General features: G+C 40.9%; 1 protein-coding gene across 5 annotated transcripts; it reads left to right on the plus strand.

Annotated features, from left to right (window-relative positions):
- Positions 1-524: 524 nt before the first annotated feature.
- Positions 525-56,542, plus strand: LOC101400420 (uncharacterized). Of its 5 annotated transcripts, XM_087425960.1 has the most exons (5): positions 541-651; positions 39,116-39,192; positions 51,129-51,255; positions 51,418-51,520; positions 51,912-56,542. In XM_087425960.1, exons 2-5 carry the CDS (start codon positions 39,145-39,147, stop codon positions 54,535-54,537), a joined length of 2,904 nt encoding a protein of 967 aa, XP_087282086.1. In that variant the 5' UTR covers positions 541-651; positions 39,116-39,144; the 3' UTR covers positions 54,538-56,542. The 5 variants fall into 5 exon arrangements, with proteins under 5 accessions (XP_087282088.1, XP_087282089.1, XP_087282086.1 ...); XM_087425962.1 differs by lacking the exon at positions 39,116-39,192 and having other exon boundaries at positions 525-651; XM_087425963.1 differs by lacking the exon at positions 39,116-39,192 and having other exon boundaries at positions 525-651; positions 51,460-51,520.
- The last annotated feature ends 15,547 nt before the right edge of the window (positions 56,543-72,089 follow it).

Below are 72,089 nucleotides of genomic sequence, written 5' to 3' on the forward strand. Positions count from 1 at the left end.
AAGTGATGGGCGGAAGGCTGAGTGCTGGCAAGGATTAACTATGGAAGCGGAGTCAGACTCTTTATTACAGATGATGAGGTCACATTTAAGTGTCTCTGTTTCTAAACAAGGGTCAGGGTTCCAAGAGTATCTTTGCAGCCTTAACGCCGCTCGCTTGACCCCTAGAGGACTTAAGACCCTCTTGTTCCAGCGTGGCCTGGCCTGGGCCACCCTCTTGTCTGTACTTGCTCCTCCTTGAAACTGAATCAGGAATTTCCTGTGCACACCTGTCACCACGCGTTCATAAAGAGGTGGGGAAACAACAGTGTCAGTCCCAGGTTGGCAAAAGTTCTGTTTAAAAGTAAATAACCCAGGCAGGGACAGGTTAGGACCCCCTGGCAGAAGCTGGTTTGGCTGAGCCGGGTCCTCCCCGGCTTCTGTCACTCAGAGTTGAGGGAGCGCAGCTTTGAAATCTGTCCAATCAGGGGCGTCGCTGGGGAGGTGGGTGGGGCGAACCACCGCGCCTGCGTGGACGTCCGGTCTCCCTTCCGCCTCGCTCCGGCTCTAGGGTCGCCTTCTCTTAACGGTCGCTGGTGGCTCTGTCACAATGTGACCTGCACTGGCCGTGAGAGTCATAGGAAGGACTCAGGGGATCCGGGAGACCGCGAAATGGTGAGTGTGCGGCCCCGGGTGAGGAGACGGGGAGGAGGACCCGGCCTCCCCGCGGTCACCTCCGAGTCTGCGGACCCGAGTCCGCGGGGGCGCCGCTCGGACCTCAGTCCCCTCCGGCCGCAGCGTGGGGGCCGGGCCGGCAGCCGGGACCCCGGGCGTCCTGTGGTCACTGCGCGCGGCGACTTCGGCCCCGGAGCCTCTCTGGGCAGCTCTGCGCCCGCAGCCTCGCGTGTCCCCACGTGGTGCGGTGACCACGGGGAGGGTCATCGGGGACAATCGTGACTCGGTCTCCGTGGCTCCTGCGTGGGAGGAGCTGTGGCCTGTGGGGTCCCCAGTGCCTCCTTTCTCCTCAGCTGGTACCCGTTTTCTCAAGAATTTTCTAAATGTCTGGGGAGCAGGGTCTCAAATCCACGACCCTGGCCCCGCTGCTCTCCCTGGGACTGGCAATAAATCCCTAAATTTCCAGATCCTTCCTCACATTCCCAAACACCAACTTCCCGTCTCCGATTCACAGCATCATAATCAACTACAAACACCCAATATTTTAGTTGTTTATCATTTTCCCATAGTCAATGGGTGGCCCTTTTAAAAAGGTTTATTCTTCGTTTGTGGATGTTTTACATCAGAAAAAAGTAGCAGATAGCAACCTGGAACTACGTTGTATGAAATCGTCTGTCTCTCCTCCCAGGACGTGTTCTGGGCACAGACATTCAATCGAAAGTCCTTTGGTGGAGGTTCCTCTTGGCAAACTTCCGGGTGATCCGTCCTGTCGCCACTGCGCCTCATGGGTTTGTCACCTTGAAAAGACCATATTCACTTTTAGTCTCAGTTTTTCAATGAATAATTAATTAATACAGCTTGAAAGGCAATATAAAATTTTCCAAAGAGGTGAATTTCAGAAAAAATAAAACATTCCAGTAGTTCGTTGTTTGATTTAAAAATTGTTTCTTTTTTTCCTCCCCAAGCATGTTTCTAATGTTCTGAGGTCTGTTCTTTTACTTCGTGTGAGTTCAAATGGATTTCCAGGGCAGACCTGAAGTGCTCACGTGTGATTAATAGTTTATAAAACAATCTCTTGTCATGGAAATAATTAATTAAAAGCTTTTTTTGTTTTTGTAATGCAGTACTTTCCTGTGGGGTTTCTTGTTGAGTCAGCAAAATGCCATACAATTTTTTTTCCCTCATTTCCACATAAACACTGGTTCAGGTGTTTTAGCTGGATTGATCAAACACTGGATTTGTGTCATTTAAGGTATCAGTGGTGGGGGCCGGCCCCGTGGCTTAGCGGTTAAGTGCGTGCGCTTGGCTACTGGCAGCCCGGGGTTCGGATCCTGGGCGCGCACCGACGCACCGCTTGTCCGGCCATGCTGAGGCGGCGTCCCACATGCGGCAACTAGAAGGATGTGTAACTATGACATACAACTATCTACTGGGGCTTTGGGGAGAAAAAGGGAAAAAAAGGAGGATTGGCACTAGATGTTAGCTCAGGGGTGATCTTCCTCAAAAAGAAAAAAAAGATAGTGGTGGTCCAAAAAAACTCCAGTGGGGGCAGAGGCCTGAGGGCAGTGGATCTAAGCTAAGGCCCCCTTGGGCCTGCAAAGGGAAGGAATGAAGGCCCAGTTGTTCTTCCTGGGGAGCCACCCCCTGCAGGTGTCCTACTGCTCACACCCCCCATGGAAGGAGCCTCTATACTGAGAGGAGCTGCAGAGCCCTGGAAAGCTGGGGGTGCACGTGCACGTGGGGGTGGCGAGTGATGCCCTTTCTGAGATTGTAACTGTGATTTCCTTGGGCCTGTTTCTAGACATAAATTGCAGTTTTGCATCCACAGTGTAGGGGCACTCAGAGTGTAACTTGTTTACATTGAGAAAGTCTGTGAAATCAGTACTTTTGTGTCCTGGATTAGGGTTCGTTGATTTGGGAGTTCATTTGGGTCAGAACCTTAAACTGACTCCAGCCGAGTTTTCCTCATTGTGAGAAGGGAAGCCTGAGAGAGGGAGCATTTGCATTATTCCCTGGGGAGGGGAGGGTGTGTGGAGCTCCCAGAGTTCACTCCTGTGGCTGCTCAGGTGCCCCACCCTCCTCCACCAGGGACTGACCCACCCCAGGGGTTCTGTCTCAACCAGGAGGGTCAGGAATATGGAAGCTTCTGAGTGTGGCTTTCCTTCTGTCCTGTGGGAAGCAGGCTGCTGATCTGTGCTGATTCCAATATTTGTGTTTCTTTCCTTTGGATTCCTTTATCGGTTGAATAGTGCAGCCCTTTGGCTCTGGTTTCCCTTGGCACTTGGGCCCTGACACTGTTCAATTGAGAGATAGGATGTGAGGAAAGCAAAAAAATTGTGGAACCAAACACACTGAAATTTTTTTCATTTCAGGCAAGAGAATTTCAAGATGTGACATAAATGTATTCAGTTTTTTTTAGCACATTTTTAATTTTTAGATCCATTTTTCTATGTGCATGTCTCTAGAGAACATAGAAATTTAAAAGGCTAAAGCAATTGATTTCTGTTTTAATTGATGTGAGGAAAACCTCTGAAAGCTTATGTAAATCTTTGAAAATACATACATTTTGGGGGTTAAATTGAAACCCCTATCGCAACGTAATATGCTACTTATTCCTGAAAATCCCCCCAGTGTGAGATATAGGTGAAGGACAACTAGGATGCAGCTTGTCCTTTTAATTAGGAAGGATTTGAAAATTTTCATTTTTGTGGTTTGCACTTTTGTAACTGTTAGTGTTTAAAAGAATTAAATCCTAAAATGGTTTCCTATGTACAAAAGTTAAAATTAAAGACTGTTAAATAATATGATATAGTATATATCAGTTTCTTGGGCTTTTTTTTAAAAAATAAATCTGTAAGACAGCAAAGTCTAAGTTAAGAGACTCATGGCCAACATATCCTGGTCCCCTCCAGTGCTGTTACTCAAGTCACCACCAAATAAACAGTGTTATTTTTTAGGCCCCTGTTAGTGTTTCTGCGTATAAAAACAAACAATTGCAAATGCATGTCTTTTTACCCAATTTTGTCCTTTTAATGAATGATTGGACTCCATACTTTTGGGTGTTTAATTGCTCCCAGCTGAAGCCCCACCCCACCCTCTTCCCCTTGTGCCCCCACTGGGACAAGCTGATGAGAAAGCCTGGGTGTTCTCTCCTCGAGAGCAGGCAGGAGATTCCACCACACAAGCCCCTGCCTGTGTGCAGAACTCTTACCCCGGCCTCACTTTCTATCTAACCCCAGTGAACACCCAGGCCAAGATTCTTTTTTGTTCTCTGAAGCCATTTCAGAGCTGCCTGAGAGGCCACCCCTGCCCTCCCAAAACCTCTATTATGTGAGTCCTAAGCCTTTTCTTACCCTGTGTGTGTGTGTGTGTGTGTGTGTGTGTGTGTGCACGGGCCACCCTGGCATCAGTGTCAACAAGGGACCCACCCCTCTGCAGTGACCATAACAGTTGTGCCCTGAGCAGCATGTCCAGACATGACCCCCACCCGTGGGTCTGTCTGCTCCTGCTCTGACTTGCTCACCTGCTCTGCTGCCTGGTGGCGGCCTGCACTGTGGGCTGCTGCTTGCTGGGGAGCCTGTGCTGTGAGCTGTGCTGCCCCGTGTTGCAGTGTTGACCCACCAAGCCTCAGTTCTAGGTTCAGCTGAGCAGAGTTGGAAATTTTAAGAATTTATAGGCATTTCAGAGCAGGATTATGGGATTGGGGTCTCTTTAAAGTGGTCCTGTTTCAATGTCTTTGCTGGGATTAATGTGTGTGTTAGAGTGAAGCTGTGTCAGAGGCTGCTTTGGACGTGAAATATCCCAGGGATGGGGGTGGCACAGGGGGACTATACCTTGTGCAAGAGGGGACTTCATCAGTGGTCCCTTCTTGAAATGAAGCAGCTGTCATTTAAAAAGACAAGGACAAGAGAGGGGGAAAGGCAGCCAGTAGATGGCAGGTAGAGTCCACACTCCTAATGTTACTGCCCAACGTGGGGCCTTCTGCTCACCTCAAGACGTGCCAGTAGTCAAGAGGCGAGGTGGTAGAAGAAAAAGGACTTTTTTATTACAGCTTGCCAGCAAGAGGGAAGATGGCTGACTCACGTCCAAAAGAACCATCTTAAGGGGGCACAAAATCTTACAGCAGTTACATAGGCCATTGGGTTATTGGAGAGCGGTTTAGGAATGTTGACCTTCTGGTGTTACAGACTGGCAGTGCCACACCAGATCTTTCAGTTTTCACTGATGATGGCTATCAGGATAGATTTTTCGTTTGGGGGTCATCACATTCCTCAGGAACTCAAAAAAACAAAGTTATCCTCATCGCAGCTGGGAGGTACATGCACAGCAGGGATCGTAAAATCTACAGAGCAGTTAGATCTGGAGGGTGCATATCCAGCTGGGTTAGTTAGTCAGAGGTCATTTCAAAATTACAATATAGTTTTTCTTTTCTACAATATGGCTTCACTTATGTCAACCTTGTCTTGAGCCGATATCACTAATACCAGACCCTTAAGTACCGCTGCTGCTGCTGCTGCTGCCCCTGTCTCCACCATGACAAAGATCCTGACCCTTGGGGCTATAGGGGACAACACCCATGGCACCCCTGTGGCACAGAAAAGGGATTAGTTCAAACCTGACCTTAAGTCCACGGACCTTAAACTCACTAAAGCACCCAGTGGTCATCAGGGACGCTCCTAAGCTTGCTGGCACTGTTTTGAGGCTCTTGGGAAGAAAAAATATATAAATACCAGGGTAGAGATGATGCCTTTTCCCGAAGTATACCCAATGACCAAAATAACAAAACAGGGAAGGACAAGAAGGAGGGAACAAAAGAAAAAAGTACTGAAAGAAAAGTCCAGTTTGAACCAATTGGAAATCCAAAATATAATAAAGAGTTTACATAACTAAACAGATAAAGCTACATTGCTTGGCTTTTGGGCCTCCACAACATAGGTTCTGAATTAATTTTGCTGTCTGCTGTAATGCACTAATTCAGAAAGCTTCAAGCAGTTAATCAATACTAGGTGTCAAATCACAGTTATACCGGGATCCCACTAAATTTAAGGAAGGTGCTGCCAATGATCTTAGGGGTGTTAATGAATATAATATAGAGGACACATAGGACAAGTGTTTCTCCTTAACCATCAGAACTATGGTCCTGCCTGAGTTCTCCGTGGTCATAGCACTCATTGTCCTAAATCATTCCATAGTGAGCTGGGAAGGACTTTCAAAGATTGCCAGAACTGAGCTAAAGTGGGTATGTCTCCAACTCCTAGAAATAACTTCATGCCCCATCTCCCTTACTTCCATCTAGTAAGGATCACATAATTCCTAACAATTGGATGATCAAGAATTAAAATTAAGTGAAGTCTTTGCCACTTACAAATTGGCTTGACAAATTGTGACCGCAGGGATTTTACCCTCCAAATCAAGTAGTTAATATGGCCCATTGTAAATTACACAGGGCCTTGAAGGATTGAAAACTGTTTAAAAAACCTAGTTAGTGAAGGGTTGATTATTCCCAGTGATCCTTTTAACAGCCCAATTTATCTTATTAAACCAGGAAAGGACGAATGACACCTCAGAGTGGTTTACCTCAACCTGAGGCTATGGTTGCAGCACACAGACCTCTATACCCGGTCCCCAACAGTGTGGAAATTACTGACTACAACCAATCAGCAAGTGATAAATATCCTGCTGTCACAGATTTGGCTAAGTCTGTTCTGTTCAGTGCCTATGTCAACAGCCTCTAAGCTGCACTTGGCCTTCCCCTCTGAAGGGACATGATGCACCTTTACTGGATTATCCTCGTGGATCCTCAACAGCTGTGCCCTCCCACACAGTTCTTGCAGCAGGATCCGAACTGCATCCTGGTTGCTCCAAGAACACAGGTGTGCTATTACATTAATGACATGTCCTCTGAGAACATTCAGGACTTAAAAATATTGAAAAAGGAGCTCACAAAAAGTGGATGGGACATTGCCACACATATAATATGAGGCCCTGACAACTTTGTTAAATTTATGAAAATTATTTGATAATCAGACCCGCTCCTTCTCTGAAGGAGAAAAATTAGCTATTTTTCCTCTGAGCACCCCCAACATCTACTAGGGTCTCTTGATGTTTGGGAGGCAGTATATTCCTTGTTTACAAATTTTACTTGAGCCTATTTGTGCTGTTACTTGCAAATTTGCCACCTTGAATGGGCACCCCTACCACAAATGTCTGGAGATTCTCTCCAAATTGTCGTACAGCAAACACTCCTGTTAGTGCCCTCAGAGTCTCTTGCACTATAGAGGCATCAGTGACCTTCTGTCACACTTCCAGGGGTAACCATGATAGCCTTAAGTTGTCCAAGAACCTGCCCTAGGCACCAGACTATATGTCATTAGAGCTGCAATTGTCTCTACTTACGAGGCTAACCTGAAAGCAGATGGCCCTGAGCATGGGACCTCTATCCAGCAGTCCATTTTGGCTTGGGCCTTGGAAACAGCACCCCAAGAGCACAGCATGGCTACTGAGACCCCTGGAGACATGATGGACCCAAACCTGGGCCTCTGGGATATCCTACCTGCAGGAGGGGTGGGCCTTCCCTCTTCCCAGTCCCTTGCCAGGTGCCATGGTGCTGAAAAAGCTCACCCCTCTCTCAGACCCCCAGGCTCCCTGGGGAGTTCCGTAGAACTCCCTGAGTGAAAAGCAATGAGAATTCATAGACTTTAGGGACAGCATCACCTCATTTGTACATGATGGAGCTCAGGTAGAGTTGCTTTTCATTTCTGAATTGGGACATCTCTGATGAAGGACTGGGCCCAAAGGTCATCACACTGACCATACATCCAGCAGTCATCTTAGCACCAACCAACAATGGGCTCCAGCTGCAGACATTACAGACTGGGGGTGATTCCCTGAGAGTTGCCCTTTTGTGGAAAAGAACTCCAGGAATCTCTTGCCTCATAGTTACCTACAAAATAACATTTGTCTCTCCACATATGAAGGCCACACACAAAGCCTTGCCAGGACAATTTTTATCCACATGGGGGTTCCAGACACTATTGATAGTAATGGAGGCACTCATTTCACTTCTCAGAATATACAGTGCTAGGCTCTTAACAAGGTATTCAATAGAAATTTCTTCTCTCTTCCAATTCTCAGGGTGCAGGCCTCGTAGAGCACCATAATGGCTCACTGAAATAAGTTTAAATTGATTGAATGAAAGATGGTCTGTTTCTGTCATCAGCCAGTCATCGGGGTGAATTTTTTTTTTTTTTTTGAGGAAGATTGGCCCTGAGCTAACATCTGTTGCCAATCTTCCTCCTTTTTTCTCCCCAAAGCCCCAGCAGATAGTTGTATGTCATAGTTGAACATCCTTCTAGTTGCTCTATGTGGAACGCCGCCTCAGCATGGCTTCATGAGCAGTGCATAGGTCCTCGCCCAGGATCCGAACTGGTGAACCCCTTGCCACCGAAGTGGAGCACGGGAACTTAACCGCTACACCACTGGGCTGGCCCCAGGGGTGAATATTAATGTGCCCATCTTTATCTTTTCTCTTCCTAGTTGACTTTACAGATCAGGTTTAGGTTTATAGAAAACTTCATCAGAAAGTGCAGAGATTTCCCACGTAACCCCTCTGCCTCCACACAGTTTGCCCTATATTTTATATCTTGTGTTACTGTCATACATTTGTTACATTTAATGAGCCAATTTGATGCACAAACATTCATAGTTTACATTAGTGTTGACTCTGTGTTATACAATCTCTGGGCTTTGGCTGATGTAGAATGACCTGTCTCCATCATTTCTGTATCATATGGGATACTTGCACTGTTCTAAAAATCTCCCATGCTCCACCTATTCATTCATCCCTCCCTCCCTCCTCCAAATCCCTACCAACCAGTGATCATTCAGTGTCTTATATTTCATCTTTTCCAGAAAGTCACATGCTTGGAATCATACAGTGTATAGTCTTGTCATATTGGCTTCTTTCATTAGCAATATGATTTTAAAGTTTCTCCCTGTCTTTTTGGCTTGATAACCTCATTTCTATTCATCACCGAAGAATGTTTTATCCTACGGATATACTCATGATTTTTTATCAACTCGCTTATTGAAATTATTTTGGTTACATTTAGGTCTTGACAGTTATACATAAAGTTCCTATAAACATTCACGTGCAGAGATTTTAGTGAACATCAGTTTTCGACTTAGTCAGGTAAGTTTGATGAACACGATTGCTGTATCATATGCTAAGAGTAGGCTTTGTTTTAAGAAACTGCCTCTCTTCCAAAGTAGGCATACAATTCACCATTCCCACCAGCAATGCATGAGGGTTCCTGTTGCTCTCCATCTTCATCGTCGTTTGATGTTTTCAGTGTTTTTAACTTTATCCATTGTAGTAAGTGTCTAGGGATACCTCATTCTTCTTTTACTTGTAATTTCCTAGTGCTGTATGATTTTGAGCGTGTTTTCATGTGCTTATTTACCATCTATATATCATTGTTGAAGTGTGTGTTCAGACCATTTACCCATTTTTAACTGGGTCGTCTTCCTTTTGTTGACTTTTGGGAGTTCTTTGAATGTTTGGGTACCAGTCCTTAATCAGATAAAGATTATCTGCCGGTCTGTGACTTGTGTTTTCATTCACTTAACACTGTGTTTCACTGCTCACAAGATTTTCTTTCTTTTTTTTTTTTTTTGTGAGGAAGATCAGCCCTGTGCTAACATCTGCCAGTCCTCCTCTTTTTTTTGCTGAGGAAGACTGGCCCTGGGCTAACATCCGTGCCCATCCTCCTCCACTTTATATGGGACGCCGCCACACCATGGCTTGCCAAGCGGTGCATTGGTGCGCACCCGGGATCTGAACTGGCGAACTCCGGGCCGCCACAGCAGAGCGCGTGCACTTAACGGTTTGTGCCACTGGGCCGGCCCCAAGATTTTCTTTTTAATGAAGTCAAACTAATTTTTTTCTATCTTGCTTTTCATGTTGTGTCTAAAAATTAATCACTAAACCCAAGGTCGGCTAGATTTTCTCCTATGTTATCTTTTGGGAGTATTATGGTTTTACATTTTATATTAAGACCTATGATTCACTTTAAATTAATTTTTGTGAAAAGCATAAAGTCTGTGTCTAGGTTCTTTTTTTTTTTTTGGCATGCAGTTGGCCAGTTTTTCTGGCATTATTTGTTGAAAAGGCTATGTTTTCCCATTGAATCGCCTTTGGTGTTTTGTCAAAGATGCGTTCATTTTTGTGTGGAACTATAGGAAATAATAGACTTTTGTATATTAACATTTTATCTTTCAACCTTCCGCTACTCTCTTCTTAGTTCAAGGGGTTTCTTTGTTATTGGGGATTCTTTGAGATTTTCTCCATAGACAATCTTGTGCCACAAGGACATTTTTATTTCCTGCTTCTCAATCTATGTATGTTTTATTTCCTTTTTGTTCTAATTACATTAACTAAGAATTCCAGTACAAAGTTGATGAAAAGTGGTGAGAGGGGCCATCCTTGCTTTCTTCTTGATTTTACTGAAAGGATCTAGTCCTTTCCGTGTAGTCCACTACTATTAAACAAGAGCCCAGTTGACATAGAGGTAGGCGTGGGCAGAGGGGAAGCATTCTCCAGTCCAGTGATTTGGTCTCAATCTTTTAGTGAGCCTGTGTCCCAGGGCTTGACCTTCTGTGATATAATAAGAAAGATATTTGATCTTTGTTCTCAGTTCTCAGCAAAATCCTCTTGAAGCCCTTGGGATTGCTTGAGTGATAAGGTGATAGAGTGTTTTCTGTTTTAATCAGGCAACTCTTGGCCAGCTCCTAGATAGCTTAAGGATGGGGATTGGACACTAGAAACATTAAGCCTTGATTAGAGGCTTGGAAATTACAGACCCAGCTCCCAGCCTCTGTGGAGAGGAGCGGGGCTGGAGACTGAGGTAATCACCAATGGACAGTGATTTGATAAATTGTGTCCATGTATTGAAACCTCCATTAGAACACTTAAAGATAGAATTCAGAGAGTTTCTATGTTGGTGAACACATTCAGGTCCTGGGAGGGTGGAGTGTCCAGAGAGGATGTGGAATCTCTGCAGCCCCCCTCCACCTCCACTCCCCTCCCTCATACCTCTTCTGTACTTTGCCCTATGCATCTCTCCCTTTTATCTATTCCTGAGTTATATCCTTAATAGTAAACCAATAATAGTAGTTAAAGCAGTTTTCAGAGGTCTCACAATTGTTTCAGTAAATTACCAAGTGTAATAAGGTGTTAAGAGAATCTAGGAATTTATGGATGGCTGAGTAGAAACGTTGGTAGCCTGGGCACCCCATTTGTGTTGGCATCTAAAGAAGGGGCAGTTTGTGGGAATGAGCTCTTAACCTGTGGAGTTGGACATGAACCCTGGATAGTTAGTATTCGAATTGAATTGAACTGTTGGATACCTCTTCGGTGATGTAGAGTTGGAGAAGTGGCATTGGAACAGACACCAAGTATTTAATGTCACTAGGGGAAAAAACAACCCATTGTCTTCACAATTGCCCCAGCTTTGAGATCAGAAAAGGCTAGAAGAGACTCAAGTTGGCTGTTTCTCTCCCCCAGGTCAGTTCAGCTCTTGGAAAATCGTAGTCATTAAAGCTCTTGTTAAATAGGTTGTTTTTAGGGCATGCTTTGTTAAGAATAGAAGATTTTGGGTATATTTTTAAATGGCTACTGTTTTGTCTCTCTTTGTAAAATGGAGACAGTGGTTTACCCTGTGGCCTCAATTCTCTGATGGAAGAGTTGTTGATTTCAAGTTTCTTGGCTTTTTTCTTCTGAGGACTGGAATCTAGCTTTAAGCTCCTTACGTGACAGATCAGAAATCAGAAGTCTCTGACTCCTTTTTTTCACCAGTTTTATTGAGAAAAAATGGCCATACATGACTCTATAAATTTAAGGTTTACAACATGATGGTTTTATTTACACATACTGTGAAATGATTACCACAGTAGATCAGCTAACATCCATCTTCTCATATAGATAGAATAAAAAGAAAAGAAAGAAGAAAAGAATAATCTCTTTGTGATGAGCACTTTTAGGATTTGTCCTCTTAACAGCTTTCCTATATACAACAGTGTTAGCTATAGTTGTCACGTTGTACAGTACATCGCTAGTACTTATTTATCATATAACTGGAAGTTTGTACCTTATGATCACCTTTCTCCAATTGCCACCCCCCTACTTCTGGTAACCAAAAGTCTGATCTCTTTTTCTATGAGTTTGTTTTTGTGTGTTTTTTTAGATTCCACATATAAGTGGGATCGTAAAGTATTTGTCTTTGTCTGTTTCACTTAGCATAGTGCCTTCAAGTTTCATTCATGTTTTCACAAATTGTAGGATTTCCTTGTTGTTTTTTTAATGGCTGAATAATACTCCATTGTCCATATATATATATATATATGCCACAACTTCTCTATCCATCCATCTATTGATGGATGCATATCTATGGTAGTTAGAGGTCTCAGTGAGTGAGGATGTCATCATTGATCATTGTTTTCCTATCCAATATATCTTAACACTGTAGGAAGAACTTCTCGGGTGTGGGTGTAAACAATGGACAGCAATACCAAAAGTCCTGCGTTCCCGGGAGTAGCAGCAGTGGTTCCCATAAAGAAAGAGGAATAGAAAGAGTTCATCTTCATTTTAGCCGTGGTTAAACATTTTCATGCATGTGCTATTTGATCATGATCCAGATATATGGGTGTCTGGAACTCGAGACTTCCCTTGCTTTGGGCCACAGGTATTTGTGGTATTTATGTTTCTGTTTAATGTCAGTTGTAAGGACTGAAGATCACCTTTAGATTCAACATATCATTTAGCTGCTATTCAGACTGAGTGACATAATTTCTACCTCATGAATCCTTCAAGTTTCTCCCAGTCTGAGGAAGGGTGCTGGTCATCTGCACAGTTGTAACCCATCACGGGTTTCCTATGAGTAGAGTGATATCTGTGCAAGTTCAATGTAATTTCCTTGTTAAATCACTAAAAAGAGCTGTGAATGTTTAGAGGGTAATGATTTAAGCAATAACTGAGGAGAGCTGTAGACAGACACACAGTGTCATTTTGAGTAATATCCTGTGTGGTGGCAAAGGAGGTAAATTTGACATCCTCAAACTGGGAAATTTTCTATGCCTTTTCATAAGAGGAGTAGCTGGAAGGTTTTTGTTTCAATGATGCACAAAGTCCCCAAAGCCATTTTTGCTGTTTTCAGGGATCATTTCCATATGTTTACATTTCCAGGAGATGTTATGGAAGATGGGGTAAAACTTGACAGCTTTTGTTTCACTAACCAACAGTGGAAATCCAAACTTGTTACTATTTTTCCAGTGCTAATTTATGTTTTCCTAGGAGTGTAGAGATTATGTGATTTTGTAATTATTAGTACCACATTTGATCCCCTACCCCTTTACTTCCTCCCATGATGCAAATAAAGAAAGATGCAAGGGGTCTTACCCAAATTAACAGAGCTCACAACAGAGGAATCTCTTAGTTTTGAAGGCATAATGGGCAATGTCAAAAATTTTAAATTCACAAGAACACTGCAAGATTTATATAATTATGCACTCTTACAAAAGTGGCATCAAAGTTTCCAAATAGAACCCATAAGGCAACATGGTGTTCCACTTATATGACATTCTGGAAAAGACAAAGGTATCAGAACCTAAAACAGATCAGTTCTTAAGGGTGGGAGGGTTCAGTACAAATGGGTACCATGCGAGTGTTCCTCTGGGCTGATGGAGTTTTCCCCATGCTGATGGTGGTATAACTGTGCATTTGTGAAATCTCACACCTACTCAAAATGGTATGTGTATATACTGAAAAAATTAATAGAAAATAACAAATATTTTCACATGCTAGGAGAATGTTAAACTCTTTTGAACTTTGATTGCTGTGTGTGCAACACTTCCTTCCACCACCTTGGTTTCCTTCTTAGGAAAGTGTGGTTGGACAGGGGAAGAAGGATATAGGCCACCATAGACTTTTCCTGGTACCCAGTCTGAAGTTAGAAAACTCCCTCTAGAGATACACCTGCCTACATACCATTCACATAACTGGTGAGAAATTGATAGGGCCCCTGGCATCCATCTTTGAGTTGACACCAGGTATCCCGGGTCATATCCTGGGAATGTGGTGGTCTGAAGAAAAAAGGTGCATCTAACACATCCCCACAAGTGGAGTCTGCCTGGGTACATCCTCATCTAATCCTTGGGCATCAACATCATGTCTTCCCATAGCAGATCTTGAGCTTTTAAATTTCCCATCTGAAGACTACTCTGTGCCTCCTGGCTGAGAAACATGTTTAAATGCAACACTTGTCCCACTCTGGAAATTTTCTCTGTTGTATTGACCTTAAAATTAAGAGCCGGTTTTTGTTACTGGTAGAATGACTTACTTGAGAATTGCAGAGGGAGTACAATTCAGGTCATGCAAACTATGGTGAACCATAGGCAGGTAGGGAGAACAGTACCACACAGAGTTGTTTTCCTAGAGGACAGGAGGAAGCTGGGAGAGGTTGTTTGCAACAGAAGTCCATTGAAGGAAAATGAGAGTTCAAGGTGGTGATGGTGGCTGAGTGTGGTGGTTTCTCATTGGCTGGGGTGTTGCTGGGCAAGGAGAAATTCTTCCTTCCTCCTGCTGGGGTCTGTCAAGTAAGCTTCCTCCTATTGGGGAATGAGAGGTACTTCTTCCTGTTCAGGGTCTGCAAGGTATGGTGAGTAGTAGTGCATGAGAGCCCCCCCTTCAGGGCTTCCTGACTCCACTTTAGGTGAGATTTCCTGTATTTGTTTTCACATTTGCAACCCCAGGTGACCATGAGGTGAGGCAATGGCAGAACCCAGAACCCATGTCATGAGGCACAGGCCCCTGGAGCACAATACTCCCCACTGTCACATAAACATCATCTCTGCACCAACAAGCACAGTTTCACAATAGTCTCAATACAACCAACAATGTCAAAAAGAGATGCCCTCCCTTGTCCTAGCTCTGGGAGTCCCTCAGGTGCCCAGCTGTACTTAAATCACTCTCCCTGAGATCTCTGGCCCATTCCACTCTGTGGTTTCAGTGGCTCATGTGCTGACCATTCCTGGCTCACTCACCTCAGAACCTGCCTCCAGAGTGAGTTTGGAGCCCACCCACCAAGGCCGGTGCTTACTTTTTCTGGAACTGGACTCACCCTTCAGAGTTCCAGCCCCGAGGCCTGTGGGAAATAGCCATCTCAGTCAGACCTTCCACAGTTGCAGGGCCCCCACCCTTCACATGGCTCCCAGAATGCAAAGGGCACCACACCAAAGGAAGTGGTGGGAGACGGTGGGGATTTCTAACTTTCCTGATGTGCACAGCTGCAGGAGGCTGTAACCTCTCTCCTTTGTCAGAGGCCAGGTCTACTTTTTCATGAGGGAAGAGGCAGAAGTGGGTCAAGCTACATCCCTACCTGCTCTTGCAACAACTTCCAGTGCTTTCCTGGGTCCCCAAAGAGATGTCTGTGGCTGGGAGACCTGGGCTCTGAGTCATGAGGCCTTCTCCTCCCATCAGCAGTCATTCCAGGGTGGGGCAGTGATCAAGACCTCAGTGAGGATGGCCTGTGGGGCTGACCTGCATGAGGAGTGCATGCAGGTGAGACCTCAGGAAGTGGTGGATCCCAGGCCACGGAGACCGCAGGGGAGGACACAGCAGCTGGGTGAGGATGCACAGACCTTTGTTGTCCACACTGAGCTTCCACTGGGAAAGCAAAATGAGGAAGGGGCGCGTGGTGAGGGGTGCATTTCTGGAAGTGATCATAGCAGCATGAGGGGCTAACAGGATGGTCACTGCAGCCAGCCATTGTGGGCCCTGACTCTCCCCTCTTGGTGCTCCTCAGCTGTGATTCCTACAGAGATGACCTATTGTGCTGTGTGGGCTCAGGCAGTGTGAAGGCCTTTCACCATCAGGAGGGGCAGATGGACCCACCTGTGGAGATTGATTTAGGGGCTAGGAGTCACCCCTCTGTCGCATAGGATAGCATAAAAACAGTTCACTCTGTTACGATCCAGTGGATATGGGCTGTGAGGAGGTCTGCGTAAAGCGCAGTGTGTGTGTTTGCATGTGTGTCTGTGAGGCCAGTTGTTCAATAAGTGTAATCTCCTCCTGTGTACCAGGCCTTCTAGTAGGTGCTGCAGTGAACCAAGGGAACAAATATCCCTGTTCCCTTGAAGCTCACATTCTTCCTAGAATGACAAGAAACAAGAGGTACAAGTAAGGTATGTGCTGTGTCAGATGGCGCTGGGTCCTAAGGAGGGAGAGAAAGCTGCAGAGGAGTGTGAGGACCTGGCTGTGTGTCTCTGGGCCGTTGTCTCTGAGGGTTTGTGACTTTGGGTGTCTGTGTGTGGGTGTATGCACATGTGTGTCCAGGGAGAAAGCCTGTGAGATTTTGTATTTCTGTCTGGGGGACTATCTGTGTGTGTCCTTAAAATCTGGAATGCTTTTATTTCATTTGGTGCCTAATTGCCCTGGTAGCACCTCCCTCACCATGTTGAATTGAAGTGATGTGAGCAGATAAATCCTTGTCTTCTTTCTGATTGTATTAATCGAGTGTTTATTTTCTGTCTCTAAAGATGTTTTGACATCTTGGGGTCTCTCAGACAGAGGGAGACACTGCCCTCCCCCCCAGGAGTACCTAATTCCTCATTGGTGGTGGACAGCTTGTTGTGAGCAGGCCTTTCATGTGCACACCATCCAATCCAGTGCCATGTCCCTACAGACCTCCTTATCCACCTCTCACACACCAGACAATATTTCCCCTGCCCTAAACCAACCCAGGGCCAGGAACCAGATGACTAAGGACCCAAAGGCTGCTGGAGTTGTTCCAAGTAGCCGGTTCTAAGCTGCTTACTCTGCCCTGACTTACATTTCCTATGGAACCCCAAATAAAGGCTGTGGCCTAGATTTTCGTCCTGCTCCTGATTCTGCCTCCTGAGCAAACCTGATCCATCCCTGTGACCCTGCCTGGCATGGCATGCCCCCTTATCTTGGGAAATGTAAGTAATAAAAATCTTTATATGACATTGGCCTGTCCATGTTGTCACATAGTCACCTCCATAAATTAAGATCTCAAGGGTACAGATTGGACACTGATCCTAAGGAAAAAGTGTTCAGTTAAGATGGTGGGGCCACCATGGGGGAACTGAGTGAGGTGTGTGTGAATATGAGTCCACAGCAGAGGTGATGTTTACCAAGGAGCCTGCAGCACAGGACCTGGGTGCTGAGTGAGGAGATACTCACCTTTGTCCCTCACTGAGCTCACAGTAGAACAGCAAAGCAACAGAGGGACAATTCGTGATGAGGGAGTTTCTGGATGCATTTATAGCAGGGAGAGGGGCTGGAATATCATGACTCCAGCCTTTTTGGGCCTTGACTCTGCCATCCAGTCTCCCATTTTGTGTTTTTTGTAAAGAAGTGCTATTTGTCCTGTGTGGTGTGAGGAAGGGTGAAATCCCTTCCCCATCTGGAGGAGCTGAGACACCCGCTTTGGGGATTGGTTTGGGAGCCAGGAGACACCCCTCTACCAGGTGGGATGGGAGTGAGAGCAATTCACTTTGTGAAGGTCTGGGCCTGTGATGAGGTTTGTGTAAAGCTTCCATGTGGGTATGTGTGGTTTGTCTATCTTTCTCTCTCTGAGTCCCAATATGCAAGTAGTATTGGTGTGACAGCCCTTCTGGTAGGTGCTTTGGTGAACAAAGCGGAACAAATATCCCTGTTTGCTTTAAAGCTGACATTTTAGGAGAGAAGAAAGAAGATATTTCAGTAGAATTATACCATGTATCTGATGATTGGCCCTAAAGAGTAAAAAAGAGTTGGGAGGAGTGCAAAGGGCCTGAGAACTGTGTGTCTATAGGAATGTCTGTGTGTCTCTGAGCCATTAACTCTGAGGGTTTGTGAGTTTGTGTGTCTGTGTCTGTGTGTGTCCTCCTATATGTGCCGTGACAATGTCCATGTGATTTTGTATGTCTGTCTGTGGAGATAAGCGTGTATGTCCTTTGAAATTTTTTATGTTTTTTTCCATGTTCTTGCCTAACTGCCCTGGTAGCACCTTTCTTACCATGTTGGGTAGAACTGGTAAGAGCAGACATCTTTGTCTTCTCTCTGATCTTAGAGAGAAAGCCTTCAGTCTTTCACCATCAAGAATGATGTCAGCTGTTGGTTTTTAATTGATGCTTTATTTCAGGTTAAGGTAGTTTACTGAGGGAGTTTATCACAGTTTATTGAGTGTTTTCCTTGTGAAGGGATGTTGAACTTGGTCTAATGCTTGTTTGTATCTAATGAGATGATCCTGTAGTTTTTGACATTGATTCTGTTGTTTCTTATATTAATTCATTTTCAGATGTAAAACCAACATTTCTTTCCTGGGTTCAATCCCACGTTATTATAGTGTTTAGGTCATTTTATATATTGCTGGATTCAGTGTAGTAGTATTTTGTGTAGGCTTTTTTCATCTGTATTGAAAATGGGTATTTGTTTATGTAGTATATAGTATAAAATTGTCTAATGCTATATATAGTGTGTATCTGTGTGTTTATGTGTATATAGAGAGATAATATAGAATACAGTATATATGTATATTTCTATATGGTATATTTAGTACATTACCTGTATATAGTATAGGTAGCATATAGTTTAGTATTATACATAATTAGTTTATATTATATATAAGTAGAATATATTATATAATTAACAAATGTATAATTAGTTTTGTAGTGTATAGTATAGTGTTATACTTTTACAAAGCAGTATTACAGTCTTAGTCTGTAGCATAGTGGGTAACATTACCATGTTTGTCCAGAGAATTATTCAAATAAGCCATTCACAGCCTCCCATGACAACATAGGGGCCCCTCACTCCCTTAATATTCCAAAGCCTGCCTCCCCCACCCCCTGTTTGTTTTCTCTGCTTCTGAGTTCAACTGAGGTGTCAGTATGTGTTTCAGAAATTCTAATTTATCAGCCTGAGAGTTGAAGTGAGGCTCTGTGGTTTGATTTTTAGTACGTGCAGAGACATGTGTGACCTTCTTACATATTCGAGTAATTATGAGCAAGATTATCCCAGAGTGCTTTCTCCCAAAAGGGTGACCCTGGATAAGAAGTAGATGTTGTTCTTGTTGCCAGGCAGCTAGACCATTGACAGTGAGCTAAAAGTCTGTGAAAATGTGAAGATGGGTGGACTGTGGGCCAGGGCGTCCTCTAGCCTGATGGCCTGGAGGTTGACATCCTGCTGACCCTTGGGTCCCATCTCTCATCAGGGATGGCCTGGGGAGGGACAGCAGCAGCAGCTCCCCAGTGTTCCCCATCACACGTGCTGGTGGCACACCACCGTTGATGTGAAAATAGATGCAGGATTTATTTTACATGAACAAGAAGGCAAAGCACATTTCACAGTGTAAACCACATGACTTTTGCGTGTCAAAGGGAAGAAAAAGTATGTACTTTAAATTGCTTCCTTTTACATAAATGCTGAAAGACTTAGAAAAAATGAATTGCATTTTTATCTACATGAACATGGAGAATCTAGACACCAATGCTAGATGACGTTGCTAGAAGCAGTCTTCAGACGCACTTTTAAATCTCAGGCTGAGTTTTTGAAACTTGATGTTCACAATAAACAGTTCATGATAAACAAAAAATTTGTATGAACTATATTTTTAATAGTATTTAATAACAAAAATTCAACCCAGTAAATTTTGAAGATCTAATTGGCTTCATTGAGCAATTCTTCATTTGGGCAGCATCCCACCTAGCAAGTAGAGAGGAGCTCCAAAGACCTACAGAAAGGGAAAGGTTTTAAAGGCAGAAGAAGGAAGTCATAAACAGGAAAAAGTATTATTTTAAGCAAGGTTAACTCCCTTTGAGAACACAAGGGTCTTAGTAGGTGGATTACCTCATCTTCCATTGGGGGATGGAGAGGGCCCATGTGGCAGATTACCTCATTGGTGCTGACCAGAAAATCCTAGACTGACCGGTTAGACTGCATTCCTGGGGAAGGTTGAAGATGCGGTTAGGTAGGAATTAAGCCTGGGTTTGGTGACATGGGCCTAACAAAAGTGACTCCACTTGGGGCCTGTGGTTTCCTTTTTTACAATTTTCCCCTTTTTGATCAGACTTTTACCTTAACTGAGAGATGTGATCAAAATTAAGGCATTAGCACCACTCTCAGCTGCTGCTGTGAAATTCTCTCAGCTTTTGTTGTTCCTTTGAGTGGTATCCAGAGGTTATGACATTTTTGCTAACTACTGTGACATTCACAGGTCAAGACTTCCGGTTCACAATCTTTAAGTCAGTCATCTCTTCTTTCCTCTTTGGATGTTCCAGTCTTAGGGAGATCATTTGCTTGGTGGTTAGCAGCTGTAAACATGCATTTAATGCTTTTGAGAGAATACACTGCACCCGGAAGTTTATTATGATTAAAACCAGCAGGATAGTTCTAAATATCTGGAGTGCACTTTGGAGCTATAGTCCCTAAGACGCAAAACAATCAAAATCAAATGAGTCAAAGAAAGACCCCATTGATTGAGTCGCCTTTAAAAAAATCCAAGTGGCTTGCTCAGTGATCTTATGTAATTGAGTTTCATCTTCCCCAGATGCAATTCAGGTGCAGCAGGTGGTGGTGTCTGCACCTCAAACACCTCCTTGCTCAGCTAAAATAATCAAGGGCTATCCTAGTACTAAGAACAACTTTGGCCAGAGAGTCTAAGGATCTTCGTTGGGTAGCTCTTGTCTTAGCAATAGATTTTGCAATATCTTCAAGAGCTAAGGAGAGGTTTTCTGATTATATTATTATTTACATTTACTCCCAACCAGGGAAGTATGGCCTTGTCAAAGGAGGTGAATCCTGAGCCTGAATGCCTCCTGGTAGGTCCTGTCTTACTCAGTGATGTGCATTTAGGGGAGTCAATCACTGCAAAGTCTCTATTCACTTGTGAAATGTTAAGGGCTCAGATAGATAAGGTAAAGTCATCGCCCAGTAAGGCACCAGCCATCCAAGCATTCATAGGCTTAAGAGGAATGATAACCACTATAGACAAAGATAAACCCTGTAAGGGCACGAACCACTCTCACTAAGGTTGCATTGTTAATGAATTTATTCACAAGGATTGTTGCATTTGCCCATTCAAGCCAGGGGTCAGTTAGATTTTCTTCTAGCCTGAAATAAAAAGTTTGTCTAAAGTCCAGAGGTTACCCTTCTTAGCAATGGCCTGGGACCAATGATGGTGTTATCTTTCCAGGCACATGCCAGACTAAAGGAAATAAAGAAAAAAAAAGTAATAATTTAATGTTTAGATAAAGTAGGAAGTCTTAATCTGGCATCTTAGGAGGAAGCAGTCTACATGGATGTCAGTACTTCTCTTCCTTGTCAGTCTCCAGCATCTGTACAGGACCAGATATCAGGTAGGGCCTTCTTCAGCTGTGAGGGGTCTATCCAAAGTTCAAGCCCCTGAATTTTGGCTGTCATTTGGGTAGTGAGGAGGACATGGTATAGTTTCTTCCAAGGCGATTTAGGAGCAATCTTTATTCTTTCTAATTCATTTTTACAATCTTAAAGTTATCAGCAAAGTATACTTGTCAAAAAGTTCTTTCTTTGAATCTCCTTGAAGGTGAAGCACTTTTGCAGGAGCATTTGTAATAGCATCAGAGTAAAACAATAACTCTATGTAAGTGACAAAAAACTTAAAAATGCCCATGGCTAAAGATCTGATGAGAGTTCGTTATAATCGAATTAGCAAGGAAAATTGGTTATATTTGTAACATACAACATTTTAAGGTAAATACTGGAATTTTGCCTGATGATATTATACCAGGGCATATCAGATTTCTAGGAATTTCACACAATTTCTGGAACACTTAGAACCTATAGCTATATGGACACAACATAAAGAAGGCTTAGTATTCCTTCTTATTTGACAGTGCTTCTCATGTAATTTAACATGAAATAAGCCTGCTTTACCATCTCCCTTTTTAGAAGCAGAGAGAATAAATCATTTGAGATGTTCCAAGAGCCTTCTGGAAAAACTCAAACTTAGTTCAAAGACAAAAAGACTTCTTTTAGAATTGGATTTTGGGGAAGTTTGTCAAAGTATCAAAAGCTTTTAGATACTTGCCTAAATAGGATCATAGATCATTATGAAACAATATTTAATCATCTATTTACCCGAAGTGACAACAAAAGTTTTAAAAGGAAAATACAGAAGTTTATATGGTTTTGAGCAAAATTAACTCTTTTAATATTGAGAGTACTGGGTTTAAGTAATCAAAGACCCAATGAAGACAACATGGAAAATAGATGATTATTTTGACAAAACACAAGATCTTTTTTTTTGGTTCTAGGCAGATTACTTAAAAAAGAAAAGAAACAAGCCTTTAATAATTTCTGATTATCAATAGCAGACCAATACTTCAACAAAATATTGTGCTTTTAACAGAGAGAAAACCAAAAACTAATTTTGCAGCAGCTTACTTTTGATATTAAAACTCATTTACTTGGGCTGGTCCAGTGGCATAGCCGTTAAGTTCATGTGTTCCACTTTGGCGGCACGGGGTTCCCCAGTTCAGATCCTAGGCACAGACCTACTCAATGCTTACCAAGCCATGCTGAGGCAGCATCCCACATAGAAGAGCTACAACTCTACAACTATGATACACAACTGTGTACTGGGGCTTTGGGGAGAAAAAAGAAAAAAGAACTCAATTAATTAAATTTACTCCAATCTTAGGCAGCCCTGACCACACAGAAAGTTCCTTTCCTTATTATTTTTAGTAGTTTTTAATTACGTGTATTAGAAATTTTAACACAATTTTTTTGCAATTTTTTGATGTCATAATAGTTTATAATATTGTGAAATTTCACTTGTACATTATTATTTGTCAGTCATCATATAAATGTGCCCCTTTACCCATTGTGCTCATCCCCCAACCCCCTTCCCCTCTGGTAACTGCTCAACTGTTCTCTCTGTCTGTGTGTTAATCTTCCACATATGAGTGAAATCATAGGGTGTTTGTCTTTCTCTGTCTGGCTTATTTTGCTTAACAGAGTACCCTCAAGGTCCATCCATGTTGTTGCAAATGGGGCCATTTTGTCTTTTTTTATGGCTGAGTAGTGTTCCATTGTATATATATACTGCATCTTCTTTATCCAATCATCAGTCAGTGGGCACTTGGGTTGCTTCCACTTCTTGGCTATAGTGGATAATGCTGCAATGAACATAAGGGTGCATAAGTCTCTTGGAATTGTTGATTTCAGGTTCTTTGGATAAATACCCAGTAGTGGGATAGCTGGGTCATATGGTATTTCTATTTTTAACTTTTTGAGAAATCTCCATACTATTTTCCATAGTGGCTGCACAAGTTTGCATTCCTACCAGCAGTGTATGAGGGTTCCTTTCCCTCCACATCCTCTCCAGCATTTGTTGTTTTTAATCTTGGTAATTATAGCCATTCTAACTGGGGTAAGGTGATGTCTCATTGTAGTTTTGATTTGTATTTCCCTAATGATTAGTGATGTTGAGTATCTTTTCATATGCCTGTTGGACATCTGTATTTCTTCTTTGGAAAAATGTCTGTTCATATCCTCTGCCCATTTTTTGATCGAGTTGCTTGTTTTTTTGTTGGTAAGTTGTATGAGTTCTTTATATATTTTGGAGATTAACCCCTTGTTGGATATATGATTTGCAAATATTTTTTCCCAGTTGGTGGGTTGTCTTTTTATTTTATTCATGGTTTCCTTTGCCTTGCAGAAGTTTTCAGTCTGATATAGTCCCATTTGTTTATTTTTTCTTTTGTTTCCCTTGCTTGAGTAGACATGGTATTCAAAAAGATGCTTCCAAGACCAATGTCAAAGAGTGTATTGCCTAGCTATCTCACTGTGGTTTTGATTAGCATTTCCTATGATTAGTGTTGTTGAACAACTTTTCAGACTGCCATTTCAGTTTGGTGGTTCTCTATGATGGTTTTCTCAGCCTTCTCCTTATTTATCATTTGTGTCTCTGTTCTGGTTTTTTGTTTAGTGGTTACTGTGAGATTTGTATAAAAGATCTTGTAGATAAGTAGTCCATTTTCTGAAAGCCTCTTATTTCCTTAGCCTAAGCAGGTTCCATCCCTTTCCTCTTCGCTGTCAAAGTTGTTGTTGTCACAACGTATTCTGTTTTGTGTTGTGAGTTTGTGATTAAAATGATTATAGTTATTTTTGATGTTTTCCTTCCCTTTATCTTTAATGTTATAATTGTTTGCTAACCTTTTCTGATAGACAGCTGAAATTTTCTGTTTTTGTCTGTCTGTTTACCTCTTTGCTCAAGGCTTTGTAAACTTTTTCATTTTTTTTTCAGATTGAAGACCTTCTTGGTCATTTCTTGTAGTGCAGGGCCTTGTGGCGATGAACTCCCTCAGCTTTTGTTTATCTGGGAAAGTTTTTATTTCTCCATCGTATCTGAAGGATATTGTCACTGGATGGAGTATTCTTGGCTGAAAGTTTTTGTCTTTCAGAATTTTGAATATATCATTCCGCTCTTGGCTAGCCTGTAAGGTTTCTACTGTGAAATCTGCTGAAAGCCTGATAGGGATTCATTTGTAATTTATTTTCTTCTGTCTTGCTGCCCTAATATTTTTTCTTCGTCATTGACTTTTGGTTTTACTAATATATGCCTTGGAGAAAGTCTTTTTACAGTGATGCAATTAGGTGTTCTATTAGCTTTATTTACATGTAATTCTAGCTCCTTCTCCAGGTTTGGAAAGTTCTCAGCTGTTATTGCTTTGAACATGCTCTCTGCTCCTTTCTCCCTCTCTTCTCCCTCTGAAATACCTATAATCCTGTTGCATTTCCTAATTGAATCAGATATTTCTTGGAGAATTTCTTCTTTTTAGTCTTTGGTCTCTCTCCTCCTCCATCTGAAGTGTTTCTATATTTCTTTCCTCTAAATTACTAATTCTGTCCTCCATAGTATCAGCTCTGTTATTTAAAGATTCCAGGTTTTTCTTTATCTCATACATTGTGTTTTTCATCTCCAACATTTCTGATTTTTTTTTTGTTTCAATCTCTTTTGTGATTAATTCCTTCTGTTCATTAATTTTATTCCTGATTTCATTGAACTGTCTTTCTGAGTTTTCTTGTGAGTCATTGAGTGTCTTTATGATAACTATTTTGAATTCTGTCATTTGGATTGTAAATTTCTGTGACTTCAGGATTGATTTCTATGTACTTGTCATTTTTCTTCTGGTATGGAGTGTTAATATACCTCTTCATGCTATTTAATGGGGTTGACTTGTGCTGTGGAATAGTGGTAGTATCTGGTCACAGATTCCACCTGATGCCACTGGGGGGGCAGGAATTGTGTATTCTGAGCCCACCAAAATCCCTGGCAGCTGTGGCTGTCCTTTGGAAGCTGTGCCAACTGGAGCCCACCTGTGTTTGCCCACTGGCTGCTGCTGCTTTACGTACATAGGTGCACAGACGCTCTAGTAGGTGTCCCCTGTACTGGCCTACTGGCAGAGCTGGTGCATCAGGTGGGAGATGAGGAGGGATGCTTTTATGCACATGATCCCAGGGGCACTCCCACTCTGCACTCTCTGTCTGCCTTCCTGGGCTACTCAGCTTTGTGAACATGCCCTCATGATTGCTTAGCCTCTTGGTATGGAACATTCCCACAGAGGGCTGCCTTTCCTCCCTCTCCTCTCAGAGTTGTGCACTGGCTGCCATGTGCAGTCCTGTGTCCTAGATTGCTGCTGTTCAAGAAGGGAAGTGAGATCCCCTTACCTGCTTCCAGTGCCTCCTGGGGGGGTCCAGCGCCTCCACTTTCAAACATATTGCTGCATGAATCCCTCCAAAGTCTGTTGTGTTGTGTGAATGTCTTTTGCTAGTTTATGAATGTCCTTTTAATGGTATCTTAGGGGGAGAGACAAAGGAAGAGCTCACTCCACCATGAAGCTGACATCACTTTCCTGAAAATTATTTTAAAACACTCATTTAAATCCTCTGGAAATTGGCCTAAGTCCAAGCAGCAAATGAGAAACATCTATTCAAGGAAATAAATAGAAATTCTGTGAGAAAGGGGAGAGTGTGTGGTAATAGAACCATGTCCACACCCTCCATACACTCAGCTAAGCAAGTGAACACTCCTCTCTGGAGTGCTGCATCCAACACCAGAATACACGTTTCTCTTTCCCTGAGCTTCCAGAATGGTGTATTTTTCCTAAGATGAGGACTTCAGTATTACCCATTCTGCCCTCAGCTACCTGTTGCTGAATTTAAGTCTTTCATTGGTTCACAGGAAAATGAGGATACCCTTTTTGCACCCAGTCCCTTCTTATGGTACAGAGGCTCTGGTGTGGTCATGCTTTGCTGAGAATACTGGGGCATCGATCCCTCTTTCCCCAGCTCATGAGTTGTCTGTAACGTGAGATAATCAAGAGGACTTCTGGCTGCTCTATCTCCACTGCACTGAATCACTCAGTCCCTAAATTGGGATTGTCTCCCAGAGCAAGGCTTCTCATTGTTCCCACCAGAGCTCCAGAGTCCTGGCACACAGATTTTGCCTGAATCCAAGGGAGAAACCAGCCATAAAACACAAAGTTCTTAATTCCTTCCCAAACGAATTAACTTGACCAGCAAAAGATCATGAAAAGTTCAAGTTAAAAGACACTCTCTAGAAAGTAGAGAATGAAGTGAGAGGCAATTAGTAGATTTGTATATTTAATGAAGATACAGTTTAGACTGTAGGCTGACTAGTTTTCTGGAAAGAATCAGGAAATTAGACTGCTCGGAGGACACTTGTCAATATCACAACAAATATCAAAGAGTGGCTTCAGAAAGTATGTCTTTTAAGGAGCCGGAATTTCACTGGAGTATTTGGTAAAGCAAATTATGCCCCCTAGGACTTTGGGGAAAACCGTACAGTAATCAGCCAGCAGTTAAACTACTTTAAACACATGGCATGTCTATGAATTAGGAAGAGAGCCCTACCAATACCACTGTCTCATGACAGTAGATGTATCCAAAGCCATGCCTAATTTTAGGAGCTATATCAGAGGTTTCACTCTGTGTGTAAGACATAGACTTGACCAAAATAATCCACTGAGTCACTGAACAAATAAATAAGCTAATAACAATAAAAAGTCCAAGTATGAAGGAGATGAGAACCCAGAGTTGCTATAACATATTACCTAAAATGTGTGGTTTACAGCAAAAATATGAAACATGAAATACATAAGAAAGGAGAAAATATACACTGGGAAAAAAACAGCAATTGAAAAAATTACCTAACTCTTACAGGAAACCCCAGTAAAGTTAACAAGTGATATATCAGCAGAGAAAAGGGAGGTCAGAAGGCAGAGGGATAATACATTTAAAGTGCACACAAAAAAAACCTGTCAGCCAAGAATCCTTTATTCACCAAAACTCCCATGTAAAATATAAAGATGAAATAAAGAATTTCCTAGATTAGCAAAACTTGAGAAAATATAAATAGCCAACTGCCTTATGAGATTACTGAAGGAATTCTTAAGATTAAGCACACATAACCCGGGATGGTAATTGATATCAACACAAAGAAACAGAAATGCCAGTACAAGTAATTATGTAAATATGAAAGACACCTATTTTCTCCTTTCTTCTCTTAGCTATTATCAAAGGAATTATATAAAATGCTTTGTATTTAATGTGCTGTTATGCTTATTGCATATAGAAAGGTAATAGCTCTTTAATTTGTTTCTGTTGAAAAGCACAAAGGGGCCAGCCCCAATGGCCTAGTGGTTAGAGTTTGGCAAACTCTGCTTCAGTGGCCAGATTTAGGTTGCTGGGTATGGAACCACACCACTCATCTATCAGTGGCCATGCTGTGGTAGTGGCTTACATAAAAGGAAAAAAGAGGAAGATAGGCAATAAATGTTAGCTCAGGGTGAATCTTCCTCAGCAAAAAAATAAAAGTAAAATTAAATAAAATAAAAAGGCTTAAGACATTATTGTATTATATTTAATAGTGAAAAGTTAGGGGCAGAAATGCAGTAAATATTCAACAATAGGGACATAGTTACAGAAAGGGTGTAGCCACATGTTGTAATGGTCTGTGGTCATTAAAGACTTATGGAAAAATCACTTAAAAAAAGCACAAAGGTCCCAGGTGGGTCAAAGCTGTGTTTGGCTAAGAAAGTAACTACAGATGGTAAAGAAATAAATGTAACAATATATTGAGTTATATCATTACTACATATAATATGCATAATAATATCACAAAAATGGCAAAAGGGAATAGAGGTATATATGAGTAAAAATTCCATGTATCACTGGACTTAAGCTAGTATAAATTTGAAGTTTATTCTTATATATTAAGATGTATATGTTAAATAGTGGAGCAACTCATAAAAAAATAACTTCAAAAATATAGTGAAGTCATTTACAAGTTAAAAAGCTACATTAGAACATATTCAATTAGTGCAATAGAAAGCCATAAAGCAGGAAAGGACAAATTGAAAAGAATTTGAGAATTGTTGAAAATGAAAAGTAAAATGGCAGGTGTAATTGCAACTGTCAATAATACTAAATATGAATGGATTACATTATCCAAACAGGAGGAAGACATTGTCATTTGAGAATAAAAAATAAATAAAACCATAATCTAAATATAAGCTATGTACAGGAAACACATTTTAGATTCAAAGATAAAAACAGATTGAAAGTAAAAGCTCTGGAAAGATATATCTGTAAACAGCACACACAAGATAACTGAGAGATGATACAAATTTCTGGCAAAATTGACTACAAACAATATCACTAGAGATAATGAAAAACTTTATTTCATAACTAAAATGTCAAAGTTTATTTCTTGCATCTGCAACAGTAGAAAGAAATAAATTTATAGCCATTAATGCCTATACTAACAAAGAAGAGAGATCTCTAATCAATAACCTAAACTTTCACCTTAACAGATTTAAAGAGATGAGGTACCAAACTCAAGGCAAGGAAGAAAGGAAATAATAAAAATTAGAGTGGAAATTAATGACATAAAGAATAGAAAAACCACAGAGAAAATCAATGAAACCAAAAGTGGGTTCTATGGAGAGATTAACAAAATTAATAAATCTTTAGCTAGATTGATCTAGAGAAAATGATGAAAGGTTCAAATTCATACAATGCGAAAGAAAGAGGGCAATTACTACTGATGTTACTGAAATAGAAGGATTATAAAAGAATTCAATGAACAATTGTATGGCAACAAATAAGTCAGATGAAATGGACAAATTCCATGAAAGATGCAAACTATGGAAATTAAATCAAGAATAAATAGAAAAATGGAATAGAACTATGACAAGTGAAGGGGTAGAAATAATAAACAAAAACTACCCACAAAGTAAGGCTAGGATCAGATTGCCTCATTATTACAGAATTCTCCAAAACATTCAAAGATTATTTAATACCATATCATCAAAAACTGTTTAAAAAATTAAAATGGAAAGATCACTTCATACTCGTATTGTGAGGCCAGTACAACAAATGCCAGCAAACCCAATCCAGCAACATATAAAAGAATTATACGCAATGACCAAGTGAGATTTATTCCAGGTATGAAAGGTTGGGATAGCATCTCAAAATCCATTTATGTAATAAAGAATATCAATAGATTATAAGCAAAAGTGGCAGATTGTTTCAGTAGACATAGGGAAAGTAATTGACAAAATCCAGTACCCTGTCATGATGAAAGCACTCAGAGTACTAGGAATAGAAGGAAATTTCCTAATATCATAATGAGCATTTATAGAAAACCCACAGCTAATGTTATGTTTGATGTAAAAGAATGGATGCTTTCCCCTGAAGATAAGGAAGCAAAGAGAGTGTCTGCTCTTGCCACTTCTACTCTAGAACATACTGGTGATTTTATCCAAAACCATTACAGAAGAAAAGGAAATAAAATGCATAAGGAATGAAAGACGTCAGCATCCTGGCAGAGTGAGCTTCCCTGTAAACTCACCCTGGATGAGATACAACAAAAAAAGACATTCACGTTACCAACAAAGGACACTCACACAGTACAGGGGCACGCCTGAGAGACTCACGCAGCCACACATCTGAGTGGACTGCTGGAGCCCCCAAAGGAAGTGAGGAGAGATAAGGAGAAATCCTACCCCTCCCGATCTGATTGGCGACTCACTCTGGGTCCACGCAGCCCCCAGAAAGGGGGCAGGGGCAGCTCTCTGTAGGAAAACTGTTGCTCTCTAAGTTCTCTCGCAGCCTGTGGGAAAATCACATATGGAGGAGTCTGAACTGTAGCGGGAGTGCCATCAACATCTGAGCACTCCAGGAGAGCAGATAGTGAGGGAAGAATGAGAAGACCCCTGGGATGGGCAGGCAAAAGAGAGAGCCCCTCACCCCCACATGCCTGGCGCTCCAGCACAACCGGTCAGCCAGAGCGCTCGTGGATCACAGTGGGCTCAGAATACACAGCCCTTGACCCACATCCAGTGGTGGCAGGTGGAAACTGCAACCAGATGTTATTAGGATGAAGAAAAATAAATCAAACTTAACAGCCACAGTTCAAAAATACATTAACTTTCCAGACCAGAAGGAAAATGACAAGCACCCAGAAATCAACCCTGAAGGCACAGAAATTTATAACCTAAACGACAGAGAATTCAAAATAGCTATCATAAAAAAGCTCAATGAAATACAAGAAAACACAGATAAGCAATTCAATGAGATCAGGAATTTCTTCACTAAAGAGATTGAAACCATAAAGAAAAACCAATCAGTATTGTTGGAAATGAAAAACACAATGGAGGACATAAAGGAAAACCTGGAATCTTTAAAGAACAGAGCTGGCAGCATGGAGGAAAGAATTAGCATTATTGAGGATAGGAATGCAGATATTCTCCAGATGGAAGAGGAGAGAGAACAAAGACTAAAAAGAAATTCTCTGAGAAATATCCAATTCAATTAGGAAATGTAACATAAGGATTATAGGAATTCCTGAGGGAGAAGAGAGAGAAAAAGGAACTGAGAGCTTATTCAAGGAAATAATAGCTGAGAACTTCCTAAATCTGGGGAAGGAGCTGGAATTACCAGTAAAAGAAGCCAATAGATCTCCTAAATATTACAACAGGAAAAGGCCCTCTCCAAGGCATATAGTAGTAAAGCTGACAAAAGTCAATGACAAGGGAACAATATTAAGGGCAGCTAGACCAAAAATAAATAATTAAATAACGTACAAAGGAATTCCCATCAGGCTCTCAGCAGATTTCTCAACAGAAACTTTACAGGCTAGGAAAGACTGGAATGATATATTCAAAATTCTGAAAGACAGAAACTTTCAGCCAAGAATACTCTATCTAGTGAAAATATCCTTAAGATATAATGGAGAAATAACAACTTTCCCAGATAAACAAAAGCTAAGGGAGTTCATGGCCGTGAGACCACCACTACAAGAAATGCTCAAGAGGGCCCTCATGCCTGAAAAAATAAAAAAAAAAGAAAGGGGATACAAAGCTTCAAGCAAGGAGAAAAATAGGTAGACAAAATCAGAAAAATAGTAGCTCTATCTGAATGGTTAGCAAACACTTAAATACCAAAATCAAAGACCACAGGAAGGAAAACACCAAAAATAAATATAACCTCATCACTTTAAACACACACTCACAACACATGATGGAACAAGTTGTGACAATAATTACTTAGAAGGGGAAGAGGAAAGGGATCAAATCAACTTAGTCTAATGAAATAAGAGGTCATCAGATAATGGACTATCTCATCCATGAGATTTTTTATACAAACCTCAAGATAACCACTAAACAAATAATCAAAACAGACTAACAGATAATAAATAAAGAGAAAACTAAAAGAGTCATCATACAGAACTACCAAACTGAATTAGTGGTAGTCCAAAACACACGGGACGAGAAACAAAGGAAATGCAGAAGAACCGGAAAATAAGCGATAAAATAGCAACAGTTAAGCCCTCATTATCAATAATCACTCTAAATGTAAATGGATTGAATTCTCCAATCAAAAGACACAGAGTGGGGAGACGGATTAAAAAGCAAGACCTGGGGCTGGCCCTGTGGCATAGTGGTTAAGTGCGTGTGCTCCGCTGCTGGCGGCCTGGGTTTGCATCCCGGGCACTAAAGACAAACACAGACTCAGAGTGAAAGGATGGAAGAAAATACTCCAAGCTAATGGCAAACAAAAGAAAGCAGGTGTTGGCATACTTATATCGGATAAAGTAGACTTCAAGATAAAACAGGTAATGAGAGACAAAGAGGGGCAATATATAAGGATAAAAGGGACACTCCACCATGCAACTATAAATGTATGCATCCAACACAGGAGCACCACAGTACATAAAACAACTATTAACAAACCTAAAAGGAGATATTAACAACAACGCAGTAATAGTAGGGGGTCTTAATACCCCACTTACGTTAATGGATAGATCATCCAGACAAAAAATCAATAAAGAAATAGTGGACTTAAATGAAAATCTAGATGAAATGGACTTAATAGACATATACAGAGCACTCCATCCCAAAACAGCTGACTACACATTCTTCTCAAGTGCGCATGGAACATTCTCAAAGATAGACCACATGTTGGGAGACGAGGCAAGCCTCTATAAATTTAAGAAGATTGAAATCATAACAAGCATCTTATCCGACCATAATGCTAGGAAACTAGAAATCAAATACAAGAAAAAAACTGGGAAAGTGATAAAAATGTGGAGATTAAACAACATGCTACTGAACAACCAATGGATCATCATTGAAATTAAAGGAGAAATCAAAAAATATCTGGAGACAAATGAAAATGATAACACACCATACCAACTCGTATGGGATGCAGCAAAAGCAGTCCTGAGAGGGAAACTCATAGCAATACAGGCCCACCTTAACAAACAAGAAAAAGCCCAAATAAGCAACCTTAAACTACCCCTAACAGAACTAGAAAAAGAAGAACGAACAAAGCCCAAAATCAGCAGAAGGAGAGAAATAATAAGAATTAGAGCAGAAATAAATGAAATTGAAACCGAAAAAACCAGTAGAAAGGATCAATGAAACAAAAACTTGGATCTTTGAGAAGATAAACAAAGTTGACAAACCCTTAGCCAGACTCACTAAGAAAAAAAGAGAGAAAGCTCAAATAAATAAAATTAGAAATGAAAGAGGAGAAATCACGACACCACAGAAATACGAAGGATTATAGAAGAATACTATGAAAAACTATATGCCAACAAAGTGGACAATCTAGAAGAAATGGATAAATTCTTAGACTCATACAACCTCCCAAAGCTGAACCAAGAAGACATACAGAATAGACCAATCACAAGTAAAGAGATTGAGACAGTAATTTAAAACCTCCCCCAGCCGGCCCTGTGGCTTAGCGGTTAAGTGCGTGTGTTCCACTACTGGCGGCCCGGGTTCGGATCCCGGGCACGCACCAACGCACCACTTGTCCGGCCATGCTGAGACGGTGTCCCACATACGGCAACTAGCAGGATGTGCAACTATGGCATACAACTATCTACTGGGGCTTTGGGGAGAAAAAGGGGAAAAAAAAAAAAAGGTGGCTGATTGGCAATAGATATTAGCTCAGGGACGGTCTTAAGCAAAAAAAAAGAGGAAGATTGGCATGGATGTTAGCTCAGGGCTGATCTTCCTCACAAAAAAAAAAAAAAAAACCACCTCCCCCAAAGAGTAAAAGTCCAGGACCAGATGGCTTCTCTGGAGAATTTTACCAGACATTCAAAGAAGACTTAATACTTATCCTTCTCAAACTATTTCAAAAAATAGAGGAAGATGGAACACTTCCTGGCACATTCTATAAGGCCAACATCACCCTGATACCAAAGCCAGACAAGGGCAATACAAAGAAGGATAACTACAGGCCAATAACGCTGATGAAAATCCTCAACAAAATATTGGCAAACTGCATACAGCAATATGTTAAAAAGATCATACACCACGATCAAGTGGGATTTATACCAGGGACACAGGGATGGTTCAACATCCACAAATCAATCATCATGATACACCACATTAACAAAATGAGGAATAAAAACCACATGATCATCTCAATAGATGCAGAGAAAGCATTTGGGAAGATCCAACATCCATTTATGATAAAAACTCTCAACAAAATGAGTATAGAAGGAAAGTACCTTGACATAACTAAGGCCATATATGACAAACCCGCAGCCAACATCATACTCAATGGGGAAAGTCTGAAAGCCATTCCTCTAAGAACAGGAAAAAGACATGGGTGCCCACTCTTGCCACTCTTAGTTCTGGAGGTTTTAGATAGAGCATTTAGGCAAGAAAAAGGAATAAAAGGAATTCAAATGGCAACAAAGAAGTGAAACTCTCACTATTTGCAGATGACATGACTTTATATATAGAAAAACCTAAAGAATCCATTGAAAAACTATTAGATATAATCAACAACTACAGCAAAGTTGCAGCGTACAAAATCAACTTAGAAAAATCATTTGCATTGCCGTATACAAATAACGAACTAACAGTAAGAGAACTGAAAAAGATACTTCCATTTACAATGGCAACAAAAAGAATAAAATATCTAGGAATAAATCTAACAGAGGAGGTGAAAGACCTATGTAATGAAAACTATAGGACATTATCGAAAGAAATCGATGATGACGTAAAGAAATGGAAAGATATCCCATGCATATGGATTGGAAGAATAAACAGTTAAAATATCTATATTACCTAAAGCAATCTACAGATTCAATGCAGTCCCAATCAGAATCCCAAGAACATTCTTCATGGAAATAGAACAAAAAATACTGAAATTCATATGGGGCAACAAAAGACCCCAAATAGCTAAAACAATACTAAGAAAAAAGAACAAAGCTGGAGGCATCACAATCCCTGACTTCAAAACACTACAAAGCAATAGTAATCAAAACAGCATGGTACTGGTACAAAAACAGACACACAGATCAATGGAACAGAACTGAAAGCCCAGAAATAAAACCGCACATCTGCGGACAGCTAATCTTTGACAAAGGAGCTAAGAACATACAATGGAGAAAGGAAAGTCTCTTCAATAAATGCTGCTGGGAAAACTGGACAGCCACATGCAAAAGAGTGAAAGTAGACCATCTGCTTTCGCCATTCACAAAAATTAACTCGAAGTGAATCAAAGACTTGAAGGTGAGACATGAAACTATAAAACTCCTAGAGGAAAATAAAGGCAATACACTATTTGACATTGGTCATAAAGGAATCTTTTCCGATGCCATGTCTACTTGGACAAGAAAAACTAAAGAAAAAACAAATAAGTGGGACTTCATCAGACTAAAGAGCTTCTACAAGGCAAATGAAACCAGGCAAATGAATAGACACTCCACCAGCTGAAAGAAAATATTTGCAAAACACATATCTGACAAGGAGTTCATCTAAATAATATATAAAGAACTCACACAACTGAACAACAAAAAGACAAGCAACCCGATCAAAAAATGGGCAGAGGAAATGGAAAGACACTTCTCCAAAGAAGGTATACAGATGGCCAATAGGCATATGAAAAGATGTTAAATATCACTGATCATCAGGGAAATGCAAATCAAAACTACGCTAAGATATCACCTTACACCAGTCAGAAAATGGCTGCAATCACCAAGACAAAAAACAAATGTTGGAGAGGGTGTGGAGAAATGGGAACCCTCATTCACTGCTGATGGGAATGCAAACTGATGCAGCCTCTATGGAAAACAGTATGGAGATTCCTCAAAAAATTGAAAATAGAAATACCCTACGAGCCAGCTGTCCCACTACTGGGAATCTATTCAACAAACTTGAAATCACCAATCCCAAGAGGCTTATGCACCCCTATGTCATTGCAGCATTATTCACTATAGCCAAGAAGTGGAAGCAACCCAAGTGTCCCTCAACTGATGATTGGATCAAGAAGATGTAGTATATATATACAATGGAATACTACTCAGTCATAAAAAAGACAAAATCTTCCCATTTGCAACAACATGGATGGACCTGGAGGATATTATGTTGAGTGAAATAAGCTGGAGAGAAAAAGACAAATACCACATGAATATCACTCATATATGGAATATAAACCAACACACGGCCAGAGAGAACTGTATGGTGGTTACCAGGGGCAAGGCTGTTGGGGGGTGGGCACAAGGGGTAAAAGGAGGCATTTATATGGTGACTGGCAAACAATAATGTACAACCAAAATTTCACAATGTTACAAACTATTAAGACATCAAAAAATGCATAAGGATTGGTTAGAAAGATTTAAAACTCTCTCTACTTCTAGCTGAGATATCTTGTTTTTAGAAAACTCCAAGGAATCCACTAAAAAAATAATTAGAACTGATAATTAAGGTCAGCCAAATGGTAGGATACATCAAAATATAAAAATCAATTGTATTTCTGTATACTTGAAATGACCAATTTGATAATGAAATTAAGAAATACATTCGCAATAAAATCAAAAGGAATAAAATACTTAGGAATAAATTTAGCAGAAGTACAAAATGAATACTCAGAGAACTGCAACATATGGTCAAAAGAAATTAAAAATGTATAAATAAATGGGAAATTGTCCCAATTTCATTGATCAGAAGACTTGGCATTGTTGAAATGGCACTGCTCCCCCAATGATCCGAGATTCAGCACATACCTGTCATGATCCCAGCTTATTCCTTTATACAAATTGGGAAGCTCTTTCATAAAATTATGTGGAACTGCAAGTTAACCAGAATAGCCAAAGCAATCTGGAAAAAGAAAAACAAAGGGGTAGGACTGACATTTCCTCATTTAAAACTTTGTAACATGCGATGGTAATCAAGAGTGTGTGGTTCTGACGCAAGGATAGACATAGAGATCTGTGGAATAGATTGAGATTTGAGAAATAAACCTATACATCTGTGGTCAACTGATACTTGAAAAAGGTTCCAAGTATGGGGCAAGAATATTCTTCGTATATGTTGGTGGTGGGCCAACTGGATAGCCATATGCAAAAGAAAGAGGTTTCAACCTTACACGACATCAAATACAATAATTTACCAGAAAGGATAAAGACCTAAACATAAGAGTAAACAATAACATACTTAGATAAAACGTAGGAAAATAATCCTGACCTTGGACTTGTCAAACAATTTTAGATAAGGCACCAAGAGCAAAATAGAAAAAAAAAAAAAAAGGTAATTTGGACTTCATCAAGTTAATGACTTTGTGCTTCAAAGGACACTATCAAGAGAGTGAAAACACCCTTTGGAACCCTTGTGCACTATCACTGGGAATATAAAATTATGTTGATGGTATGAAATACAACGTGGTGATTCTTTCAAAAATTACAAACGGAGTTACCCTCTGAACTAGAAATTCTACTTCTGAGAATTGAAGTAGGATTGAAAGTGGAGACTTAGATATATGTGTACTCGTGTTTATGTTAGCATTATTTATAATAACCAAAGGGTGGAAGTTACCCAAGTGCCCATCAACAGATGAACGGATGAAAACAATTTGGCGCGTACATACAATGGTGTATTATTCAGCTTTAAAAAGAAAGCAAATTCTGACGTGTGCTATAATTAAACTATACACTTAGAAAATGCTGAAAATGTAAATTTTATGGTATGTGTGTATTACCACAATTAAAAGTAAAATTTTTAAGGCAAGAGAGTGAAAACACAACCCGTAGAATGGAATTAAATTTTGCAAATCATTTATCTGAGAAAGAAGTGATATCAAAAATATCTAAACCTCCTAAAACTTAATTATAAAAGTCAAATAACTGAGACCGACCCCATGGCGCAGTGGTTAAGTGCGCACGCTCTGCTGCTGGCAGCCCGAGTTGGGATCGCGGGCGCGCACCGATGCACCTATTGTCAGGCCATGCTGTGGTGGCGTCCCATATAAAGTGGAGGAAGATGGGCACAGATGTTAGCCCAGGGCCAGTCTTCCTCAGCAAAAAGAGGAGGATTGGCATGGATGTTAGCTCAGGGCTGATCTTCCTCATCAAAAAAAAAAAAAAAAAAAGTCAAATAACTCAATTTAAATATGGCAAAAGATCTGAATGCACTATTTTCAAGGAAGATAGAGAAATGATTAAGAGCATATGAAAAGATGCTGAACATTGTTAGTCATCAAGGAAATGCAAATCAAAACCCAAGTCTGATACCACTTCACAGCCACTGGGATGAGTATATCAAGAAACAAGATAATAACAAGTTTTGTTGAGGATATATTTATAAATTTGAACTCTCATACATGGGTGGTGAGAATATAAAATGTTGTAGTCACTGTGGAAAAATGTCTGGGAGTTCCTCAAATATAAAACCTAAAAATACCATTTGACCCATCAATTCTAATCCTAGGCACTTACGTGTGTGTGTGTGTGTGTGTGTGTGTGTGTGTGTCTGTGTGGTGAGAAGGCTTAATCCCTTGTTTTAGCAAATTTCAGGTATTCAAGTTGTATATGTATATCAAATCATCACATTGTAATCTTTAAATATAGACAGTTTTATTAGTCAGTTACACCTTGATAAAGCTAGGGTGCGGGGGAAGAGTTTTCAGGTCCATCCCACATTTGCATACTGATTTGTTGTTTTCCTTATATCAGTGAAAGTAGGAATCAGTTGCCTTAGATCTGTATATTATAGTGATTAACATTTGAAAGGTCCTAGGGAAATGGGCAAAAACTGATCTAAAATAAATTTCCTTTCAGTGTAAAATGTACACCTAAGACTTTTAATGGCTGTATATCACACCCTCTGGTTAGACTGAGAAGGGCCCTTGCATTCAGGCTAGGGCTGTGGGATTCAAACTTGCCACCAGAGCCAAGTGCTCTGGGATTCTTCGTCTTCAGTACCAAATGAGTGGGGTGGGGAAGGGATGAGTGGAAGGCTCATCACTAGCAAGGATCACAGATTAAAATGGAGCCTGACTCTTTGTTACAGATGGTGAGGTCACATTCAAGTGCATTTCTAAACAAGGGTCATAGTTCTATGATAGGCCTGGCAGGCTTGTGACAAGCCCTTGACATCTAGAGGACAGAAGACCCTCTTGTTTCAGTGTGGCCTGGCCTGGGCCACCCTCATTGTCTGTACTTGCTCCGTTTGGAACTCAATCAGGAGTTCCCAGTGTATACCTGCACCCACGTGTTCACAAAGAGCTGGCTGAAAACAATAGAGGCTGCCCCAGGCCCGGAAATAGTTGTGTTTAAATGCAAATGTGCCAGTTGAGTCAGGTTTCAGCCACCTGCCTGGGCTGGTTCCACTGGGTGATGCAGGGGCCCCCCCCCCCCCCCCCCGGCCCCCGCCACTTCACTCTGGGATGAGGGCTTCTAGACTGTCCACTTGGGGGAACTGCTGAGGCAGGAGAGTGGTGTGATGCACTGTGCCTATGTGGATGTCCCTTGTAGCTCCTGCCATTCTCCAAATCTATTGTCACCTACCTTAATCATCCCAGGTGACTCTGTTGCAGCCTCTGTCATGCTGTGATCTGCAGTAGCCATGGGAGTCATAGGAAGGACTCAGAGAAACCCAGGAGACCTAGAAATGGTAAGTGTGCAGCCCTGGGGTGAGGAGACATGGAGGAGGAGCTGGTTAGAACCAAGCTGTGGTGGGACCTGGCCTCTCTCTAGTCAACTCCAGTGTCTGTGGACTTCAGTCCGCAGGTGGCCCCACTGGAACCTCAGTCCCCTCTGGCCTGCATTGTAGGTGCTGGGCCAGTAACCAGGAAACTGGGTGTCCTGTCTGTCACTGTGGGAGGTGACATCAGCCCCGGAGCCTCTCTGGGCAGCTCTGCAACCACAGCCCCATGTCTCCCCAGATTGTGCAATGACCATGGGGAGGGTCATCAGGGACTATCGTGACTCAGTCTCTGGGGTTTGTGTGTAGGAAGTGCTGTGGTCTGTTAGGTCCCCAGTGCCTCCTTCCTCACCACTGCGCACCTATTTTCTCATGAGTTTTCCAAATGTTTGGGGAGTGGGGTGATGGTGCTCAGGGCAAGCTGCCCCAGGAAGCACCACTCTGGTATGCGGATTATTTCGAGCTGAAGACAATAAGGACATTTGACCTCCCCCACTAACTGCCTAAAAAAATCTGACATGGTGGCTCATTCCTGGAACAGATCTTCTATCATGATGGCTATAAAGATAATGTAAAATAGATGTTACAATGGGAGGGGCACCAAGCGCCTTTTATCAAAAAAAACTCTGTCTCTCCCTGACCACTTATCTATAGATGACCCCGAAAAGAATTGTCCTCCTGCCCTCTGAAGTCCCAGGCCACTACCCACCCCCAACACGCTCCTCGCCTTTAGCTGCGATACTTAAGCAAGCAGCTGAGACAGAGGGACGAGTTGCTCATTTCTGAGCTTCTCCCGTGTATACATGTTATTAAACTTGGTATTATTTTCTCCTGCTAACCTGTCTTGTTGATTATTTGGCCAGCCAGAAAAACCTTAAGGGAAAGGGCAGAGGGAGATTCTCCCTCTTCCCCCGACAGGGGTCTCAAATCCATGACCCTGTCTCTCCAGGCTAACTCTTCCTAGGGCTGACAATAAGTGTCTAAATTTTTAGATCCCTCCCCACATTCCCAAAGTCAACTTCCCCTCCTGATTCACAGCATCTTTATCAATTCTTCATCCTCCATAGTGCACTTCAAACAGTTCCAGTAATTTAACTGTTTATCATTATGCCCCAGAGCCATGGATGGATCTCTTTAAAAGATTTTATTTGTATTTTACGTGAGAGGAAAGCAGAGAATAACTCCCTGGAACTACATTGCAGTAAATCCTTGTGTCTCTCCCCCCAGGATCTTTCTGGGCACAGACATCCTATGGGAAGTCGTTTGGGTGGAGTTTCCTCTTGAGAAACTTTCCTGGATGATCTGTCCCATTGGCACTCACCCTGCTTGAGTTTGTGACCTAGAGAAGATTTATTCCCTTCTTTAAGTCTCCATTTTTCATTATGGGTAAATATATTTAGTCAATAGAGCTTGGAAGACAATATAAAATAGTTCAAGGGGCTGGCCTGGTGGCATAGTAGTTAAGTTTATGCACTCTGCTTTGGTAGCACAGGGTTCACAGGTTTGGATCCCAGGCACGGACCTACACCCCACTCATCTGCCCAACGTGGGGCCTTCTGCTCACTGCAAGACATGCCAATAGTCAACAGGCAAGGTGGTGGGAGAAAAAGGACTTTTTTATTACAGCTTGCTAGCAAGAAGGAAGATGGCCGACTCATGTCTGAAAAAAAAAAACATCTTAAGGGGCACCAAGTCTTACAGCAGTTATATAGGCTGGTGGGTTATTGGGGAGGGGGTTAGGAATGTTGACCTTCTGGTGTTACAGACTGGGAGTCGCCACACCGGATCTTTCAGTTTTCATTGATGATGGCTATTAGCGTAGATTTCTCTGTTGGGGGGGTCATCACATTCCTAAGGAACTCGGAAGAACAAAGTTATCATCTTATCGCAGCTGGGAGGTACATGCACAAGCAGGGGTCGTAAAATCCACAGAGCAGTTAGATCTCCTGGAGGGTGCAGATCCAGCTGGGCTAGTTAGTCAGAGGTCATTCAAAGTTACAGTAGGGTTTCTTTTCTACAACGTGGCTTCCCTCATGTCAACCTTGTCTTGAGCCGGTATCAAAGCCATGCTGTGGCAGGTGTCCCAGATATAAAGTAGAGGGAGGTGGCCACAGATGTTAGCCCAGGGCCAATCTTCCTCAGCAAAAAGAGGAGGATTGGCAACAAATGTTAGGTCAGGGCTAATTGTCCACACACACACACAAAAAAAATGTTCAAAACAGGCAAAAAGAGGTGAATTTTAGAAAAAATATAATATCCCTGTATTATGTTCCATTTGTTAACAATACTTGTTTCACTCTTTCTTTCCCTGAACGTGTGTAGTAAGTTTCTGAGGTCTGTTCTTTACATTTGGGTGTTTTCAAATGAAATTCCAGGGCTTAGACATGCAGACGACAAGTGTTCAAGTGTGATTTCTTGCCATGGAAATAGCATCACCACAGGACCAGGAACAGAATTTGCCAGCCCAAAATATGAATCTTTGGTATAAGGGCTATTTTGAGCTGATTATTAAAAAACAGCAGACACAGGCAAAGCTCTGAAAACCTAGTAGAAGTTACCCTTTTGTAAGGGAAATTTATGTTTATAAGAGAAATGTCGATTTGTAAGGGTGCCAGGAGGGGGAGGATGACCTAAATCTAGAATGTCTTATCAATGGAGAAGGCAAGGAATTAAATCTGCATTACAACTTTACCCTTATTTACTGTGCTTTTCCTGGTGACCTCCCATAACTCACTCCATCTTAACAACAGGACATTAAAGCTATTTTTCAGGGGAGATGAGCCAGCCAGGAGCATGTGCAGAAGAGAAAGTTTTGATCTACCAATCAAAACTCATCCTGCCAGGGCCTCTGCATACCAGCTGGCCCTCCATGCTCTCTTTAACCTCACCCCTTAACTTTGTATCCTGGGAGACAGTTGAGAGCCTGTCCTTCTGTCTCCTTGCCAATCAGTTATACAATAAACTGTTTCTTCCTTCAAAGACTGGTGTGTCACGGTATCACCTTCTGTGCACATTGGGCGGTGAGCGCTTGCTGAGTAACAGTAATAATTAATTGACTTTTTTTCCTAAAAGGAATAGATATTTGGTGTTTTCTAGTTGAACTTATAAAAGTACTTTACAATTTTCTACAGAAAGGCTGGGTTTAAGTGATTTTGTTAGATTATTCAAACACTGGGCTTGTGTCATTTTAAAATGACAATCATGGGGGCCGGTCCCCTGGTGTAGCAGTTAAGTGTGCGCGCTCCGCTGCTGGCAGCCCGGTTCACGTCCGGGGCGTGCACAAACGCACCGCTTGTCAGGCTGTGCTGTGGTGGCATCCCATATACAGTGGAGGAAGATGGGCACAGATGTTAGCTCAGGGCCAGTCTTCCTCAGCAAAAAGAGGAGGATTGGCATGGATGTTAGCTCAGGGCTGACCTTGCTCACAGAAAAAAAAAAATAACAGTCATGTTCCAAAGCATCTCCAGTGGGGAGTAGAGGCCTGCAGTCAAAGACCCAAGCTAATGCCCCCTTGAGCCTGCAAAGGGAACGACTTAAAGGCCTAATTGGTTGTTTCTGGGGAGCAGCCCCCTGCAGGTGTCCTCCTGCTCACACCCACCGTGGAAGGAGCCTTTATACTGAGAGGAGCTGCAGAGCCCTGGAAAGCTGGGGGTGCACGTGCACTTGGGGGTCAGGGAGTCATGCCGTTTCTGAGGTTGTGGTCGTGCTTCCTTAGGCCTGGACATTTTAAACATTGAGTTTTGCATCCACACTGTAGGTACACTGAGTGTAATTTCTGCATGTTGAGAAACCCTGTGAAGATCAGATGTTCTGTCCTGTGGACAGAGGGTTTATGAACTTGGGTGTTCATTTGGGTCAGAACCTTAAACTGAATCAGGCTGAGAGTCTCCTCACTTGTGAGAATGGAAGCCTGGGGGAGGCAGTGCTTCCATGCTCACAGGAGAGGGGAGGGTGTGTGGAGCCCCCAGAGTTCATTCCTGTGGCTGCTCAGGTGTCTCTACCCTCCTTCACCAGGGACTGACCCACTCTAGGGGTTACATCTCAACCAGGAGTGTTTACACCATAAATTTGGGAATATAGTCAACTTTCTGAGTGTGGGTTTTCCTTCTGAACAATAGGCAAGAAGGCTGCTTCTACGAGCTGATTTGAGTATTTGTATTTCTGTCCTTGGATTTCTTTATCAGCAGCCCTTTGAATCAAGTTTCCATGAGCACGTGGGGTTTCATAATGTAAGTTGACTGAGAGATATCATGTGAGGAAGGCAGGAAAATTCTGGAACAAAATAGAATTTTTTGTTTCATTTAGCCAAGAGAACCTCAAGATGTGAGATGGGTGTACTTAAGTTCTCAAGTGCATTTTCCAACTTTAGGTGAGTTTTTGTGTGTCTGTGTCCCAAGAGAACCTTGACACATAAAAGGCTATACCTTTCCTAGGGCAAATAAATGTATTCCTGTCTTAATGATGTGAGGAAAAAGCACATGAATTTCTATTTTCACTGATATAAGGAAACAGGTCATAGCTTATGTAAATCTTTGGAATTCCTAGTTTATTGCAGGATATAATTGCAAACCCCTAATGTTTTGTAATTTGCTACTCTATCCTGAAAATATCCCCAGTGTGAAATAAAGTGGAGGGACAAACTGTAATGTCCCTTGTCGTTTTTGTTAGAGGAGGCTTTGTAATTTGTTTTATTGTCTGGGGTTTTATATCCATTATTGTTTAAATTTATTTATTTATTTTTTTCTCCCAAAGCCCCAGTAGACAGTTGTATGACATAGCTGCACATGCTTCTAGTTGCTGTATGTGGGACGCAGCCTCAGCACGGCCGGAGAAGCGGTGCGTCCGTGCGCGCCCAGGATCTGAACCTGGGCCGCCAGCAGCGGAGCGCGCGCACTTAACTGCTAAGCCACGGGGCCGGCCCTCCATTATTGTTTCAAGGATTAAATCTTAGAGTGATTTCCTATGTAAAAACATTAAAATTAAATTAATTTTAAACAGCAAAAGTTAATTAGAAATAATGATCAAGCATAAGAAAATATAAGGTATATTATACCTTATTTTAAATAAATCTTTATTTTATTTTATTATTATTATTATTTATTTTTTCCCCCCAAAGCCCCAGTAGATAGCTGTATGTCATAGTTGCACATCCTTCTAGTTGCTGTATGTGGGACGCGGCCTCAGCATGGCCGGAGAAGCGGTGCGTCGGTGCGCGCCCAGGATCTGAACCTGGGCCACCAGCAGCAGAGCGCGCGCACTTAACCGCTAAGCCATGGGGCCGGCCCTAAATCCTTGTTTTAAATAAAGATTGCATGAGGAGGTTAAAAAATTCCTGAGAGGAAACTAACTTAAGAAGATTCCCTGCCTGCATGTCCTGCCCCACTCCTCTGCTCTCACTCTAGCCCCCCTCAAATGACCAGTTTTGATCACTGCTTCATCATCCTGTTAGTGTTTCTTTATATAAAAACAAGCCAGTGTGAATGCCTATTTTTCTCACCCATGTTTGTTCTTATAATGAGTAGCCAAGGGTCCACATATTTGATGTTTGGCTTCTGAGAACTTAAGCCTCACCCCTCCCTTTCCCCTAGGCCTTCTTGTCTGGACGGGCTGATGAGAAAGCCTGGAGGCTCCTGCACTGTGAGCTGCTGCTTGCTGGGCAGCTCCTCCTGTGAGCTGTGCTGCCCTGTGTGCGTTGTTGCCAACACCAAAAATGGGTTCTATATACAGAGGACTCTGAGTTGACAGTTTTGATAATTCCTTGTCCTTTGAAAGCAGGAGTATGAGAATGGGGCCATCTTGATTGCAGTCCCAGATCACATGTCTCGGGTGGAATCTATCTGTGTGTTTAGAATGAAGGTGAGACTGAAGCTGGGGTCACCTTGACATTAGGGGATGTCTGGGGTTATGAAGATGACTATACTCTGTGAATGACATAAACATATTAGATGGTCACTCCTTAAAGAGCAATTATTTCAGAGAGAAAGAGAAGAGACGGGAAAATGCAGCCAGTAGGTGTGGAAATTCCAGAGGGCTCTCCAGGACCCCTAAGTAACTCTGCTGTTGCTGCTACCGTTGCATCTGTTGCCACAGATCCTGACCCTCTGTGTTATAATAGACAACATCCGCAGACTGCGTTTGGCACGGCGAAGAGATTAGTTGAAAACCAACTTTAGGCCGGGTTCCTTAAACTCTATAAAGCAACCTGTCATCCTGGAGGAGGCCTCTAACCCTGATGGCAGTGATTTGAGGCTCTCTGGTTGAAGGCCTTAAGTTGTCCATAGGCTTCTGATGCAAGAACCTGTGCTAGTCCCCACACTACATGTCATTAGAGCTGCTATTATCACCAGGTACAGAGATCTCTTGCAAATAGGGGCTCTCACAAGCACTGAGCATGTGACCCTTGATCAAGGCACATATTATGCCTTAGGACTTGGATACAGCTCCCTGGCAGCTCAGCCCAGCTGCGGACACCGACTTGTGATAGCACGGAGCCGAACCCTGGCCCTGTACCTTATGCCACCTGCAGGAGGGTCATGGCTTTTCTTTCTTCAGTTTGTTGAAAGATGCTAGGGTGCTGGAGGAGGTCACCCCTCTCCCAGACACCTTGGTTCCCTGGGTAGTTCCTCAGGATTAACTGAATGCACAGCACTGGGGAGTGCATAGACTTTAAGGACGGCAATACACATTCATACATGATGGAGCTCAGTGGAGAGTTGCTGCTCTTCATCCTTTTATTGGGACATCCCTGATGAACCAAACCCAAGGGTCAGCAGAGCTATGCAAATATCAGGCAGTCACTTTACTGCTGGCCAAAAATTGACGTTATCTGCATATGTTCACAGACTCTTTGATGATTGTCTAAGAGATGTCCCTTTGTGGTAAAAGAACCCTGGGAATCTCTTGACTCAGAAATAATCAAAATAGGAATCAATGTAACACTGTGTGTACTTGTGTATACTAGGTCTACAATACAGGGACTCACCAGGACACTCGTTATCCACCTTGGAGTTCTGACACTACTGATAGTAACCGTGGCACCTCTCAGAGTATACAGTGCCCTGCTCTCCAACAAGGCATTCGGTGGAAGTTTCACCTGCTTTATGGTCTCAGGCTCATAGAGCACCATAGTGGCTTATTGAAATCAGTTGGATGAGAGATGTTCTGTTTCAGTCATCAGGGGTGAATTGTAATGAGTCTGTCTTCATGTTTTTTTTGAAAGACTTCAGTTTCTCTTAGAGTAGTTTTCGGTTTACAGAAAAATTGATCAGAATTTACATACTTTCCAGATGACCCTTCTCTCTGCCTCCACACAGTTTGCACTATTTTTCACAATTTGTGTTACTGCTGTACATTTTTTTACAATTTCCAAACCCATATTGATGCATCACAGTGTACATTAGCATTGACTCTGTGTTGTACAATGTATGAGTTTTTGTAATTGTATAATAACATGGATCCATTATTTCTGTATCGTAGAGTGTGGTTTCACTTCCCTAAAAATCCTCTGTGCTCCACCTATTGATTCATCCCTCCCTCCACCCCCAAGTTCTTCACAACCAAAGATCTTTCTACTGGCTCATGCTTTTGTCTTTTCCAGAATGTCATATATTTGGAATCATACACTATGTAACCTTGTCACATTGCCTTCTTTATTTAGCAATATACTTTTAAAGTTCCTCCATGTGTTTTCATGACTTGATATCTCATTTCCTTTTATCACTGAACAGTATTTCACTGTATGGATACACCATTGATTGTCTGTTCAACACTTGAAGGACATCTTGTTTAAAAATCTGCCTTGCCGGGCCGACTCCTTGGCTTAGCGGTTAAGTGCACGCGTTCCGCTGCTGGCGGCCCGGGTTTGGATCCAGGCGCGCACCGACGCACCGCTTCTCCGGCCATGCTGAGGCGGCGTCCCACGTACAGCAACTAGAAGGATGTGCAGCTATGACATACAACTATCTACTGGGGCTTTGGGGGCAAAAAAAGGAGGAGGATTAGCAATAGATGTTAGCTCAGGGCCGGTCTTCCTCAGCAAAAAGAGGATTAGCACTGATGTTAGCTCAGGGCTGATCTCCCTCACAAAAAAATAAATAAATAAATGTTTAATGATACCTCACTGTTGTTTTATTTGCAATTTCCCAATGACATTTGATGTGAAGCATGTTTTCATATTGCTTATGTCCCATCTACAGATGTATATCATCTTCAGTGAGCTGTCTGTTCAGATCTTTTGCCTCTTTTCTAATTGGGTTGTTTGTCTTTTGACTGTTGAGTTTTACGAGTTCTTTGGATATTTTTTTTTAATTTTTTTATTGATTTATTTTTTTCCCCCAAAGCCCCAGTAGATAGTTGTATGTCATAGCTGCACATCCTCCAATTGCTCTATGTGGGACGCGGCCTCAGCATGGCCAGAGAAGTGGTGCATCGGTGCGCACCCGGGGTCCGAACCCCGGGCTGCCAGCAGCGGAGTGCGTGCACTTAACCGCTAAGCCACAGGGCCGGCCCTCTTTGGATATTTTTGATACCACTTATTTATCAGATAAGTGTTTTACAAAGATTTTTTCTTACTCTGTAAATTATGGTTTTTTTCTTTTAACAGACTGTCTTTCTCAGAGCAGGATTTTTTCATTTTAATGAAGTAAAATATATATATATATTTTTTTTGTGGACCTTGCTTTTTGGTTTTGTATCTAAAAATTCATCTGCAAACCCAATGTCATATAGATTTTCTCCTATGTTGTCTTCTAGAATTTTATTCCTTTGGCATTTTTCATTTATATCTGTGATGTGTTTTGAGTTAATTTTTGTGAAAAGTGTAAGGTCTATGTCTACATCTGTTTTGTGTGTGTGTGTTTGCATGTGGATATCCATTATTTCCATACTGTTTGTTTAAAAGACTCTCTTTTTCATTTGAATTGTCTTTCCTTCTTTGTCAAAGATCATTTGACTATATTTGTGTGGGTCTGTAAGGAAAGCAATTGACTCATGTATCCTTCAATCTTGCTGTACTCTCTTATTAATTCCAAGAATTTTTCTGTTGTGAATTCTTTCAGATATTTCACAGAGACAATTGTGCCATATAAAACAAACGTTATCAATTTAGCTACAGGATTTGTAAAGATGGTCTATCTCAAGAAGTGGAACTTCCCCTCTATTACTAGTCTGTCATAAATGGATGTTGGATTATATCAAATCCTTTTTTATTTTCATTTCTCCATCCTTTCCTTTTTTATATTAGTAATATCTGTCTTCCGTCTTTTCTTTATCTTGACTAGATGTTTATCAATTTTATTAGTCTTATCAAAGAATCCGATTTTTGTTTTAATTTTCTCCCTTTATTTGCCACAATGACATTGATTTCTAGGGGTTTTTTTTTCCATAATTTTATTTATTTATTTATTTTTTCCCCCAAAGCCCCAGCAGATAGTTGCATGTCACAGCCGCACATCCCTCTAGCTGCTGCACATGGGACGTGGCCCCAGCATGGCCGGAGAAGCTGTGCGTCGGTACGTGCCCGGGATCCGAACCCAGGCCGCCAGCAACGGAGCATGCACACTCAACCGCTAAGCCACGGTGCCGGCCCTCTTGTCTAGTTTTTATAATTTCTTTTATTTTGCTTACTTAGGATTTAGTTTACTCTTCCTTTATTGTTTCCTAAGGGAGATGCTTACATTATTGATTATAGATCTTTGCTTTTTTCAGTGTATTTGTTCAATGGCCTATGTTTCCCTCTAGGCACTGCTTTTTCTGTATCCAAGAACTTTTGGTTTCTTGTGTTTTCATTTCATTTAGTTCAAAATAATTTTTCATTACTCTTGAGACTTTTTCATTGATGTTATGTTTTATTTAGAAATGTATTGTTGAATTTCCACATATTTGGGGGTTCTCCATCTATCTTACTATTATTGACCTCTATGTGAATGCCTAGGTGGTATGAGAGCATATTTTGCATCATTTCTGTTCTTTCAAATTTGTTAAGGTGTGCTTTTCTTCCCAGAATGTGGTTTGTCTTGGTGACTGTTCCATGAGAACTTGCGAAGAATGTATATTCTGCTGTTTTTGTATGAAGTATTCCATAAATTACAGTGAAATCCAGTTGTTTCAGAGTGCTATTCAGTTCACCTCTGTCCTGCCTCATTTTCTTCCTACTGGAATTTATAATTCATGATAAGAGGGTTTTGAATTCACAACTATTGAACTGAATTCATCTATTTCTACTTGGATTCTGTTGGCTCTTGCCGTATGTATTTTGCCCCTCTGTTGTTACGCACATACACATGAAGGATTGCTATGCTCTTCTGGAGACACCTTTATCAGTATGTAATTTCCTCTCTATCTCTGAATTTTCCTTGTTTTGAAATTTGCATTGTCTATAATTCATATACCTATGCCAGCTTTCTTTTGATCTGTGTTCACATCGGACATTTTTCTCCATCCCTTTATACTTCATCAATCTTTATATTTAAGGTGGGTTTCTTATAGACAGTGTATAACTGTCTTTTACAAATCTCATATTACTATATCTTTCAATTGTATTGACACCATTTATGATTATAGAGGTTATTGATGCAGCTGGATTAATATTTAGCATCTTGCTTACTGTTTTTTAATATCTTACTCTTGTTTCTTTTTGTCTTCCATTTTTGTTCCACATTCTCTGGCTGAAATTGAGCATTTTATTTGATTCTTTTTCCCTTCTAGCATATCAATTACACTTTAAAAAAAAACTGTTTTAGTTGTTTCTGTTGAGTTTTCAGTATACATTTATAACTAACACACCTTTTTGGCATATAACACTATACCACTTCACTGCATGCAAATACTTCATAACACACTATTCCCAATTTCCCATCTCTGTCCCTTGTCACATTGCTGTCATTGATTTCACTTGTCCATAGCTTCTCATTACCAAATATATTGTTGCTAGTATTATTTTAAGCAAAGTGTCATCTGTTATATTAATTATATATATATAAAAGATATTTACCTTTATTTTTTTCTATTCTAATCCTCTACCTTTATCATTTACGTTCTTTCTGCTAAATTTTTGAACATTTCATTCAAAGTAGGTGTACTCATGATAAATGTCCTCAATTTTTGTCTCAGAAAGTCCTTAGTTTTCTTTCCTTTTTGAAGGATAATTTTGCTTGACGGAATTCTAGGAGAGTGGCTTTTCATTTTCAACACTTTAAATATTTGACTCTACTCTGTTCTTGTTGCATGGTTTTTGAAAAGAAGTCCAATTTAATTTGAATATGTGTTTCTTTATACCTAAGGTGTGTTTCTTCTCTGGCATTTTTCAATATGTTCTCTGTCTTTGATTTCTCCCTAGTGTGAATATGATATTCTTGGATGTACACTTTTGTAGCTTATTATGTTTAGTGTTCTCTGAGCTTCCTGGATGTGCAGTTTGCTGGCTGTCATTAACGTTAGGATATATTGCTGATTATTACTTCACTTGTTTCTTCTATTATTCTGTTTTTTTTTTCCCCTAAGTATTCCCATTTTGTGTATTTTAAACCTTCTGTTAAAGAGAGTTGTCCTAGGCTTCATGCATATTATACTCTGCATTTTTTGTTTTTTAGTCTCATAATGATAATATTTGTTCCATTGTATGGCACTTCTCATTTTCCAACATGCTCTTGACCATGCTAGTACAGAGAAATATGATGAAATGTGATCACAGTAAAAATGTGTAAATAATTTCCATGTGTTCATGATTCTGTTAATGAGGAAGTGTGTACAGAAAAACAGTGATTGATTTTTGATGATTACATCATAAAACACATGTTTGGAGACGACAGATTGCTATGTAACCTTACTATTTGTAATCTTCCTACAAATAGATCCCCAGTGCTATCAGTCTTATGCATCCTACTCTACACATATTTGTGATATTTTAGGATTCACTGGCCATTGAGGATGTGGCTGTGAACTTCACCCTGGAGGAGTGGGCTTTACTGGATCCTTCACAGAAGAAACTCTACAGAGATGTGATGTCGGAAACCTTCAGGAACCTGGCCTCAATAGGTAAGAATGAGACATTACTTCACTTCACCAATTAGAGAACAAGTGTTTCTTATCCATCACCATGGTTCCAAGAAGTAAAATGTGGAAAAGAGAGATGTTGGTAAATAAGCTAGAAATGGTGACAATTCATCATGGGCTTAGAATCGACATTTTTTTCTATAGTGTCCAGTACTTTGGAATCAACTTTCTGGGTCTGCATTTCAGGAAAAGCATGGGAAGATCATGATACTGAAGATCAGTACAAAAACCAGGGGAGAAGACTAAGGTGAGTCACACTCACAATAGAAAGCAGTCTAACATGACAATCCTGGTATGTTGTGATATTTTAAAAAGAAGGAAACAAAACAAAAAACCTTTGGTTCAAAGTTAGTTATTCTTAGAAACTTTTCACCAAATATCTTTCTGAAATGTGGTGTAGACGTTCAGATTTACAAAATAGTTCACTTGGAAACAGTTTTAATAGACCCTATGTATAAATATCACTGTTTGGATAATAGCAGTGGTGAAGACCTCTTACAGATAATTCAGTATATTCAGTTTCTGAGAATTCAGATAAGGCAGAAAATCTAAACTTTTCCTATAAATTATAATAAATATAACAAATATAAAATAATTAATAAAGAAATCATTTATAATGTGCTTCTCATTTTTTACAGAGGTCATATGGAATTGAGACTTTGTGAAAGTGAAGAGGGTAGTCGATGTGGAGAAAACTTCAGCTTTATTCCAAATCTCAATATGAACAAGAAAACTACCAGAGCAAAACCATGTAAATGCAGTGCATGTGGAAAAGTCTTCATGCACCATTCATCCCTTAATAGGCATATTAGATGTCACACTGAACACAAACCATTTCACTATCAAAAATATGGAGAGAAGCCACATAAATGTAAAGAATGTGGGAAAGCCTTCCCTTTTCCCAGTTTTCTTCGAATACATGAAAGAACTCATACTGGAGAGAAACCTTATGAATGTAAAAAATGCAGTAAAGCATTCACTTCTTCCAGGTATCTTCGAATACATGAAAGAATTCATACTGGAGAGAAACCCTATGAATGTAAAAAATGCAGTAAAGCATTTGCTTTTTCCAGTTCTCTTCGAGTACATGAAAGAATTCATACTGGAGAGAAACCCTATGAATGTAAGCAATGTGGGAAAACCTTTACTGCTCACTCGAGTCTTCGATCACACATGATCTTTCACACTGGAGATGGACCTTATAAATGTAAGGAATGTAAGAAAGTATTCATTTTTCCCAGTGCACTTAGAATTCATGAAAGGTGTCACACTGGAGAGAAACCCTATGAATGTAAAAATTGTGGTAAATCATTCAGTCATCCCCGTACTCTTCAAATGCATGAAAGACGTCACACTGGAAAGAAGCCCTATAAATGTAAGGAATGTGGGAAAGCCTTTATTGCTCTCACAACCTTTCGAGTACACATGATCACTCACACTGGAGATGGACCTTATAAATGTAAGGAATGTGGAAAAGTTTTCATTCATCCTAGTTCATTTCAAATACATGAAAGGAGTCACACTGGTGAGAAACCTTATGAATGTAAAGAATGTGGGAAAGCCTTTAGTTTGCACACTAACTTAAAAAACCACAAAAGAACTCACAAAGGAGGGACATCCTTTGTATGTAAGGAATGTGGTAAGGCTTTTATTTCTCTTTGTCTTTTCCAAATACATGAAAGAAATCACACTAGAGAGAAATTCTATGAATGTAAAAAGTGCAATAAAGCATTCACTTCTTCCACTTCTCTTCGAAGACATGAAAGAAATCACACTAGAGAGAAACCCTATGAATGTAAAAAGTGCAGTAAAGCGTTCTCTTATCCCAGTTCTCTTCAAGTACATGAAAGAACTCATACTGGAGAGAAACCGTATGAATGTAAGGAATGTGGGAAAGCGTTTATAACTCCCTCAAGCCTTCGATCACACATGGTCTTTCACACTGGAGATGGACCTTACAAATGTAAGGCATGTGAGAAAGCATTTATTTCTCCCAGTGCATTTCAAGTACATGAAAGAAGTCACACTGGAGAGAAACCATATGAATGTAAAGAATGCAGTAAAGCATTCAGTTGTACCAGGTCTCTTCGAGTACATGAAAGAATTCATACAGGAGAGAAACCCTATGTATGTAAAAAATGCAGTAAAGCATTCACTTCTTCCAGTTCTCTTCGAGTTCATGAAAGAATTCATACTGGAGAGAAACCCTATGAATGTAAGGAATGTGGGAAAGCCTTTAGAGATCACTCAAGCCTTCGATCACACATGATGATTCACACTGGGACATCCTTTGTATGTAAGGAATGTGGTAAGGCTTTTATTTCTCTTTGTCTTTTCCAAATACATGAAAGAAATCACACTAGAGAGAAATTCTATGAATGTAAAAAGTGCAATAAAGCACTCATTTCTTCCACTTCTCTTCAAAGACATGAAAGAAATCACACTAGAGAGAAACCCTATGAATGCAAAAAGTGCAGTAAAGCGTTCTCTTATCCCAGTTCTCTTCAAGTACATGAAAGAACTCATACTGGAGAGAAACCCTATGAATGTAAGGAATGTGGGAAAGCGTTTATAACTCCCTCAAGCCTTCGATCACACATGGTCTTTCACACTGGAGATGGACCTTACAAATGTAAGGCATGTGAGAAAGCATTTATTTCTCCCAGTGCATTTCAAGTACATGAAAGAAGTCACACTGGAGAGAAACCATATGAATGTAAAGAATGCAGTAAAGCATTCAGTTGTACCAGGTCTCTTCGAGTACATGAAAGAATTCATACAGGAGAGAAACCCTATGTATGTAAAAAATGCAGTAAAGCATTCACTTTTTCCAGTTCTCTTCGAGTTCATGAAAGAATTCATACTGGAGAGAAACCCTATGAATGTAAGGAATGTGGGAAAGCCTTTAGAGATCACTCAAGCCTTCGATCACACATGATGATTCACACTGGAGATAGACCTTATAAATGTAAGGAATGTGAGAGAGCATTCATGTATCCCAGATTACTTCGAAGGCATGAAAGAAGTCATGCTGGAGTGAAACCCTATAAATGTACAGAATGTGGGAAAGCCTTCAGTTCTCATGAGAGTTTCCAAATACATAAAAGAAATCACACTGGAGAGAAAAAGTATGAGTGTGAAAAATGTAGTAAAATATTTAGTTTTCCAAGTTCTCTTCGAAGACATGAAAGAACTCACACTGCAGAGAAACCCTATGAATGTCAAGAAAGTGGAAAAGCTTTTATTTCTCCTGAAAACTTTTGAGGATATGCAAGATGGCACATTAGAGGAAAAACCATATAGATGTAGGGAACGTGGGAAAGCTTTTTGTCATCCCAGTTCTTTCAGAAGGCATAAAAGGAACCACTTGATAAGAACCTCTTGACCTCAGTCAACATGGGAAAGACTTCAAATGCCCTATATCATCTTTTTTTTGTGTGTGTGTGAGGAAGATCAGCTCTGAGCTAACATCCATGCTAATCCTCCTCTTTTTGCTGAGGAAGACTGGCTCTGAGCTAACATCTATTGCCAATCCGCCTCCTTTTTTTCCCCAAAGCCCCAGTAGATAGTTGTATGTCATAGTTGCACATCCTTCTAGTTGCTGTATGTGGGACACAGCCGCAGCATGGCCGGAGAAGCGGTGCGTCGGTGCGCGCCCGGGATCCAAACCTGGACCACCAGTAGTGGAGCGCGCGCACTTAACTGCTAAGCCATGGGGCCAGCCGCCTATATCATCATTAAATGCAAAACTCCCACCAAAAAGAAATATAAGTGCAAGTCATATGAGAAAACTTGATGGTAATTTACTTGTGTGCAACAGGACAGAGTGGTTATAAATTTGTAAATGTATTGTGTTTACCAAGCCTAAAGTGCAACATTGGGTTGTGGAATCTATTAATTACTTTCAGAAATGAATGTTGAGGTCAGATAATTCTGCAAGTTATCATTTATAAGATTACTAGGTAGTGCTTTTTCCTTAAATCAGTTAATAATATTTTCTCTTTAATTTTTTATAATGTTTTAATCTGTGTTAAGGGGCCAATGAAAAATGACAGTTCATATTTGTTGGGATTTTCTTACTGCTCTTCTGTTGCAGTTCCTGGATATGTTTAATCTGTTGTACATATTGTTATTTTCTTAGAGAAATCTCCTTTTTTGGGATGGTGGTTATAGGAGCTTGTTTTTATTTTCCATACTGTTAAACAGTTGGAATAAATTTTTATGTGTGGCTAGTTTATCAAGGAGTATATTTTCATGTGAATTCTTATTTTCATGTTTGGGCCTCTGTTCTTTGTCCTTCCTTCTGACTGGTATTTGGTGAATAAACTTTGAATTAAGTAGAAACCTGTGATTTCTAGTTAATCACAAAATCTATAAAATCTAGACATATCACCTCTGTATTGTGTTATGTCAAGGAGGGTAATATTAAGAACAAGATCTTTAAGAATGCGTCCCCTTTATGGTTCCATGTTTGAGTTCACCAATAGCCTCATTGGCATGAGATTTGGAAGGCAGAAGCAAACAAGGCATGAGGCAGATTTTCAAGCCACCATATAAGGGAGAGACAGTTACATAGGAGCTTTGAGTAAACCATCTTTCATCCCATTTTCTGGATTATTTGCCCTTACAGTCAAAAGTATCTTGAAAATGACTACAAACAGTTTGATTTTCATTTTCTTAGAGGTGTATTTTCCACTGATGTTCTCACAAGTTTCACATCAAAGATCCATTAGAGTTAGGATTTTTCTGTAAGGCCTCTTGTGTCCACCAGGAAACTAATTCAGACTTTTGTGGTTGGGAGTATTCTCTGATTCTCCTTTTCTCTAGGGGATATCTTTATAAGGTCTAATTTGTATAGGAAACATGTTATGCTGTTAATAGTGCTAGTGAGCATGTTTTCCTGATTCACCATGACACCTACAATGGGGCACAAAAAGAAGGACCTGGGAGTTTGTTTCTCTGCTGTGTTGTGCAGTGACTGCCTTGACCCAGTTTGTTCATGTGAGAACAATCACCTTTCTCATGTCAGGAAGACTGTGTGTGTTTCCTGTTACTTGTAGCTGAATGTATTCCCTCAATATGTTTTCAATAACATTTGATTGTATGTCGTTAAAACTCCACGTGTTTCCTTGTGAAATGAACACTTCTGTAGTTGTTTCATTGATATATTTTATCAACTATTTTCTAATCTATCCTATGCTAATAAATATTACTGTGATTTTATTTCCTCAGACTATATTAAAATTAATTTTAATTATGTATTTTCAGATATACTTTGCAATTTTCTTCATTTAATCATCGATACATTATGAGTCAATTTTGTCATGTGCATACAAATTCAGGTATTTTTTTCCTCAGGCAAACTTTAATTTTTATTCTTTTATAGTTACTGTTTTTGTCGTGAAACTAATTTCTAATTTATTCTTAACCCAAAACATAAAAATCATGTTTTTTTATCAATGCCCTCTTACCAGTGACCTGCAGGATTGCACCTGTAGTCAAAGAAAGGGGTGTAATGACTTCTAAAAAGAATGACCACAGACCATATTGGACTGTGAGGTATAACAGTAGCAGGGTGCTCAAAAGGACTTCTTACAAGATTTTTGGCAGGTATTAGATGATTTGATTGATATTCAAGGATGAATGTTGTTTTCTGTATTGAATGCTGTGAGGAGGTAAACTTAATTCTATCTTTGTAAGGAATTTGTCTTTGGTAGATATAATCATTCTTTTCTAGAAGGCAAAAACAGTGCAGTGGAGCCAAAGTTATTTTCTAAGAAGTTCCAGTCAGTCATTTTAGTAAGAAGAAGGGAAACTTAGTCATATCTATGATTTGGAATTTTATCTTTTACTGTTTTTACTGGTCTGGCTACAAAGTACTTTTAGTTTTGTCTTGGTACCTGTGTACTTTTGAAGAAGGAGGTTTGTGAGATATTTCTTTTAAGCAGCGTAAGACTTGGCCTTGCAGTGACTGCAGGCAGCTCCTGGTCCTCTGGGACAGCTTTTGCCTTTCTTGCTTATTATCAAAACACTGATGTGTTTCCTACAGTGTATTAGACACTATTGACCATGAAGTACCTCAGTTAAATTATATAAACTCACTTCTTCGGATGCTAAATAATATTTTTAATATCTTCTTTATGACTCTGAGGCCTTTGAGTTTAGGTGAATTGCGAGGCAATACAAACCCAGCAAGGGACAGAGACAGGGCCACTGTGCCAATCAAGCCTGCCTTTCTCAGAGACTATGCTCTTGATGCTAATGTTTCAACATCCCTCACATGCCATGGTGTACCCAATTTAGCAGAAACAAGGCATGTTAGGATTTGGATATAGTGCTTGAAACAAACAATTTCTTGCAGTCCTGGTGCTTGTGTATTTGTGGGAAAAGAGAGATGATGACAGATAGTAAAGCTTTGTTTATAAGATAGAGACAAGGGCTTTGAAGGAAAGTAAAAAATAATGTTGACCTAATAGGCAGGCTGAAGTGTGTATATATCTTTTCTATGAGGGTAGGAGTGAGTAAGGGTGTCGTTTAGAGGTAATCATCTAGAGAATAATTCAGGTAAGCTTCAGGGATATTATTTTGAGTAATATCCTAAATGAGCATAAAAAGAGAATGGGAAATTTTCAACATCTTTGCATCACAGGAGTGGCTGGAATTCCTTAATTTCAATGATCCACCAAACTCTGAAGCCCATTTAGCTGTTCACAGGTTTCATTTCCATATGCTTAGCCATCCAGCACATGGTGTGGAAAAGAGAGAAACAGCAGTAACAGCTTCAAGGCTTAAAACAACAAAGGAAATGGAATGTTTTCAATTTTTCTTTAATGTTAATTTATGTTGTGGAGAGGTTTCATTCAAATGGGCACCACAGGAGTGTTCTTTTGGAGTTATGGTATGTTATTCATCCTTTGATGTTAGTATATCTCTACATTTGAGAAAACTCACGAATGCACTTTAAATATTTTATATATGTTTGTGTGTGTATTACATATATAATTATTGGAAAATGAATAATATAATTCCCTTCATATGCTAGAAGAATGTTAAGCTCTCTTGAACTTTGATTTTTATGTGTTCAAATTGTCTTTCCACCGCTGTGGGATCCTTCTTAGGAAGAACTGAAGGACTGGGAAGGAAGGACTTAGTCCTCAACAGGACTTTCTTTTTTTTTTTTTTTTTGTGAGGAAGATCAGCCCTGAACTAACATCCATGCCAATCTTCCTCTTTTTGCTGAGGAAGACTGGCCTTGGGCTAACATCTGTGCCCATCTTCCTCCACTTTATATGGGATGCTGCCACAGCATGGCTTGACAAGCGGTGCGTCGGTGTGCGCCCGGGATCCGAACCCGGGCCACCAGCTGCGGAGCGCACGCACTTAACCACTATGCCACGGGGCAGGCCCCTCAACAGGACTTTCTTGCAACCCTGTCTTAATTGAGAAAACATCTCAATTGTTTGCACCTGCCCTTGTCTCATCCTCATAACAAGGAGTGAAGTGAAAAGGCTCCCAGAATCTGTCTTTGAGTTTAAATGAGGTTGTGTGGACAGATCTTTAGAAATACTATGGTTCTAAAACATAATATTGGATCCCAAGAGGGGTCTTCCTGGGGACATCCTCATTCATGTGCATCAGCATCATTTCTTCTCATTGCCATCCATAGGCCATTTCCAGCTGTTCATTTCCCAAATCAAGCCTACCCTGTGCCTGCTTACTTGGAAACATCTTTAGAAATCCACACATGTACCCTCTGGAAAATTTCTCTGAGGCAACATGAGGAGGCTGTGAGCTGAGGGGGGGACAGAAGCAGTGGTGTCATGGGCACATTCTCTCAGCCACAGCAACCATAACATCCCATATTTATCAGATCTACTTGCTTACTTACTCATACAACACTTAGAAATTGACTGACTTTGTATTGGGAAACAAAGGGCTCTAGAAATTTTTGAAATAATTGCCCCTCTGTTAGCATCTCCCTTCACTCACTCCTTTACCATAAAGGCTTTAGCAGCCTCCCATTAGGCGTACAAGAGTCCCTAAATGTCTCTTGGTGGACATAAATTGCCCAAGGCTTTCTCATACTGAAATCATTCTCATCCAGTGCTGCACACAATTAGGGAAGCCACTGCTGGCAATTGACAGAATCTTTTTGTATATAGAGGCCCTCCCAGGGCCTGAGTTGATGGTCTTCCACAGCCAACTTATTTTGCCTTGGGCCATGAATGCAGGACCCCTCATGCTTGCTAATCAGAAGCGTTTTTGTGGAACAGATATGGGTACTTACAGGATAGAGCAAAAGTTGGTGCTTGTGGCATATCCTCCTGAGAGGAGGAAGTGTGTTCCCCTCGTCTCTGATTGACATAATCCCTGTGGGAGAGTACACTTCCTTTACAGGCACAATGGCCGCTTGGGGAGACACCTGGGAGCCCATGAGTAGCCAGCAAGTTCATATACTTTATAGAGAGTGTGCTGTCACCACACCTGATGGAGTCCAGTGCAGAGATGCTGCATTCTTTTCCTAGATCAAACAGGCCATCTTTGATCAAAGATTGGACCCAAGCATCAGATCAATTAGTCACACTGCAGACAATCATGTTAGCAACAGAAAGTTCCCTGGGTAAGTATTGAACTCATCTGCACATTTTTACAGATCCTAGCTGTCTCATCCCAACACGGACAACAACTCCTTATCTAAGGTTGACCCTATGGCATAAAGTTCAGTGGGAATATCTTGCCTCACAATAACCAAGTACAAACCAGGTCACTCTTTCCTGTGCACATATCAACCCTCAGTCTGCAGAGGCTCATGTCATTGTTCAAGGTGATAAATTGACTCACATTTCTGAGACACATACTGACACCTCAGACCTGATGGTATTAACCTTGGTCCTTTGATCCCACATAATACAAAACCATTTGGTTTTGGAGGCCTCCAACCTAAAGGTTTAGGCAAAATTCAAGAGACTTCCCTCCTCTGCCATGGCTACTGTACTGACTGATGAAAGCAGCTAATGTGAAGAAACAAGTCACTGGTAATATAATTGAAAGACATACCTTCCAGCCAAGTAAGGAGTCCCTACAGCTGATGGTGAATAGACATTGTAGGGCCACTCACCTTCTCTGTTGGGGCACTTGCTATGCTCAGACCATGGTAGAAACTTGTATAGAAGAATTACTCATGCTATCATACATGACCTCTTGAAACCAAAATGCAAGTTTCTTCAAGATACACTAGAAATTATTGATAATATCAGCTCATTTATCAAAATACAAAACACTGGGCTCTTGAAAAAGATAGTCAGTGGACCTTGTACCTCTCTTAGAACCCTGGGCTATAGTGGCACAGTGGTTAAGTGCGCGCGCTCTGCTTCGGCAGCTGGGGGTTCGCAGGTTTGGATCCTGGGCCCGCACTGACACACCGCTTGTCAAGCCATGCTATGGTGGCGTCCCATATAAAGTGGAGGAAGGTAGGCATGGATGTTAGCCCAAGGCCAGTCTTCCTCAGCAAAAAGAGGAGGATTGGCATCGGATGTTAGCTCAGGGCTGATCTTTCTCACAAAAAACAGAACCCCGGGCTAGGCTGGCCTCATAGGCTGGCCTAATATCTTACTTAGACAAACCTTCCTGTCTTCTAAATCGATCTTCTTGCTCTTTGAGTCATCAGTTAGATTCAGTCCCCAGTCTTTAGGGGCTATTACTTTGTCCTGATCATCAGGCTTAGTGGCATATTAAAGTAGGGCCTTTCTATAGTAGGTATTTGTGTAAGAATGGTCACTCCTAGTGGTCTTTGGATTATTGCAATAGTGTCCCCTGGCCACCACTCCTATAGCCCACTCCTCGGTCTTCCTCCTAACGTCACTGTAGTCTGTGTACCTTGTGTGTCAATATTTCATTTTGATCACACTCCCTACAAACCCTTCTAACACATCAAACACAAATGGACTGTTTTCCTACCATTTTGCATGCATATACTCTTTGTCATGGGAGTCACTGCTACTGACCTGGGCACACATGATGTCATTCAACAGACACATCATTAATGCCAATCTAGAGATGTCTAAAACACTCAAAATATCTTTAGCAGACAGCTAATGTTTGAGATGTTTTCCATGAAGGAAAACTCCCTGGTAGTCATGGTAGCTGATGACTCCTTGGGTTTGGACTTTTGTGTGTGTGTGTGTGAGGAAGATCAGCCCTGAGCTAACATCCATGCCCATCTTCCTCCACTTTATGTGGGACACCACCACAGGATGGCCTCACAAGCGGTGCATCGGTGTGTGCCCAGGATCCGAATCCAGGCCACCAGCAGCAGAGCGTGCGCACTTAACCGCTACGCCACAGGGCTGGCCCTGGGTTTGGACTTTTTATTAACCAGTCAGGGAGAGTTCTGTTCCCCTAAAAGGGCTGTTCACTGCATGTGGGCTGGCTTCACTAGCAAAGTGCCACCAATAACACAACCAATGAGACAACAAATTAAAATAAACAGTAGCATTATTAAATATTTGACCAGAGTTCTGGAACCATACTGACACACTTTCCTTGATCTCTCTGGCAATTTGGAATGACTGGATTCAAAAGTTTTTTTGAGGCTTTGTCATCTTTTTATGTTCCTTGTGTTTTTCACATGGCTTTTAAATTAATATTCAAATCAAACTCATTTAAATGAGATGTGTCCTTACTCAGTCAACAAACAACAGGAGTGAACTTTAATAAAGATATTGACCTCATCTTTGGTATTTGACTCTCAAGCAGCTTTAGATACCTACTCACTCTGCCTGACCCACAATGGTAAACAAGTTAGGGGGGCCGGCCCCGTGGGGTAGTGGTGCGCGCGCTCCGCTGCTGGCGGCCCGGGTTTGGATCCTGGGCGTGCACCGACACACTGCTCGTCAGGCCATGCTGTGCCGGCATCTCATATAAAAAAACACGTGGAGGAAGATGGGCACGGATGTTAGCTCAGGGCCAGTCTTCCTCAGCAAAAAGAGGAGGATTGGCATGGATGTTAGCTCAGGGCTGATCTCTGCCCCCACCCCCACACACACACACACTAAATAAATTAATGAATTAATTTTTAAAAAATAAACAAGTTAGGAAGGCTCACATGCCCCTTTTCTTTTTGACAGTGAATAGAATGGTGAGACATTTAAAACCTTCTGTCTCTACTTCCACATGCCTTAAAGGGCCAACCCATTGTTCTTTGCATAAGCCACCTCAATCTGCTTATCCCTGCCCTACTCTTCTTAGAAAGGACCTGTGAGTAACAAACATATTTCTATTCACTTGATGCATGTGGCAACATCAGTCTTGCCATCTAATTCCATTTTAGGTAAGATGTCAATCCTGCCCCCAAGAGGGCAATGATACGACAGAAGGTAACCCAGTGAATATCTTTTGGCTGATGCACAGGCATTCAGTGTAGGCAATTTTTATAAGATGAAGAAAAGGAATCCAAATGCAGAGATCCCTGTATGATAATGATTTAGATGCATTGGTCATCATAGAAACTTTGAAAGCACCCACATGGCTCTAGCAATAGAATCAATATGTGAAAATTGTATATACTCACAAGGGAATAATGAAGAGCAACAGATGTGAATGAATGGTTCTGTTCCAATGTGTAAAGAACTCTGAGTGATCATCTCATTTTCACAACAAGAAAAATACTAAACACTCTGAAAAGGAACCCCTCTTCCTAGATCCATCAGGGATTTGAGGTTTCATGGCTGACTATGGCCCCAAAATAAGAGACCCACGAACACAAAGAACTACCATGTACTGGGAGGAGAAACGACTTGAGCCAGCCACTTTCTAGGAACATGTAAACTGTAGTAGATGGATTGCTGAAGACATAGTATGGATTATCTTGAGACTTAAAAACTCTAGTGGGGACCCATCTTAGGGGACACCCCAAGATTCATGAACATTTCCTTCAGCAGCCCAACCTGGTCCTCATAGTAAAGATCAGAAAAAATTCCCTCCTGGTTCATGCAGGAAATGGGGGAAAACATTTTGATAGACACAAAAAGTATTTTGTTGTCTGTAGTGTAGACCATCCCTCAAATGAAGTTAACATGCCAAAGTCTTATCTGATGGGCAAACTGCAAATAGACACCTGCAGTCACTTCAGGTTCCTCTCTGACTAAAGTGGAGGAAATATAAGTGCTAAGAATCTGTTGTGAAGTTCATAGTCCAGGGATTCTTTACCACCAAAACATTGCAGTTTTCATCATAACAGAAGGACATTTTCCCTTTCAAATACCTGACACTGTATCACCAGGGTCCCAGGATAAAAACAGTGTATTAAAACACACCTGCAAGACACAGACTCTGCTTAAGAATGAGTGTCTAAAGAAACCCAAACACACCAGGGAAATAAGTACAAGGTCACTACAGACTATGAAGCCCCTGACACCTCCAGCTGCAGCAAACATTAAACATAGTTTGATACTCATTCAAGAAATAACAACACCTCACTCTAGAGGCCTATTTCTCTCAAATCTTGTGAAAATTCACAAATATGTGGAAATTAAGTAGCAGACCCTTGGACAAACCATTGAGTCAAAGACAAAATCAAAAGGGAATTTAGTATATGTGCTGCTGAAGCAAGGAAAAGGAAATTTAAAAGTAATCTCGAGACAAATATGGAAAGGCAACTTAAGAAAACTTGTAGGATGCAGCATAAGGAGTAGTAAAAGAGAAATTTGTAATGAAAAACACTTTTACTGGGCCGGCCCCGTGGCTTAGCGGTTAAGTGCATGTGCTCCGCTGCTGGCGGCCCGGGTTTGGATCCCAGGCGCGCACCGACGCACCGCTTCTCCGGCCATGCTGAGGCTGCGTCCCACATACAGCAACTAGAAGGATGTGCAGCTATGACATACAACTATCTACTGGGGCTTTGGGGGAAAAAATAAATAAATAAAATTATTAAAAAAAAAAAAAGAAAAAGAAAAACACCTTTACTAAGAAAAAAGATATCAAGTTAACCAAAATTTACACCTTAAGAAAGTAGAAAAGAAACAATAAAGTAAACCCGAAGTTAGCTAAAGTTTGGGAAGAATAAATATTAAATCAGAAGTATAAATATTAAATCAGAAGTAGAGAATAGAAAAACAATAGAGTTGATTGTTTGAAAAATAAACAAAATCAACAAACCGTTAGGCAGACTAACAGTGAAGAGCGAAGACTCAAGTGCATAAAATCAGAAATGAAAGAGGACATACTACAACAGATGCCTCAAAAATAAAAAGGATCAAAAGGGAGTATTGTGAACATTTGTATGCAAATAAATTGGATAACTTAGAGGAAATGGATAAATTCCTAGAACCATGCGACCTACCAAGAAAGAATTAAACATTAGAAAGCATGAAGAGACCAGTACCAAATAACAAATTCAAAGAATTAATACCAATCCCTATTATACTCTCCCAAAAGCTGGAAGTGGAAGACATACTTCCAAGCTCGTTTTAGGAGCCAGCATCTCCCTGATGTCAAGCCAGACAAAGACACTAGAAGAAAAGAAAAATACAAGCCAATGTCTCTGTGTCAACTTGGCTTGACCATAGTGTCCAGATATTAGTCCAAACATTCTTCTGGATGTTTCTGTGCAGGATTTTTTTTTTCAAGAGATTACCATTTCAATGAATGGAGAGTAAGTTAGCACACACACACACACACACACACACACACACACACAATGTGGATGTGCCTCATCCAATCAATTCTATTTCTTTCTTTCTTTTTTTTTTTTGTAAGGAAGATCGGCCCTGAGCTAACATCTGCTGATCCGCCCCTTTTTTTGCTGAGGAAGACTCGCCCTGGGCTAACATCCATGCCCATCTTCCTCCACTTTATATGGGACGCCGCCACAGCATGGCCTGACAAGCAGTGCGTCGGTGCACGCCGGGATCCGAACCAGCGAACCCCGGGCCGCCGCAGCAGAGCGCGCGTGCTTAACCGCTTGCAGCACGGGGCCAGCCCCCAATTCTATTTCTTAATAGAACACAGACTGAAATTCCCTGAACAGGAACAGAGTCTATGAGTATTTGCACTTGAACTACAATTCTTTTCCTGGGTTCCTGGCTTGCTCATCTAGACTACAGAATTTTTTCTTAACCAAGTCTTTATAGTCACATGAATCACTTCCTTAAAACAGGAAAAGAAAAAATAATATATAAATATGTAAACATACAGGCACTTACATACACAAAGAATATGGGTTCTGTTTCCCTGGTGAACCCTACACCATATTTTATTTTTAATCTTTTACAAATTGATGAGTGATTCATTTTAAATGGGAAGCCATTTTGTTTGTATAGTTCTATAAACAATAATTTTTATGAAGTGTTCAATACCTTTTGCAAACCATAAAACAGTTTTTCTGTTTTGTTCCCATATAAAATGACAAGTGATTTTAGAGCTTCTTCCAACCTGTGTCAAACTGATGAGTATTTAGTGGAATGGGCTTTGTACTAAATGTGTTACGGTGGCATAACAGAAAAGTTCTGCTGAACTATTCCCCAATAAAACTGGTAGAAATTATTTTTTAATTTAATTTAATTTTATTTATTTTTTGTGTGTGTGAGGAAGATCAGCCCTGAGCTAACATCTGATGCCAATCCTCCTCTTTTTTTGCCCAGGAAGATTGGCCCTGAGCTAACATCTGTGCCTATCTTCCTCTGCTTTCTATGGGATGCCACCACAGCATGGCCTGACAAGTGATGCATAGGTGCGTGCCCGGGATCTGAACCTGTGAACCCCAGGCTGCCGAAGTGGAGCACGTGCACTTAACCGTTTGTGGCACCGGGTGGCCCCTTGTGGAAATTATTTTAATAAAAGTTTAAAGCTGCTGGAAATGGTCCCAAAGGCAAACAGGAAATGATGAACACTTATTCAAAGAAATCTATGAAGTTTTGTAAGAAACACGACAGTCTGTGGTATTGGAACCAAGAGCACTGCCTCCCCAGCTCCTCTCAGCTCACACTGGTGAAGACTCCACTCCAGACTCCTGCAGTCTAGAACACATGGCCCCCTGTCACCACAGCTCCCAGTAACAGGGCTATCTTCTTGAAAAGAACAGGACATCAACATTTCAGAACTTGTGCCTAGGTACCTGTTGCTGAGGCTACAAAAGTGCCGGGTGAGTGTGCCTGAAAAGTAAGGACACCAGTGTTTCAGTCCCTAACATTGGACTGAGGTGATGCCTTGGAGTGGTGTGCTGACAGTACTTGGGAGCTGATCGCCCTTGTTCCATCTCATGAGGTGAGTGTAACGTAAGTCATTTGTGAGGGGCCAGTAGACGCAATTGAGAGGACCTCTGGCTACTGTCTCTTTACTGCACTGAGCCCTCAGCTCCTAAAGGGATTGTCAATGAGAGGAAGTCTGCTCATTGTCCTCGGAACAGCTCCAGGGTCCTGACATAGAGATTTTGCCTGAACGTGGAGGTGAATTGAGCCATAGAACACAAAGCTCTTAATCACTTTCCAAAGAATTAACTTGGTTGGCCCAAGATCATGAGAAGTTCAAGTCAAAGGACTCTCTCAAGAAAGTGATAAAAGGCAATTAGGAGTAGATTCATATATTTATTGAAGGGCCGGCCCTGTGGCTTGGTGGTTAAGTGCGCGCACTGCAATGCTGGTGGCCCGGGTTCGGATCCCGGGTGCGCATAGAGGCACCACTTCTCCGTCCATCCTGAGGCCGAATCCCACATACAGCAACTAGAAGGATGTGCAGCTATGACATACAACTATCTACTGGGGCTTTGGGGGGAAAAAATTAAATAAATAAAATCTTTAAAAAAAAATTAAAAAAAAAATATATATTTATTGAAGATACAGCCTAGAGTATAGGCTGACTATTTTTCTGAAAAAAAAGAACAAACAGGGAATTAGACTGCTGAGAGGAGGCTTACAAGGCTCAGAACAAATATCACCCAGTGACTTTAGAAAATATTTCTATAAAGGAGCCAGAATTTTATTGAATTGATTAGTAGAGCAAGGTATGCCCCCAGGACATTGGTGAAAACTGTAGAGCAATCAGCCAGCAATTAATGGAGTTTAACCACAGGCTGCGGTTCATGAAAGAGAAAGAGAGCCCTCCCAGTATCACTGTCCCAGGAACGTAGGCTTTCCCAAAGCTATGTCCAATTTCAGAGGTTTCACTCTGTGTGGGAGACATAGACTTAAATCCAGCCAGTCACTGAACAAATAAATAAGCCAATTACAGTGAAAACTCCCAGAAGGAAGGAGCCCAGTACCTGGAGTTACTACAATATATTGCCTAAAAGGTTTATTTGCAGCAAAAGTACAAAACATGCAAACATACAGGAAAGTAGGAACTATACACTGGGAAAAAAACAGCTGTTGAGAAAACCAGCAATCCTGTATTCACCGAAACTACCTATAAAAAATGGTGAAATAAAGACTTTCCCAGATTAAAAAAAAAAAAACCTGAGAGCATTGGTTGAGAGCCAACTGCCATACAGGAATGACTGAAGGGGCTCTTCAGGCTGAAAGCAAGTGACCCCAGGTGGTAAATCATTTCCATATAGAGAAACTAAAACACCAGTATAAGTAATTATGTAAGTATGAAAGACAGAATCAGTACCTATTTTCTCCTTTCTTCTCTTAACTGATAAGGGAATTATATAAAATACTATGTATGAAAAGTTCTGTTTGGACTATAATACATGTGTAATATGTTTGTCATTGGCAAACATGATGGCAAAAGCTGTATGAGACTAATGTTTCCATGTATCATTGGAATCAATGTAGTATAAATCTGAAGCTCATTCTTGTAACTTGAGAAGTATATGTTAAACATTAGATCAACTCCCCAAAATAACTTCAAAAATATAATGAAAAACTTATTGAGAAATTAAAATGCTACATTAGAATATATTCACTTAATGCAACAGAAAGCTATACATGAGGAATAGAGAACCTAAAAAGAACATGAGAATTGTAGAAATCAAAATGTAAAATGGCAAATGTAACAGTAAGTATGTCAATACTACTAAATGTGAGTGGATTACATGATCCAAACAGGAGGAAGAGATCGTCACCTCAGATTAAAAAATAAATAAAATTGTGATCTAAATATTTGCTATGTACTGGAGGCACACTTTAGATTCAAATATACGAATAGATTGAAGGTAAAAGCATGAAAAAGATACATCTGTAAACAGCACCCACAAGACAGCTGGAGAGATAATACAAATATCCAGCCAAATAGACTTGAAAAGAAACAACATCACTAGAGATATTGAGGAGCATTACATCATGCTGAAAATATGCAAGTTTATGGGCTTCATCTCAAGCGCAACATGGAAAATGATTTATAGCCATCAATACCTATACTAGCAGAGAAGAGAGATCTCAAAACAATAACCTAACCTTTCACCTAAACAGACTTGATAAGACCAGGTATCAAATCCATAGCAAGGAGAAAAGGAGATAATAAAAGTAGAGCCGAATTAATGAAATGAGGAAGAGAAAAACCACAAAGAAAATCAATGACCAAAAATGGGTTCTATGAAAAGGTTATCAAAACTGATAAATCTTCACCTAGATTGATCTAGAGAAAAAGAAGGAAGATTCAAATTAATACAATCAAGGAAAAAGGAGGATTTTACTGCTGATGTTACAGAAATAAAAAGGATTATTAAGGAATTCAGTGAGAAATTATATGGCAATAAATTAGGAAACTTAGATAAAATGAATAAATTCTTCGAAAGACACAAAGTACTGAAACTAACTCAAGAATAAATGGAAAATCTGAATAGAAGTATAATAAGTGAAGTAGTTAAATCAGTAAATGAAAAACCCTCTAAGTCTAGGCCCAGACGGCTTCAACTTGGAATTTTCCAAAACACTCAAAGAAGGTTTATTACAGATACTTCACTTGCTTTTCTAAATAATAGAATGGAGAAAACACTTCACACTGATTTTGTGAAGGCAGTACTACCGTGATACCAAAACCAAGTGTGTTGCCAAAAAACTAACCCCCTATTTCTTTTGTGAATATGAATGCAAAAAATCACAATGGATATTAGCAAGCCCGATCCAGCAACATATAAAAAGAATTATACACGGTGACCAAGTGAGTTTATTGCAAGGATGAAAGATTAAGGTTTCAAAATCCATTAATGTAATAAAGGATATCAATAGAGTAAAAATCAAAAATGGCCAGATCATTTCAATAGACTCAATGAAAATAATTGACAAAAATCAGTACCCTTTCATGATTAATACAGTCAGCATACCAGGAATAGAAAGGAACTTCCTAATGAGCATGTTGGAAAACCCACAGCTAATATTACAATTAATAGTGAAAGGCTGGAATGCTTTCCCCTGAGGATAAGGAACCAAAAAACGATGTCTGCTCTTGCCACTTCTCTTCTAGAATGTAATGGAGATTTTATCCAGAACCATTAGGCAGGAAAAGAAAAGAAAATGCTTGCAGATTCATTGGGAATATTTAAAACTCTCTCTATGTCCAAATGAGGTATCTTGTGTAGGGGATTAGAATATGTCACCTCAGAATGTGGCACATTGGCATATTGATTATTATGAGTTAAAGGTGCTTGAGAAACAGCCATTGCAAGAAAGACACTCTGGCCCTCCTTTGTCCCCCTGAAGGCAGGAGATGAATTTCCCACGTGAACAGTATCCTCCTGGGACCAGGAGGGCAGAAGGCAACCTTATAATCAGAGAAGGGAATTTAGGGCTGAGAAGGCTATATAAACAAATCTTGGTTTTTCTTCACCATTTACTACCCCCAGCCCAAATCCCCCTGCCTTGTCAGTTCTTCCATAATTGAAATAGCCACTGAGAGTTGAGCCCGTGAAAAGTTAGTGACCTCCACCCCAACCACCTTATAAGTAATGGGTACTTGCTACCCTGCTCTCTGTCTCCTGCTGGCTCATGACCTGGGACAGAGGACTGCCCTTCCCCCAGCTCATTATGCTCCTGCCCCCTATTCTTCAATCTGTAAATAACAAATCTTGTGACTTGACTTTCTTTGTGTTGTGGTATTGGGTGGGGTCTTCTATCAAAGTCCCTGTGGTTTTCACTTCCTCAAAGTCGTAGCTGGGATGCTGAGAGAACTACCCAGTGACCCTGTGCCGGTGGCTTGTACCCCCCCCCCATTCAGCAGGTCATAATCTGCCTACACTGAATTTAATACACCAGCTCCAGCTTCTCAACACAACATATTACATAGTGCACCCTGTTAAAGTGTACAATTCAATGGTTCAGTATATTCTCACATAAAGTTAAGGTATATGTTTGATGAAAAAGTTGGGTGAGATTATGGAATCCTTGTACCTGTTGGGCCACCTTTTGTAAATTTGTCCAGAATTATTACTATACACGGAGCAGGTGGTGCCCTTTACAGCACATACCCCTCCTTCCTTTGCCAATAAGTAATCTACAGCTTAAACGGTTATGCAAAACCATCCACACTGAAGAAACTTGTTGCCTTAAGGCCCGGCTTTGGTATAATAGCCCAATGGGTTCAGCCAGGTGGCTGACAGGGTGGTGTTTGCCTTAATAATGCGTCATTGTGAGCCCAGTGAGGCACCTAGACCCATCCGGGTGAGAGATAGTAGCAGACCTACTCCCAACATAATGGGGATGAATACTGCATGCTTGTGATGTGAGGGGGCAGAAAAAGAGATGAATTGGGGTCCTGTTCAGTGTTTTGTAAGGGTAGTCCCAGGGAGACTGTCAAAAGTTCAGAAATAACAGAAGTAAAACCAATGAATCACCAAAGTAGTAATTAATAAAGGTTTATTGTGCACACATCAAAGACAGCTTGCAAACTGGGAGCACTCAAACCAAAACATGGAAGGAGGCTCAGGGCCACATTGTTATAAAGCAGCTTATAGAGAGAGAAAGCAGGGACTGCTTATTCTTTACAGTGATTGGTTACAATATTAGAATTTTCTTGAATGGTAAGGAATTGGTCAGTGGTTAACTAACATCACTTGGGAAACAGTTTAAGTTTTCTTATGATTTTCAGATGCTTGAGCAGGAAGTGACCGGGTCATGTTGGTTTTGCCAAATGAGCTAAATTAAGCTTTACTGCTGTGACTAAATTGGTTTTCTTGGCTCAGGGAATTTTCAACGTTGGTCTCTGTTTTTTTCTTTAACGAGACTAAAGGAAATTGGTATGAACAGACAAGACTCTGAGGGGCCAGTGAGGAGGCAAATGCATTGCAGTTCAAGGGAAGAGGAAGTGTGTAGATGGAAAACCATGTATGTGTGACGGCCCAGGGCACTGGACCCACAGTGGACACCAACTGCTTGACTGGGGAAGACAAGGTAGATGGGGGTTCCCCCAGATGGCGGGGCCTCAAGGCCCAAGACCGTGGGGATTGTGCTCTTTGGGAGGAGGTATAGGTCATATTTATCCTTGTGTGTTGGTCCTGGGTGGATATGGGGGATTATAAAGGGCACTTGGGGCTCCTGCCGGGTGCCGCATACTGTATTTTAAAGTGACCTGCCTGGCTGCAATTGAGAACTGTATAGAGTAGCTGGGCAAGCCAGAAGGATGCATGGGTGCCTTTTTTTGGGAAAACAGGTCAGGGTCAATAAATTATCTGAGTGGGCCACTAATGTGTTAAAAGCCTTTGTTTAGCCTGGTAGCATGCCTAGCAATTACAGTGACCCCAAAAATGAGCTCTGATTTCTGCCCATTGTATAATAATATATAGACTATTGGAAGGCTTGAATGGGAGGACTGTGGAGCCTTGAATGGTGACCGTGAGGAAGGGTCCTTTTGGGTAGTGTAGGGGGGTGACCCTGCAGCTCTGG

Source organism: Ceratotherium simum, chromosome 39, assembly GCF_057802395.1.
Source record: "Ceratotherium simum simum isolate JZ-2026a chromosome 39, ASM5780239v1, whole genome shotgun sequence".
Lineage (NCBI taxonomy): Eukaryota > Metazoa > Chordata > Mammalia > Perissodactyla > Rhinocerotidae > Ceratotherium > Ceratotherium simum.

Excerpts from the sequence above, each read along its gene's own strand:
- LOC101400420 (XM_087425960.1), top strand. The coding sequence starts at position 39,145 with ATGGGAGTCATAGGAAGGACTCAGAGAAACCCAGGAGACCTAGAAATG. Across the intron at positions 39,193-51,128 it reads ACCCAGGAGACCTAGAAATG|GATTCACTGGCCATTGAGGA; the intron begins GTAAGTGTGCAG and ends GTGATATTTTAG. Across the intron at positions 51,256-51,417 it reads CAGGAACCTGGCCTCAATAG|TGTCCAGTACTTTGGAATCA; the intron begins GTAAGAATGAGA and ends TTTTTTCTATAG.